The 62,217-nt window shown below is 40.7% G+C and overlaps 1 protein-coding gene across 1 annotated transcript; it reads left to right on the top strand.

The window, feature by feature from the left end:
* Positions 1-29,216: 29,216 nt before the first annotated feature.
* Positions 29,217-59,121, top strand: wars2 (tryptophanyl tRNA synthetase 2, mitochondrial). The gene is made up of 6 exons (XM_084362925.1): positions 29,217-29,322; positions 45,578-45,838; positions 49,922-50,002; positions 51,606-51,688; positions 54,641-54,759; positions 58,206-59,121. Exons 1-6 carry the CDS (start codon positions 29,218-29,220, stop codon positions 58,652-58,654), a joined length of 1,098 nt encoding a protein of 365 aa, XP_084219051.1. The 5' UTR covers position 29,217; the 3' UTR covers positions 58,655-59,121.
* Positions 59,122-62,217: the final 3,096 nt, after the last annotated feature.

The raw sequence follows: 62,217 nt of genomic DNA on the forward strand, positions 1-62,217 counted from the left end.
GGGAAGCTCTTGTGTCTCCTCTCATGGCAGCGAAGCATTACTCAGGTCTTTTCATGTCCGCGGATGTTGTTTCCAGATGGAACCACATGGAAAATGCCACACTGTTGGACACAAAAATAACTTATAACTAACTATATTTTTACGTCTTTGATAGCTACTTGGCTCTTCTGCTCCACACACTGAAAGACTTTCTTTGTACACATCTTTGTGCTTCTTTTGTAGATGGATTAGACAGCTATTCCAGTTCATTACAGATACGGTTTCCTCCCGATACTGTGTTTCAAAAGAAAAGACAATAATTTACAAATTATCCTGTTAAATTTTAATCATTAATTATTATTTACACTGACTGTACTTTGGAAAGGCAACAAACCCACCTATTAGATTACGGTTCATGTTGATGCCTGAATAAAGAACAGAAGTCAGCCATCTGTTGATCAAGCTGCTTGAAATCACGTACAGCATGTCTCAAGTCAGTGCTTTGTTAGGTCTTGCAACATCACAATAAGAAAAGCACAAACTGTAAGTTGTATATCACAGTTTCTTTGAATACACCTTAATGTTTTAATACCTTTTCTGCTTCCTCTACCGTAGACAAACCATTCATGTCACGTTGTCAGTGTTACAGGCCTCCATATCCTTGTGTAAACAGCGGCCGCTGTGCCCTGCCTTCATCTGGCTCGGCTGAACCTGATCCTCACTGTGGCTCTTCGTGCTCGTTAGTGCGTTTGCTGCTCCAGCAGGACTGGACCCAAGATCCATCTGGGCCAGATCCTCTCGGCCTGGGCTGCAGCTGGGAGCACACACATAATGTAGACGCACACATCTACTATTCATAAGCTTGCACACAGACACGCACGCACACACACACACACACACACACACACACACACACACACACACACACACACAAGATGGCAAACACACACTTTTGATCTTTCAAAAACCTAGTTAAATGCATACATTAATACACCACACACATGCACACATGTAAAAGTGAAAAGAAAAGGTTCCACTGTTTGTTATTATGAAGTGTTTATGTCTCCAAATTTTTCCCCATAATTATAGGTTACTAAGTCATATATTCGACAGTTTTTCCTGTAAACATGACACACTTTCTTGGAATCTTGGCATCAGAAGTCATATGCAATTCTCCTTTTCATTATATACAACAGTTTTTGATAATTATGTAAAAAAAAAAAAAAGACAGACATTACCTCTTCTCATTTTTATAAGTCATATTTCTGAGACTTTTTTATGCAAATAATTTTAACATATCGTAGTATGTGGAGCCACCTCCAGAAAAGTTAATAATAAGAAAAAGTAAGTAAGTGGTAAGTCTTAGTGGCAGAAATGGGCTTCCACATCCCACATCACTCTAATGTTGCTTTAAATCCTTATGTCAATGTTAATTTAAAACTTGTAGAGCTGCCATAGAGACATACAAGACACATTTAATATTCTTCTTTAAAAAAAAAAAAAAAAAATTGAAGCAGTCTGTAGCACACTCACTAGATTCATGTGGAGGGACAGCCACATTAAGTGTGTTTTCAAACACGTTCCCCTGAAGGCGGTCACAAAGCCCTCCAACACAGTCTGCATCGATGCAGGCTCACAAACCACACTCCTCTCAAGTGCAGCTCCTCATTTGGTCTGGGAGAGAGGAAACACCACATACTTCCGTGTGGTTATTTCATAAGGATAATTGATAAGTTGTCTTTCCTCAAATAGATATAGACTTGCATTCAAACATGACACAATTAGAAGTTACATTGTTCATTGGGATGAACATGTGCTTGAGAAAACAGTTCATTTGTTGATTTGATTTGACTTGTTTAGCTGTGTTGTGAAATTATTAGGGATGTTGGAAAGGACAAAGGAGTTTTGTCCAAAAATAGAAATGTACAAGAAATTATAGAGAAATTAGAAAAATGTAAAGACAGAATATAGAATAAGATAAATTAAAAATAGAAATAGAATTGAAAGAATGGAATAGGATAAAAATGTGTGCTTAATGATATGTAATGATACGGCTTCTCTGACAGAAACAGGAACATTTACATGTGAATTTTCATATTTATACATACTTCTATTTCTTACTGTCTACACACACACATATATATATTAAGACAATGAAAAAATATAATTAATGTGAGTGTAACTCCACATGGAGTTGGGAGGGGTGTAGATATTAGGTTGCAATCAGGCTATCCTGACTTCTGGTCCCCTGGTGTACTGTAGGTCAAGTTCAAAACCATGGAACACAACACAGATGAAATCGTACAACTTAAGTATTTTCACTGGCTGGATGAGTAAACTGACTTTTACATGCAAAATCTGTGGAGTGCCCCTTTAATGTGACAATTTTGAGGATTTGATCCGAGGCTACTGATGTGGGTACACTTTGTGAAGGGATGTGTTTGGAACTGATTTCCTCATTTTGAACTGAGCAGATAGAGACACGTACTGACCCTGTTTCATCGGCTCTGTGGCATTAAAAGAAGATATTTGCATCAGCAGGTCTGATTTTACTGACCACTTCTCTTTAAGAGGTATTTTCCAGTCTCACAGGAGTCCTACATGACCACTGGGACCAACAAGACACAGTCTGATACTCCACATACACTCTTATGTGCATTCACATTCATAGATGCACACAAACACAGTGGAGAAGACCATCAAACATGTACTCCCTCTCATCCACAAACATTCTCACGGATCAACACACAGACTTCTGTTTCGCTGCAGTTTTTCCACAGTGAATGCGAGGGCGGTTAGGCTGCAATGTAAATTAAAATGAGCAGCTTTGGTGGAGAGACGGCGGGCGGCTCCAGCTGTATGACTCCGGTAAAACAATCCTCTGTCACACACGCTGAAGATCGGACGTGCTGACAGCAGTGATGAGGCCTTGAAACAGATATTACACATCTATTACACATGTGAGCAGGCCCATGCACATGCACTAAAACACACACATGTGCTATCACTGTCTCTTCCTCACATGTTCACACACACACATGGGAAAGCGAAGTAGAGGCGAAGTACACAGAGACGGCCGAGGTCTGAGGTTAAATGGGAAATGGTTTACTGTGTGAACAGCCAGTGTAAAGGTATCTGATGAGAAAACTTTGCAGTAACCCAACAATCACATTTTCATATCAAAAGACAGATTCCTGAATGTTTCATAATTTTTTGACTGTGTAAATCTTACCATAAATGATCTCATAAAGGCTTTTATTTGCCTAATCTCTATTCGAAACTATAATATTTAAGGCAGGCCTTTTCTCTCTCTTTGTCAGTATATTTTAGTGAGCTGGCTCTCTGTTTTTTTATCTGCTTCAGTTTTATCTGCTATCTGCTGCTGACGGTGTTAATCTAAGAAACATCGAGACTAAACTCACCACTCTGCTGCTCTTTCCTCTTTCTGTTTTTGACAGAAATACTGTTCACTCACTCACTAATTAACTGCAGTCAATTTTACTTAGTAGTTTTTATGTCCAGTGTTAAGCGACTGTCAAAGAAAAACACACTTCCTGCACAGATGTTTCACATTAAGAGCCTCCCAGTGGCTCAACAGGTAGTATTTTACTGTAAACATCTGCAGGAAGTGTGTTTTGCAGACAGTAGCTTAACACCAAATGAAACAAACAAGCAAGCAAATAAACAAACACAAACAGATGAATAGACAAACCCCCTCCCCTGACAAAATAGAACCAACAGGGACTAAGAAATGCATTAACAATGAAGAGCAGCCATTTTAGTCTGGCCTGCATTAAACACATAAGTCATTGTACTGCTTATATGTACATGTGTTAAATTCAAATTTAAGGTTAGCACAGAGAAACTTTCCTGAAAAGTGTCCTCTAGTGTCAAACTGCACAAACCTCCAACTGAAGTAACTAAAGCACAACTTCTGTATGGTATGGTAGGCAACTGGACTTATTTCAGTTTCTTGAAGATGTTTCACCTCTCATCCAAGAGGCTTCTTCAGTTCTAACTAACTGGAGGGGAGTTGCAGGCTTTTAAACTCCGTGTGGCAGTGTCCTTACAGAGTCGTTAAGGACACGTGTGAGCTCTGAGTTTCAGAGTCGTTAGGGCCACTTGAACCAACCGGCCTTCATGTGAGTTTGTTAGGGCTAGGTGGGCCCAGGTGTGAATGGTTGTTAAGCTTTCTGGGGAGGGAACTCAGTACTGCATTGTAGGTGGGTGATAAGTAATGTCGGAGGCCACGTCCTCTGTTCAAAGACAGTCATTCCAGTTTGACATGGATGGATTCCTTTACTCAAATCATCTGTCTTCTCTGGCCAAGATGTTTACATTGTTGTCCTCAAAGGAATGATTTTTTTTCCTTCAGATGTAAGTGGACAGCAGAGTCTTGACCTGAGGAGTTGGCCCTCCTGTGTTGTGCCATTCGTTTATGGAGAGGTTCTTTTGTCTCCCTAATGTACAAATCTGTGCAGTCCTGGCTGCATTGAACAGCAAAAATACATTACTCTGCTTATGCCTGGGTGTTTGCCTTTAGGATGGACAAGTTTCTGCCTGAGTATGTTGGCAGGTTTTAAGTGAACCGGGATATAATGCTAATTAAAGATCCTCCTGAGTTTCTCAGATATTCCCAGAGGAGGTGACGTAAAAATGTAACAACATCGTCATTTCTTTTGTCGCATAAGGAATGACGATGTTATTACATTTTTCCATTTCCTCCTCTCTGTCTGCTCTGGATCTTTTAGAGGTTTTGACAAAGGTCCAGTTTGGATAGCCACAGGTTTAAAGTGCTCCCCTGATCTGCTTCTGTTCCTTCCACCAACAAGATGGTGATGTTCTGGTCTCCTTTGAGTGACACTATTTGCCTTTGCTCAGTAGTGAGGTTGGAGGGGGGAGCTTTTGCATTAGCAAAGAGCGGCTGATAACTTCAAACGTAGAGGTTCTGCCTCTGAGTCTGCCAACTTGTTGTTTCTGATGGCTAACTCTGTTGCTGTGATGAGATCAACTACCAGTATCTGTCCTGGAGTTATTGCAATGTTCAGTCCTTTGGCAAGGACATCTTCTCCAGTTGGGTGAGCTCTCTGTTGGACAAGTTTTTCACTTTTTCACTTCTCTTATATGTCCAGATGTGCTGTGTTGTTGATGTCCTTATTTCTCCAGAGGGAGCTTCTGTTCTATGAGAGTTGCTTTGAAGCGTCTGTAATGTTTGGAATTTTCCTGTCTGCCGTTTCTTACCTTCATGTGTTGTGATGTGGGCCCAGGACTCATTAGGTACTTGGTGAGCAGGGAGTACAGCTCAGAGAGTCTAGCAAGTCTGAAGAGTCTGACACAAGTGAACCTGTTTAGTTGCTTGGCAACAAGACTGTGAAGTTGTACGCTCAAGTTGATCAGTCTGTACGTTTGCCAGAACTGGAGCTGTAAGTTAAGATCAAACAGCTAGAGATGGAGGCAAGGGATAGAAAAAAGATGAGGAAGCTTGAAATGGAGAGATTGCGGTTGGTACATGAGGAGAAAACAAAAGAATTAGAGGTTAGGTCACGATGTGAGCCTGACCCCACTAACTCAAATTACTTGTTCCGTTGCATCTTCTGTCTCTCTTCCTCAATTTGGTTAAAGTTTGGTTAATCAGTTCTCTGAAAAGGATGTGGACTAATATTTTTTCCCATTTTGAGCGTGTAGCCACCACATTGGAATGGCCTAAAGATGTCTGGATGTCATTGTTGCAATGTCATTGAAATTTCGGACTGTCATGTCATCTAAATGCACAGTATTTAACAAATTCAATGAAACTTAAACATCTACCATTGATAGTTCTATCAGGTTATTAGCAAATTCGGACTGATTTTTAACATATAACAAGCAACACTTCCAAAAGTTAGTAACAACCAGAGTGATAATTAGTTGTTTAGCTAACAGCTAACTCACCGGGATATTCAAAACACATGCCGTTCAGACAAGGTCAGCAGCTCTGTCGCTGTTGAGTAACTTCTCTCTGATTCTCCAAGAACCTCTCCTTGTTTACAGTTGTAGTTTTCTACCCTTATCATACCACTTTTCCAAATCCAACTTACTTCACACAGTTTACTGCTAGCACTGCTTATCTGCTGGTGTCTGTCTCAAGAAGAAAAAAAACTTGTCAAGGGCAATCTCACTTCCCTCTCCCAACTATGCCACTAGGGGGTACTAACACACCATAGCAACTGAGCGGAGTAGCCGTTGCAAATTAGTCTTGCCTGTCTGATGACTTTTTGACTGTCATCAGGTGACTTTTCATAATAACTGACCTGAACTACCCAGGATACACAGAGATATCCACTCCTAAGCAGCCAAGGACAGGCCGTCTCTGTTGTAATAAGTCTGTCTGTGTTATGTTCAGGTTTTCTGTGGACCCAAATGCAGAGATCAGAGACAGTACTTTTCAGGTAGCAAAAGATTTATTTTTGCAGAGTTAGGTCAAGCGGTGGCGAGAGTGAGGTGACCAGGCTGGCAGGTAGACAGGCATGCAGGAAGAAGGGCAGGCGGGTAGGCAGGTAGGCAGGTAGGCAGGCAGGCAGGTGGTGTAGACCGGAGCCAGCGAAGAGGAACTCGGAGGAGCTGGCGAGCGGGAACAGAGTTGAATGGCGCTGATTCTGCAGTGCGAGCCAACAAACAGGAACATAACCACAAATAGAAAACATGAGAGCAAGAAATACTACGTATACAGGACTAAATTCTGAGGCCCAATGTAATACCGCACAGGACGGAATAATCCCGCTCAGGACACCATACCCACAGTGCCACAAATCTGAGACACAACATTCAGATGCAGTTGAGGCCACTGATTTTAAAAGGGGCCCAGTCCAAAACAGAACACTTTGGACACCATACCCACAGTGCCATAACCCTGAAACACAACAGTCAGGTGCTGTAGATTTTCAGCAGCTCACAAACAGAAAGGCAGAATGCATCGCCAAGCTTCAGAGCGAGGTTGAGGTTGAGATGGAGAGGAAGAACACCCTCAAGGACCTGGAGTTTCAGCTGTCAGAGAAGAAGGCGACTGAAGCTGAAGTGCTCTCTAAAGTACAGCAGCTTGAGGAGGCTCTTCAGCAGCAAAAAGGGAACCAGAATGACCTCGACAAGTGCGTGGCCCAGATTAAAGAGGAGAACAATGTATTGAAGGCTGCACTCGTCCAGACACAGAGTGAGTTGGAGAGTTGTCAGCTGCAGTGGCAGGAGAGGGAGGCAGAGTGCATCGGCAAGTTTCAGAGCGAGAATGAGGCTTTAGGAACTCAGATGCAGGTGTTAAAGGAAACACTCACGAGAAACAAGGCTGTCCATGATGAGGTTGAGATGGAGAGGAAGAACACCATCAAGGACCTGGAGTTTCAGCTGTCAGAGAAGAAGGCGACTGAAGCTGAAGCGCTCTCCAAAGTACAGCAGCTTGAGGAGGCTCTTCAGCAGCAAAAAGGGAACCAGAATGACCTGTGCATTGCCCAGATGAAAGAGGAGAACAACGTGCAGAAGGCTGCACTCGCCCAGACACAGAGTGAGTTGGAGAGTCGACAGCTGGAGTGGCAGGAGGAGAGGGCCAATCTCATCCAGTCCCTCAGTGACATCCAACACACCCTGGAGAATAAGGCGAAAACTCAAAAACGAGATTGAATAATCTGTTAGAGAGGGTCAGCATCCTAGCGGAGCAAATGAAGAAGCCGAAAAAACCTTCTGCGTGGAAAAGATTCAAAGGGTTATTTAAGAGTTCCTGAGGACAATTTGCCAGCCTACATCATACACAACCAAGTCATCCTGCAACTATCTCGTTACTCCCAACTCCCTCCATCCTACCGAGATAGCAAAACAGTCAAAAAACTGTAACTGGACCAAGTTTCTGCTCCATTTTTGCTATCTGGGGTTTTCCCTGAAATTCTATGGGTTTTCTCCAGGTGCTCCGGTTAACCTACTTTCAGTGAAGAAGAAATTCTTCAATGAATAAAAAAAAAATTAAATTAGTTCAGGCTGCATGAAAATGAGAACATCAGCACAACTCAGACAGCAAAATTGTTGCAGCCCAGATCTGGCCTACACCATACAGTATATATTCATCCAGCCCACATAACGCCTGGAATGATGGCACTAGGACAGTCCACTCCTGTTTGCCAAATCTGAGTCACAAGCAGGCCATATGAAGGACTGCTTTTCAAATGTAAAACTGACCCTGGTCCGTGCAAATATACCAGCACAAATGCGCATACACACCCAGCCATCCGAGGAGAGAATATCTCTCTTTGAATTGCCTTTCCTGAGGTTTCTTCCCCTGTCCTTTCAAGGTTGTTCTAAGGTTCATGGGGAGTTGTTCCTCATCTTCTTAGAGAGCTTGGGCTAGGTACCTGTTCTTGATCCTGGTCTGGAAGGCCTACTGGAACAACAAACAAAAATAATACAATCATTAAAGCTGGAGTTTGTAGAATATGTGAAAAATGCGTGCGACTGGGATGGAAACAACTGCGCTCCCCCCTCCCCTCCCTGTTTCGACTCCGTAGCTCTACACCATTCTCGGGGACTCGCGCGACTGTAACGCTTGGAATATTCACGTCGGAACTTTTCACATAGCTGCCAACTTTCCCGCCTTCATGTCCTCTGTATGTCATGTATATATAACGGTATTGACAATACATTTGACGTTGACTTTGGCTCTGACTTGCTTGTAGCTGTCGTGAGCCTTTGGCTACGGTTAGCATAAAGCTAATCAACTCACAACATTACTCGTCAATTGTGACCACAAACCGCCTGCTTTATTAGATTCACAGTCATTTCAACTACACAGCCAATTACTACCACACATTTATATTATCAGCTACGTAAAACTTGCATTGGAGGCTCACCTGTCCAGGAGAAGAACAGCAAGATCAGTCAGCTCAGTTCAGCCCGATGCTATCGCTAAGGTCTCTCCACCTCGGATATGCTTGTGCAATGTTTACATACAATTTATTCCGTCTATTGTCACTCTCCCTCTTAGACTCTCACTTCTCTACATCAGCCTTCCTTTTTTTGGCTTGCTTAGCCGTGTACGCTTTTGTTGGTAATGCCGGCATAGCGGCTTTTAGCAGACGTCCGCCATTGCACATGAAAGTGCGTCGACTTTGGTTGAGCAACCAATAGGAACGCCCAAAACAGCTTGCTCTGTAAAATTAACTGTGATTGGCTGAACACTGCCGTCACGGCACTGATTTTTTAAAGCCTGACTACAGAGCCAAGAGGAGACACAGAAGTCCAGTGTTCTGTCATAACACTATGAATTACAATATACTGAAAGGTTATTATTGATTTTTGACCAAATGACGCCAGAAATAACTTACACACTCCAGCTTTAAGTCGGCATAACAAAAATAGCATGCAATAAAAGCAAATAAAAAAAGTCAGTTGTTGAGAATTTAAAGACTGTTTTAAGGCATTAACCACACACACGGGTCATTTGACAGCAGAACCTATGCTTTACTTTTGAAACTTGAAGTACCTTCAGCTGATTATACATTTATTTCATTAAGGTATTGAATGCAGGACTTTTACTTGTGTTAAGTTGTTGTATGTATTTGTACATAAATGAAGGATCTGACTACTTCCTCCACCACTCATCTACAACAGACTACTCCTGAAAAATGACATACCAATTATATAAATCAATACTTGTTTTAGGATTTCAAGAGTAATTGTCCTTTGCCAATAAAATGTTGAGCTTTGAAGGCTTTATTGTGTTTGCTGGTCATGTAACCACCATGATCCGGCAATATTCTCATTCTTCATGTTTAATTCACAAATCTGACAATGTTTGACATCTTCAAACAAATAAATATTGTGTAAATGATGATTTAAGTGTGTTCTGATGTTCCTTTAACTCAAAGATTTTACTTTTATAACTTTGAGCTGTGAGATTTTTAATCATTTGCTAAATTTACGTATCATATATAATATACATAGTAGTAGTATTAGTAGTAGTAGTAGTTCATTGCTGTAAATATTCTCTATTTATATACTTTTCTGCCTGCACTCAGATTGTTGACTGTTTTGGTGTTTTTAGGTTTATTTCAGTCCTCTGTTGTAGAAAAACAGAAACACTGTGTCATATTAGAACATACAAACATTTTGTAGGAGCTCCACAGGTATCACTGAAAACTGTTAATATAACTTTCTTGAACTAAGATAATAGTTTTTTTTATCTATAGTGACCCAAAAAGCATATATTTCTCCAGCCCACATAAGTATAACTCAAGTATCTTAGCTCTCTCATAAAATGTAATCAGTTATTATAATTACATCAATTAATTAATAATGAACAATTAAACTTATCATCAAGCTTTTTTCTTGTATGTTACAATATGCTAAGCAAATATAATGTTAGATATAAAAAATGGTAGGCTCTTTATCATGACAAGGATGGCATGAAACTGTGATGGTTGATGTAACGTAGTCCTGACACGTCTTCTTTGGAGGCTGTGTGCTCTGCACTGTAGGTAGACATGACTGTAGTCCTTATCTTTGAACACTGCAGTCAGCACTTAAAGGAATAGTTCACTCTAGAACGAAATTCAGTCATTATCGACTCACCCTGATGCTGATGAGAAGTCCGGTGTAGTTTCTTATTCCTCAAAGTGCAGCTGGAGACCCACGAGGGTACCCTCCGGCAGCAATAATCCACATTACGGCCGTCCGAGATGAAATGGTCCATAAAACTAAAACTCACAGCTGGATGTAAATACCGGTCACTGAGAGAATCACACTTAAACTTTTAGCTTATATGTACAAAGCATTAAGTCCCTCTATCCACTGAGTAAAAAGTGTCATCTTGAATACCCCTACAGTAGATAAAAAATTATAAGGTGCTGTAGGGAAACATGCCTACGATCTCATGTGGACCTGGGACCTGCTGAGGCCCTGTTTTTTCATTATTAACACTTTCCATCTGTGTGAGGACGTTATCAAGATGGAGACGCCGGGATGTCTCCCCGTGTTATCTCTTAGGAGGGAGAACAACACTCTCTCGTCATAAAACCACCAGAGGGAATCAGTTTGAATTAATTTACGATGGTAACCCCCTGTACGAACTGTTTTTGACCTAACCAACAGGAACATTCCTTTCACACAGGTCAAACGAAGGAAACATATGAAGCTACTTCTCCTTTAAAACCTCAACCAAAGGAACCGGGATTGTTTGTGATAAAATTGTTTGTGATATAATGTCTTTATAATTGTAATTAGGTAACACGTCTGATGGACCGATCTTGCTATCTGTCCCTCTTTCTCATTCTTCTTCTCCCTACTTTCCAATACACACACTAGAGAAAAGGACGGTGGAAAACCCCCCCTTTCTCTACCTCCTCTCTTTGAAGAGATTAACGACACATCTGTTTCAGTGTTATCTCTGGTACATTCCAAACAAATGGTCAGAGTTTCCTCTAGACTTCAGAAGCATTTCTAATTAACCATTAAATCAGAGTCTCACCTGTTTAATTCTTACAATTTGAAATCCAGTAAAATAAGCTCATCAAACTGAACCAATTCCTAAGTTTCTGTGATGAACATGGACTGAGATCCTGCTTAATGCTCACTGGTGTCTGGTGTTTGGTGGAGTCACAGTGCCATCTAGTGGTAAGTTATGGTTAACTGGATTAGACTGTCGGAGATCTTTTTAGTTTTCTAACGTGTTTATAAACTACAATTTAAAAGTCTGTAAAATGTTTTTCTTCACAAGCCTTAAGCTAACACTAGAAGGAACATGTATAAGCGACCAGTTTCGTCAGTCCTACGTTGTCTTCAAGTGTATTCTTATGTTCTGATCCAGTGTTGATTTCATTTAAGTGTTCAATGATTTTAATCAGATCATACTGTCTTATTGTTTCACAAAAGTCCATCTACTTTTGCCATGGTAAAGTTCTGAGAAAGGCTAAGCGCGATTTCGAAGCGTTAACTTGATAGTTGGAATTAATCAAGTTTAAAGGTGTGGAATTAAAACATCCACACTAGGAGTGTGGTCGGTACGCCCCTTTTGCTCCGCCTGTTGTCGGGACTACTAAAACCAAGGGACAGAGCTCTCCTCTCTCCTCTCCTTCTCTCTTTCTCTTCTTTGCTAAATTTTTCAACACTTTACTTTGCTTCTTTTTGTAACAAGCTCCTAGGTATAAAAATCTCCGTACAATCGACCACGTGCGATAATCTTTAAGAGCTTTTATTTTTGTTAGACGTTAATAGAAGTAAGTTCCGTCCTTACTATTTTTGTTAAGTATCACTATTTTATTCAGTGGAACAGAATTCAGTTTAATTATTCTTGTATTGAGAAACAACTGAGGAAGCGCCAGGCCAGCGTCATCCTTTCGTTATCCTCGTCAGGAAAGTTAAATATCAGTTGAATTAGAGTTAAAAGTCACCACTCAGAGTGTGAAGATAAACAACAGTCTTTTTTAAGACTAAAACGCCAAGCAAAACGCGCAGTGTCACTGCCTGTTTCAAGGACTTTGTGCCAAGCTGAAGTTACGCTGCCCTCTACGCTCACAAGCGGTACCATCCCGCTGGGCAGCGAACCGGACCATCCTCTGCTGAGCGCTGGACCAGCTGATCTCTCTCCGACACCTGGACGAGAGAGAGTCGCCTGCTGTGAGGTCGAACCGGACCATCCTCTGCTGAGCGCTGGACCAGCTGATCTCTCTCCGACACCTGGACGAGAGAGAGCCGCCTGCTGTGAAGTCGGATCGACCGCATCTTCCCTCTTTCTTCGGGACCCGCAGCTACCGCGAGCCAGCAATCCCTCAGACGAAATCCGGCAGAAAGATCGAAGCGAAAGGCTTCTCCACTCTTCAGACGAAGTAGGCTAAGCATCTTGCACACGTTTCACTAAACGTTCATGAGTTGGTGTTCTTTTAATTCCTAATTCATAATAATCTTTTCACAAGACAAGTCCGGTTAGGGTCTCGTTAGTATCAAAATTACTCTCGTAACATTTGAATGCTGCCCAGACTCACGACTTTACCATCGCTCATCCACCTTAAATAATCCTGTCACTTTAACCATATAGTCTTCACATTTCTGTTTGTTTTTATTGTTGTCTGAATCATCATTTCATTTATTCACCTTGATTTATTTAGTAAATAAACATATTTAACCGTACGTCGTTGTCTGTGCTTACTTGCTTTGATGTGGAGAACCGAGGAAACTGTATAAAGAAGTCACTAATTCAGCTATGAGACTAACTAAATTGATTTAAATTGATACAAGTTAACCTTGTTTAGTCGGATTTGATTAATTACCTCCGGATTATTCAAATAGACAAAACATCGGAGGTGGTGCCCCATTAACGAGTGTTTTATTAATCTTCAGTGATTAATACCTTGCCTTTAATACAGTGTATCTCCTACAGTGCCCTCTAGGCTGCCCTACATGCTGTGCCTCTAAATGGTTAAATAGTTACTAGTCCCCTGAGAGATGCAGTAGATACTAATTATAATTTAACGTAATTTCTATAGTACCAGTAGATAAGCAATCTGCTAGCTCTAATTGAGTCCACTGAGCTCACCTTGTCCAGCCCTGTCACCTTGTCTGAGTCTGATACTCAGGGTACATTTGTGAACGAGCAGCTCAAAGCAGCTCAGAAGGGTGATCCTTCTTTAGCTAAGTGTACTGCAGCAGTGTTGCCAAAAGACAGGACTGATACCGCACAGGTTGCTTACTACTGGGATGATGGTATCCTCATGTGTAAGTGGACTCCTTCAGCCAGTGAAGACAGTGGGTGAAATATTACCTACCAGAGTGTTGTCCCTTTTGGTAACCATACCCATACTGAGTTATACTGAGTTTAGCTTATGACAAAAGGATTGAAAAGTGATGTAGCAAAGTATTGCTGCTCATGTCATGCATGTCAGTTGGGTGGAGCTTGTGGGATCCCACAAGCTCCACTCTGTCCTATCCCTATGATGGGGGAGCCATTTGAAAGACTTATTATTGACTGTGTTGGTCCATTGCCTAAGTCAAAGTCTGGTCACCAGTATCTCTTGAACTTTAATGTGTGCTGCAACTAGATACCCTCAGACAATTCCAATACCTTCTGGTGAAATTCTGTGCCCATTTTTTTATCAAACCAACGCCAAAAACCTTTTGATAGCCGCAATACAAAAAGCGTTTACATGCATCATTGCAGGAGCAGTGTAAGACTGACGCTCACTTGGTGTGGGCTAAGATGTGTACCTACTGCCTTGAAACTGGTAAGGAATGGGATGAGGGCATACCGTTCCTGCTTTTTCCTGTCAGAAAAACTGTTCAGGAGTCATTTGGTTTCAGTCCTGCAGAGTTGGTGTTTAGCCACACCATTCAAGGCCCATTGACATTGTTGTGTGAGCAGTTTGGTGATTGTCCCCCTAACCAGAATGTGCTGGACTATATCAGTTGCTTTCGAGAATGTCTTCATTGCGCCTGTGACGTGAAAGAGAGACATTGACAATCTCTCAATCTAAAATGTAGGCCCATTTTGATAAGAATGCTGTTGGCTGGCTTTTCTTCCCATTTCTGGTTTAGTACTGCAAGCTTGCATAGACGGGGATGGAGCTGCTTGCTGTGTCACCAAGTTAGTCTTACTCAAAGATCTCTGCATTTATTACCCAACATAGTTTGCTGCAGTATACAGTCATGACATTTGGTATGCAAAACCCCGGCTACCTTTCAACACTTCATGCAGAGGGTGTTGTCTGGAGTTGCAAACTGTGAGGCATATCTTGATGATGTGGTGTTTTTTCTTCTGACTAGCAATCTCATGTTGAGACCCTGTCCACCATGTTTTGTTGTTTGTGAGAGGCTTCTCTCACCTTGAACCTTGCAAAATGTGAGTTTGCTAAGGCTACCATCACCTATCTGGGAAAGCAAGTTGGCCAGGGTCAGGTATGGCCAGTAGATGCTAAAGTGACTCTTAGGTCCTTATTCCTGGTACTAAGAGAGAGCTGTGTCGTTTTCTTGGCTCAGCTGGTAACTGTAGAGGTCTTTGTTGTAACTTTGCTAGCATCGATGCCCCTTGGACATGAGTCCCTAGCCTAGCTAGAGTTTGCTGTTGGAGACAGGTGCGAGTAGGCTTCTCAGTCTGTCAAATCTCTTCTCTGTAGCTCCACAGTGCTGTCGGCTCCAGACAGTACCATTCAAGTCGACACGAGTGGCATTGGGGCTGGTGTACTGCTACAGGAAGATTCCTCCGGCACTGATCACCCGGTATCCTACTTCTCCAAGAAGTTCTCTGCAGCCCTATTGGTCCCACAAGCATAAATCAACCAACAAAAAATGTGTAAAGATCAGTAGCAATAATGAAAGCATGTATGGGTGTGTGACAATGTATGTGCAGATCAAAAGAAACAAGGAAAACGTGCTGCCATCAGGCCTGCCGATGAGCAGGGATCAGTCCCCCAGAGAGGGTGTCTGCAGAATGAGGAAGGTCATTATAGGCAAAGCACACTGGCCCAGGTGTTACTCATGCAGCTGACGACCCTCCATTCAGCACCTGCAAAACACAACCCAAAAGAAACAGGGACACCTAGTGCCTGGGTGGAGGGATCGTCACACGATACATAGGATTCCCTGGTCTTATGAAATATCTATTTGAAGGTAAGCAACGCCACTTTCATAGGATTGGCTTATTCTAATTTTTAATAGAAAATGAATGTCTACATGAAACAAAGAATTGTATAGGATTATTATTGAATCGTACTGAAACTGGATCGAATCAAATCGTACTGAATCGGAATCAAATCGCATTGAATCTTTCCATAATAAAAAGAATCGTACTTGAATTGCATTGTAGCCCATGTATCTATATACGTTGTAACGTGGGCTATGTAGGTCATGGTCGGCTTTAGTGTGGGTAGCTCCGGTTAACTCTACACTTTTATTACCATGCCAGGTCTCTACGGCACTATTTACTATATGCATACATGCACGGACGAACACAGGCCGAGGATCCTACACCAACACTTAAATAAAATAAAATAAAATTAAATAAAAAGGGGAGTCTTCACTCTGCTGGCGGTATCTTTACTCATGGTGGAGCGGAAGTGCACCTGCTCTTTTTCTTGGTACAGGTTACATTACCCACTAAACAAAAGGAGGCGCTTCATTCAATAACTCCGACTGTTACAAAGTATCAGATCATCTTATAAGGGAGAGATGCACATCCCTACTATAAATGTATCACAATTTTCTGCATGCTGGTGACCTTTTAATTTTTTCCACCCCTGCCTCTCAAACATCCTGAGTCCACCACTGTTTGATACATTTGATGAGTAAGTATTTATAACTTGTAAGATATAACAAATAAGATTTGATGTATTTGTGCCCATTTTTTAATGCCAAAAACCTTTTGATTGCCGCAATACAAAAAGCGTTTACATGCATCTTTGCAGAAGCAGTGCAAGCCTGACGCTCACTCGGTGTGGGCTGAGATAAAATCAAACTGTCTTGTAGTGATAACTAATAGCCTGCTGGTGAATGTCCCCTCGGATACAGGGAGGTTTTGGATTTGACTCTGAGTGAAGTCATCATGAAACAAATCATGAAACGATGCCTATTTTCTCCACTTGAAAAGGGATACCCTCTCAGCTCTCCACGCTGAGGATGTGGGTGCTGGCATGGTGGTAAAACCAGATGAAACCTTTGTGACTGCTGTGGGGAAAGAGAGCAGAAAGCCTGTCTCATAACCATCACCATCCATCCCTCCTGTCAGAGTGTTCCTGTGTCTGTTACCTCCCTGCAAGCTGCTCTGGATTAAAACATCAAATTTCAAAAATATAAAATGTCTCCTGCAAAAATGTCACAATACTGGAGCCAGTTTTGGAAAGTTGCAGCTGCCCAGGTGTAATTTTCTCAGATGTGTTCATCTGAAGCAGCTTCCTGAAACAGAATACACAGTGTTTCACATCTGTATGTGGAGCAAATACCATCGACCTCTCCTTCACTCCTTCCTGCTTTTAAATGAGAGTAAATTAGGTGTTATAATGTTGCGGCCGTTTTTAGTGGCTGCTGGGAACACACACACACACACACACACACACACACACACACACACATTTGCTGATATTTGGGCAGACAGTTTATTCAGTGTTCTAGCTCTTAATCAGTCATCAAGTTCAAGGGGAAGCAGGCTATATAAGCAAACACACACACACACACACACACACACACACACACACACACACACACAAGCTGACTGGATAACAAGGTCACATTTGCAGATCAGGGTTTACCTTGGCCCGTGCCACCGGTATTTAATGATTAAATCATTTATTGGTTCAGGTTTTCGTTACTCTGTGTTAGCACATATGTGAAGGTGAGGGGGTGACACCAGCTCTGCCAAGGTGCATACGCAGAGGCCAGTGTATATTGAGTACAGGTATATAACATAACCATGTTTTTTAGATTAATCCTGCCTACCTCAGCTACTGTTTGTACACTTGCCAAGTTTTGTATTAAAACACTACAGTAGTGAAAGCGGTGGCAGATATAAGAATTTTAAAAAAAAATCTGAAATGTTGGTAGTTTGATTTTAGACAGACTATTTTTCTTTTCATGGGGTTTTGGTGGCAAAAACACTTGCAAGCCATTTGCAATAAGTTGGTTTTCACATCCACGTTTTCATGTTTCTAGCTGACATATTTGTTGTGTGGGATTTGCCAGGCAGAGAATGGGGTACAGCCAGAGGAGAATCGGTTGCAGAGCCAGACGTTCTGGAGGAATAAATGTGGAGTCACATCAGGTTCTGCTCTGATCTGGAGCTCTTTACCAATGGGAGGACAGCTCAGAGAATATTTTTTAACTTTTGGGATTAAAAAGTGGATTTATTTTCACTCCTGACTGCAGCAGTGATCTTCTACAGAAAATTCTGTAATGTTGACTGCTGCCTGGAGCTGGAGGGAAGATGTATCTGATGTGATTCAGGCACAAATGTTCACAGATTAGATAATGTTTTAGTTTTATTCATGTTACATTTAGTCTCATTCGCTGACTTCTTTCCTCACTCTAGTGACAGTTGAATGAAACACATTGTTACCTTGAGTAAACTTTCTCTGCATTTGAACATGGTTGGGAACATTTGGGATAACGGAAGTACACAACTCAAGAAAATGCAAAAGTTGCAAAAAAACCCTACATCTGTTACATCTAAGGTAAAAGTCACCATCCTTGATTTGCAAATATATCCTTAAATCCAATAAAGATTAGGTTGATCTTCCAGTTCTGACCAGGGCTTTTACCAACATGGCCTGTATGGGGTTACAGATGGTTATGTAAATACCAAACTGTGTTCTGTACCCTGGCATTAGGGTTGGTATTGTTAGTGAGATAGTTTGCCTGCCATGTTAGCTTTAATGACTTATATTAGAGCCAATAAACACACTGTTGACTAGTTTGTGTGTGCGTTTGTGTGTATGAACATATTCGAATGAGGTCTCCTCTTTGGCCTACTGTTGATGTGTGTGTACATCTGTGTGCATGTGTGTGTGTATTTGTGTGTGCACCATAGAGCTCTTTTACTGTAAAATACCATTCACGTAAACATTTATGCAATTCTAACTGAAAACAGAGAAACATACAGGGATTGCATCAAAAGAGTGAAACAGATGCATCCAAAAACCCCAGAAAACACACATAAAACAAACTGTTTAATCATGACAGAGTTTCTTTGTGTGATTGTATAAAGGGGGGTTGTCACTGTGAAAAGTGAAACACATTAATTTTACTTCATGTTAATGAAAAAAGGAAAATATGACCAGATCGAGAGGCAAATCTCTTTGTGAATAGCTCAGTCTCTCGGAATTACACCACAGGGAAAACAGGAACGCTGTCATCCAAATTGAGTTTGTCTGCGTGACTTCTAGTTTCTTTGGTGGGCTGTCAGGGGGGGAACTGCAGGAATGGTGGAGAGAAGGGGGTTCATATCCAAAGAGACAGTCATTATTTTTCATGTCACAGGGAATAAATGAGGGCTGTCAGGCAGACTAATGACTGGCTCTCTGCTGTGGTGGAATCAGGAGAAAGTCTCCGTCTAGCGATGTCAGTCATTTTGTGATGGGCTGCGGCGCTGATGGATGGTAGGATCTGGCTCTGATTACACGCTGCACTGGCATCCACTCATCCCCCGATCCCTTTGTTATTTTGGAAACAGGGAGTAAACACACATGCAGTAGACACACACACACACACACACACACACACACACACACACACACACACACACACACACACACACACACACACACACACACACACATACACACACACACTCTCTCTCTCTCTCTCTCTCTCTCTCTGCAGTCTTCATCAGTTCTGACACTTTCCTCAGACCTCAGCTCAGTCAGCAGCTGTGTGGCGGAAACCCCCGGAACACACAGCACGTCTGCTTCCCAGAAAACTACACACAACCCTCTCAATTACTCTTTTGTCATCATGCTAAATGGCTAATAATGACTTTGAAGAACACTGTAATGACAAAGTATGTATGATTGCTACCTCCTAAAATACAACATTCAGACTGAGCAGATGCTTTTGCTGTGGCTTTTATTTTGTGTTTAACTATGGGGACATCTTTCTCATGACAGAAAGCAACAACATGTATGTCAACTGTGTGGACCCATTTGGTTGTATCAGTTACAGTAATGTGAAGTGTGCATAGAGTTTTTCACTCACAGGTTTTGAGATATCTGCTGCCATGAGATGTGTGGCTCCACAATGATACAATAAGATGAATATAAGTTTTGTTGATGCTGGTCACAACATTGAGCTTAGTCTAGTTGGACACTTAATGGAACGTAGTAATCGTGAATTTGAATAGCAGTACTCACACCTGTCTGCTGTCGACTCGTGTTATGAGGTCATAAAGTGAATTATCAAACTAAATGTGAAATAAATGCTGTTAAACATTTATTCAAAACTCAATTCGATAAAATCACAGCAATATGACATTAATTAAAATTGAATTGGCAATATTCCCGTTGAATTGAAGGAAGTGTTCTTTTGCTCTGTTGTATGTCTGTGTCTCACCCTGTCTGCCCCCGACACTCCTGTCCTGTCAGCACTACAACAGGCAATGAGACAAGGTGCTGAAACAGACCGGCTCCCAGAGGGACCCCGCAGCCCCCACTGCAACACACACACAAGCACACACACACACACACACACACACACACACACACACACACACACACACACACACACACACACACACAGTTGAATCTGATTGACAGTATACAGAGAAGTCTCCTATAAAAAGCATAGAGACATCAAGACACAGAATAAAACATAATGGTCTATCACTTATGTTTTAATGATGAATTATTTTGTAATTATGATGGCTGTAATGGTGTCTGTAATACTCTAAAGTTATATTAGTGTTTAAAGCATTTTTAACATTTTATATCTGCAGACATTCCTCAAAAACAAGATTACAGTGACATTTTTCTATTCATTTCTTATTGCAACTTCCTCATCCCTCCACTTCATGCTTCATTTGTATTGAGTAGACTTCTTTAGTTTTTTTATGTTACTCATCTTTCATCTGTTGCTGGTGCTGTTACACTTATTACACACATATGATCAAAACATTTCATCTTACATTTTATTTAATCCTAATTATTATGAATACAAACAATAATTGTAATTTATTAATGAGATAATTTTAGGTATACCTTTTGGGTTCATCAATCAAATTCTGGAAATGTTTGCCTACAGAATACTAATGTATAATTATACAGTATATAATCATTTTCCTCATCTTTTATGAAAATCACCAGTGGACACATTACCTATCCTTCTTTAAAATCAGGTCATAAGCATTTGAAATATTGCTTGATATAAAAAAGAGAAATTGACCTGCAGTCCTTCACCATGCTTTTATAACACAGACGATCACAAAGGAGAGGAGCAGGAGGGGAAAACAGTGATGCTCTCTGTGCCTCTGTGCTCGTTGACGCTGCATCTTCGCTGCATGCGGCTGTCAGGTGACCTCGGACATGTCAGTGACATCATGTCAGCAGCTCTGACACATCTCACTCAGCCTGAAGATCTGTCCACATGTACACGTATATTTCTTAAAACAAAGCCTTTTTGGCCTCGTACACATTTAAACGGCAGCTTTTAGAAAACTCCATCTGGGGTGAAGATATTCAGAGACTCTGTTATTGGTGTTTTACATCTGGACAGTCAGACACAGAGATTTTTGGAGATGAAGATGCAGATACACACGATTATCAGTATTTGTAGCGTCATTAGCAAATGTGAACTTGAAGTATATGTTATGATATTGGAGTATTTGAGTTTGAACGGCGACGGAATAGATGTTATATTGTTTGACTTTATATTTGGACACAAACAGACATTGAAAATGCAATGACGGAAAAAAGAGACAAAAAACGTCTGTTTACAATTTTGCTGACAATTTCTGAAACGGTGCTAAAATAGAAGTTTTTTTTTTTTTTTTTTTTAAAACCTTGTTTCCAAAAATACCCATGTATGTGTGGACTAGGCCTGAGTCCCTGTCGGCAAACTGTTGCCAGCAATACAAATCAGATGCCTCTTCTGGGAGTGGAAGTGTCCATGCATGTGGTTGGAGGCACATATTTCCAGAGTTCATGCTTGTTGGTGAGAAAAAGCATCAAGAGGAACTAGAGATTTCTGGTAATCATGTGTGATTACAGTGTATAAAGTCTCCTGCTGCCTGATGAAGCTAAACAGACTGTCAGGGGCCACCTGGTGGAAAAACTAAATCAGTGTTGACACTTGTGCTCTGAGGCTAGACATCCTTGTGCATAATTTATGAATACAGAAAAAAGAACTCTCAGATACTGTAAGTGAACTGTGAATTTGTAATCCAATCTCTCAAATTCACAAGCGCTGAACCATGTCAGTCTTTTGATGCAGAGAGCAAAAATACACTTGATCTGTGTGAGGCATCACACACAGTTTACACACAATATATTAGCGCTAGTACCAACAGAGATGTGATATATACAAAATATTATGTCTGTTGATATTTATTCAGAACTGACTTATGAGTGTTGAATCTAGATTCAGTATATAATTGTGCTGATTTCTGATGTCCATGAATTGCTTGTTTTGTCCAGTCAATAGCCCCAAAATATTCCATTGTCAATGACATAAGAGAAGAGCGTCCAGAACCAGAATGTCCACTATTTCTGCTTCATAAATTACTTAAACAATCATCAAACATGTCAATTTTCCAACTTGTTGATTTATTTTCTGTTGATGGATTGAATATTTAGCTCATCAGTTTGGCCCACATTGAATACATTTTTAATTCTGATATACCGGTATGTCATTTAAAATCTCACTAGTGATATTATATTGGGATAAATTGTCTAGAAAGTCAATTTAAAGAGATGTTTATTAAATGAAATAATCTGATGATTTAAACCGGGGCTGCCCAAAGTGGGGCCTGCGGGACAAAGTTGGCCCATCATGTCAATCGTAATTTGAATCATAATATTGTCCTGGCAAAAAAAATCTTCAGCTTTTGTTAAGTCATAAAGACAGGAGAGAACACAATTTACAGCAGATTTAGAAAATGGATAACCAGATTTTTTTTTTTACCTGTCTTTAGGGCTTCCGTCGTAAATACACACGGCACATAGGTGCTTTTGACTTGCAGTAGTCCACCATTCAGTTACAATTTTGGCTCTCCAAGGAAAAAAAGTTTGGGCACCCTGATTTAAACCAATAAATATATGAATAAAAATGTGAAAATATATTAACTGAACAGCTGACTAATAAAGGTACTTAATCACCCTAATGAAAAAAAACTGCAGCATTGCCCTTTATGTCTGAAACAACCACTAATAATAAAATAACATCTACTTTAGTGGAAACATTAAAGCAGAATCTATACAACTGTCTACTAACCTATGGTATATACTGTTGAATTGCACAACCTGAAGAACTGTAGGTGGGCACGAACATTTCATATAGAAATCCCATACATATATACTGTATGTAGACAAAAAAATCATTGACATGACACGTACACTCTGTTTCTCACATGCACAGACACACAGATTAGTAATGAAATCCAGACTGTCCTCGGGGAAGCAAACATTGCTCTACACAAAATACCCTGTCCTGAATGTTTATTATGCTTGCCGAGGCTTCCCACTCTGAGAACAGCGGGCCGGTGAGGGAGTGACGCTGCAGGCTGTGTGCGGTCGGCCCGACAATTCAATCACTGACACATTCTCTGCAGCGCACTGTATCACACTTTATTATTTTTCATCCCTGTGGCCAAATTTTATACTTCGACTCATCTGTCTGTACATCTGGTTGTTTGTTCATCCGTCCTTGCATTTGCTCTTTTCTTTGTCTGCCTGTTCTCCACTCCATCTGATTTATCCATCATTCATTTGTCTGTCCATTCAGCCAACACGTCGCCTGTTTGTCAAGGTAGCTGTCATTCTACTAGCTGTCCATCCATCCATCCATCCATCCATCCATCCATCCATCCATCCATCCACTTGGGTGGTGGACGTCCTGTGGACTCCAAATGTCTGCAGTGTCAGAGGGGAGATCCTGTCTTTCAGCGTCAGGATCCTGAGTCCAGAAAACACACACACACACACACACACACACACACACACAAACACACACACATATCTCTGGCCCCTCACTCAGCAGCACCCCCTCCACCCTCCCATCATGCATTGCCTGGCTGTATTATGACAGGTGGAGTGTCGATCGCCACCAGCATCAGCTCCGGAGGGCTGCTGCAGAAAGTTGCTGCTTGTTTGCCCGTGTGAAAAAATATTAAAATGTATGTTTTGAAGTTATACTAATGTTGCATGTATATATTTACATATTCTCTAGAAATGTAAGTGTAGTTTGTGTCATGGCTGGTCTGATTGAAGAAGATGGAGAGGTCAGAAGGAGAGAAAAAGAATGAGAAGAAAGAAAGGAAGTAGATGAAGAGACCGAGGGAAGGATGAATAGATGATAGTGGAACAAGGCAGAGGAAGAGGTAGAAGACAGTCGGGACAATTATCAAGAAGAAGGTGAAAAAAAGGATTAAAGATATGGAGTCGGGGTGGAGGAGGTGCAGCAGCAGCAGGAGGTGCAGATGAGGATGAAAAATGAATCACCCCGATGGTGAAAGGAGAGCAGATTTGCGATGAAAGCACAGGGTCTTCACTCATCACCTGGACCGCCTCTCACGCCTCTCCGGAGATCAGACTGCTGAGTTTCTGTTTCTTCTTCTCAGCTTCAAACTGAGTGATGGACAGTTTTTAACACTTTAATTCCCACTGAAACAAAGACTGAAGACCACATTTACTCTCTGAAGTCCATCAGTATACAACAGTTACATCATGCTGCAGAAGGACTCAGAAGTCAGAATCAGCAGCAGAATGTCCCATCCTCATTAACCCAGAGGGCTTCAGTTTAAGCCATGTTGATGATTGATTTTACTGTACATTGAATTATTTACATATTCATATTAATCAAATATGTTGACCCGTGTGTGAATTTCTACATTTCTGACTTTGGTGCCCCTGATGAAGTATTAAAAAAAAAATATCACACAATGGATCATAGATGAATGCATATGTCTTAATATGTGGATTCATATTAATTCATTAATGCATATGAACTGCAGTAGTTTTCACTTCTCTCAGTGCTAAACAAACAAGAACCAACCACAATATTTGTTTACAATAACTTCAGGGTAGAAAACCACCAACCAATTTTTGTTTTCATGATGTTATTTCAAAGTGTTTCTCGTTCATCTAAAATTATTTTTGATGCTTTCGTATTTCATTAGTAACAACACTTCAATCACTGATATCAGGTTGGAGGCCTAATTTTCCTTTTGAGCCACGGACTGAAGTGAATGGCAGCTTGAATTTACCCCAAACCAGCAGTTAGTCTGACCAGTGGTGAGATGTCACTGTTGGGTATTTGTCAAACCGCCAGTTGTTCACCAAGAAGTGTTGCTGTTGTTAGCACAGTGTCACAGTGAGCTGGTCAATAGCAATTATATTGTAATGAGTTTTGCATCTTTAAAACTATTCTGACAGTACAGACTCTATACTATCAGAGTAGTTTGAAAAATGCAACAATCATTAAAACAAATTACAGAACATTTATGTAAAGATGCCCTGTGGGGGTAAGTTGTGTTATGAAGCTGATACTGTGTAACAATGGATGGAAACACAGGTGTCATTTACACTGGGGAAGCTGGGGACATGGCTGATTGTGTCCTCGGAACCTTTGACACGCATATTTGCTAAAAATGTTTTAAAAAAAATAGCTTTCACCACAAAATGATAACTAATAAATGAGAATGCTTTGCCTTACAGCAGCACCTGCAGTTGAAACTGGTTGCTGCTGATTCTGGTGCAAAATTAAAAAATATGTACCCTACACTATAAAACAAAGCTAACAGCTAAACCTGTTTAGGGTAAGTGTTAATGTTCATTTGATGACAGATGTGAGCAGCATGTACTGTAAAATCAGAATGTGATACAGAGGACCGACTGATAGAACATATTAAGATCAAGAGCATCACTGTGTATATATAAAAGTGGTTAGGACATAAAGTGAAAGAAAAGGTCTTTAACACATGTGATTTTAGGCAAATATAATGAGGGAGGGGATTGGTGATTGGTCCCCACCGCCTTTTCAAAACAAAGTGTTCGATGTAAACATGACTTTTTTTTAATTACAAGAAAACATGGCAACTTTAATGGTGCATTTTGCCCTGCTTTATATTTATATTAACATGAGCACTTCTGCAGAAAAATGATTTTTCTTTTTGTCTATTAAAAGAAGTTTTAAGGTCACTTTTGTCTCCTAATTGTGTCAATGTTAGCACAGCACATATGTTTTCTACTGATGGGACATCAATTTCTATTGCTTTATATACTGTGAAAATACATTTACTCAACCTAGACTGACAAAGGTTATTTGAATGTACTAATGCAATTAATTAACTTATTTACAAATATTACATTTTAATGGACAATGACTTTAAACTGCAAACAGCTGTTGTTTTTGCTTTTCAAACTGCCTTCTGCCACCACTGTACACTTAAATGTTTCATTATTGGTGACTCTCCGACTAGAACCTTTAGTTACACACTCACACGCATGCACACACACACTTGATATAAGGAAAGGGATTTCTCTCAGACAAAGAAGAGAAGAGGAGGAGGCAGAAGAGAAGAGATGACGAGCAGGAGGACCAAACTCTATTGGGTGGCCAGGAAACAGGAGCTGAAGACTCTCTCTCACACACACACACACACACACACACACACACACACACACACACACACACACACACACACACACAAACACACACACAAACCCATCTCCCAGCAGTCAGGCTCTACTCCACCGACCAGATCTCCCATCACCCAGGCGTGAGAGCACATACCGGCTCAGGTCTCTAAATCTGACGCACCAAAGAGCTCAGCCTCAGCGCCTCGGGAAATAATAATGAATATGGAATGATAGTCTGTATTTTGTGCTGCAAATGCAACCAGATGCAAAAGGTGGAGGGAAAAAAATCAGGAGCAGATGTTGGTAACTTACAGAAACAAGAGGTCTCAGGGACTGAGAGCAGCCAGTGTGCCCTGCAAACATATTGTAACCCTACCCTGCGTGTAGTATAATCACTTATAGTATGTATATCGCCACTTTGTAATGAGGGAAGGTATGGAATAGAGGAGATCTGCAGCTGCTCCCTGGGAAAGCTCAGTTGTTAAGGAAACTGCCAGGCTAGACACAACACCCCCCAATTAACATGGAGACCTCAGACAATGAGGAAACCGCACATGTCTGACACATTTCTATAGCCTACTGTACATGTGGTGGTGGGAGGGTGTGTATTTGCATATCTTCTTCTATATTCTGCACAGGCCTCAGATATTCATACAGAACAGAGCAGGCAGCTGGAGTACAGCTCAGTAAGAGAAGAGAAGGTCCTGTGTAGTTTTCAGATGAAAGACCCAGAGGCCTCTCATGCAGCTGTCACTGGCCTGTCTGCTGTGTGACTCGATGGTGTATCTTCACTGTACCTCTTTTGCTTTATTTGTTATATTGTTTTATAAGTATTGTGATTTTTAAATGTTGTTTATTGTATATGAATTCTAATCAGGGCGTCATTGCAAATAGAGGTTGCTCTCGATGGCCTTCCCTGTTTTAAATAAAATAAAGGTGATCATTTATGCAACTGTCTACAAGATCCCTGTTTTTGCTTTTAGTGTACTTTTCATCTACCTCTGTGTGAATAGTGGAGAAGAGCTGAGTTATAAAAAAGAGAGCCACCAGACAAGTGAAAAGGCAAATCAGTTGGAATTCAAGATACACAAATACTCAAAGTTTAAATCTATAACATGGAATAGATGAGAGTTTCTGAAATGAATACACATGTGTTATTTGTTGGCTGTACACCCAGTCAGACTAACTCATTTTGAAATAAAAAAGCTGGAATTAAATGAAAATATGAATGAGGTTAAATGGAAAAAACAAAAAAGAAAGAAAAATATGCACAAACACATTGCACAAACAAGCATAATAAAATAACTTTTGGTCATTACAAGCTAAGATTAAAAAAAAGTGTATTGAAATATTTCACAATTTTATGTTGATATTAGTGTTTATCTCTCCTTATATATTACATACATATTTAATTATTTTGAATTTTATAATTTAAAATGTTAGAATTAGGATATAATTGTCGGTGAGGGAATTTAACGGTCATTTACCCAGGTACTGTACAATTTTAAAGTACTTGTACTTGTTGAGTATTTCCATGTTCCATACTTTAGTTACTAGTTGATTTACTGATTAAATGCTTCATCAGAGCTACATTACAGTTTTTCTCAATTGCTAAAACACAATTTCTGAAACCTTGCACCATTTTCTGAAAACATTAAACACAAAACCTCAGCTTCAAGCACTATTTACAAAACCTCTGACTCCTCGTGCAAAATGAAACTTTCACCTCAAAACAGATTTACCTGTGCTCAAAACCAAACACTGCTCTCAAATCATAAACAAAGCGTTCAAAATGATATACACTATCAAGCAGTCGGTAAACAATACACCAAAAAATAGAAAACACGTTGTTCAAAACATATAGTTCTCAGGGGAAGTACATTTTTAATCTCAAAACAAATTTCATATTTTTCCGTCATTGTCTTTTGATGAATGAAACCATGTTCTATCATAGTAGCTCAAAATTCATCAGAAATTATACTCTGCTTTGCTCTTTGCAATTTTTTTGTTCTTCCTCTTCCTTGTACCCCTTTTTTTACAGTATTGTACCCTGCATCTCACAAACGTGTCCTTTGTTTCTGTGATACTGTAATTCTTGTTTTTTGTTGATATGAACCTGCAACCAGTCAAAATCTATTGAGCAGTCAGTACTGTAAACAAATGTAAAGCACAATGTTCAGGGCCAGGCAATTTGTTTCTTCCATCCATTCTTAGACTTTCTCCGTCCCACCTTCAACAACCTGTTTGCTCTCTGAACTGGCTTATATTGGTTGTTTCACATGATTTGAAACAAATCAATTTTGAGTGGTTGTGTTTAATCAATGACATGTGTTCTCTATTTGTATTTGATTGTTGCCACTTGTGTTTACCAGTATGGGTGACATGTGCATTAGAGTGCAGAATGTGTTTTGAGAATGAGAATGTGTTTAGAGTTCTGTCTAAGTGAGATCTGCAAATTGTGTTTTACCATGTGAAATGGTTTAAGGTATTAACAACAGACTGCACAATTAGCTAAATGGCTAAAAGGCAACTGCGAACTTTGTTCAGCCAATGGGTTTTAGTGTTTTAGCAACTGAGAAAAACTGTAATACATTTTTTTATTAATTTTTTAAAATTAACAATCGGATTTGAAAAAACAAAACAAAAACAAAACACAAACAACAACCACTGATTCTTATAAACCAGTTTTACCAAACTAATATTTCAACTCGATATAACTATGTATAAGTATGACATTTGGGAAAGGAAACGTTTTTAAGACTTGCTTGTCGTATTAATTCACATGATTTTGTCTTTCACAGTCTTATGTATTTATATAATAATGATAATTTGGAGTGTGTTAATCACATGTACAATAAATGAGTAAAAAACGACGAAACATTCTGCCCTCATTACTGTAAACGTCTCTGTACGTTTATCCCTTTTGTCCTTTCTAAACCACCGTAGTATGACGTCATAATCCAAGATGGCGCTCCCCGTGCGGACTAACTTGAAGCATCTCCTCGGATTCATTCAGAAGTTTAATTCCCCGAAAAGATTCCTCTGTGCGGGGCTTCGTGCGGGAAACAAGGTACGTGCTGCGGTGGAATACTCTCTGAACTGTGGCGTTTGGTGTGTCAGCTCGAAGGAGAGACACACACACTGACACTCACTGACACACACACTGACACACACTGAGACATATTGCACTCCCTGTCTCCCACTGGAACACAGCTAAATTCAGTTAGCTTCACTTTTTCACAGCTTCATTCCTTTAAGTTGTGACTTAAATCATTTAAACTCTTGCTCTTGGTTTTATGTCTCTTCGTGCTGGAGGTCATCTACTTCATTGGTCTTGTAACTATATGAAGTGCCAGTAGCCTTTGGCAGATGTGAGAACACACTGGCTGTTTGTAAAGGAGCATGCCAACACGTCAGCTGGTAATTTTCCCAATATATACAGATGAGATGTCGTCTGTGATGCCCCTGATTAGCAACGCTGTTTACCAGACATGCTAATGGAGGCAGACTGTGAAGCAGGCCCAGACATGAGATGAATGGACTTAAAGTATAGTTAGCCTATTCTTGGTGCACTATCACCTTGACGTGGTGTTATGGCAGGTTGATGTCTTCTTTGATGCTTCAGTTGACAGTATCTTATTCTCAGTGGTGGTTGTTGAAATGTTTGGAGTTACCATTACACACCAGTCTTTGTCAGTAAGGTCATATCCTCAACCCAGGTGTGAATTATTAATCCCTTCATCACAGACTGTATAATAGGTTCTACAGATAAACTGGGTGGGCCAGTAGATCAGCTGATATTAGTTTGTAGCAGATAAACTGGTTTCTAAGTATATGCCTGCCAACTGATGAGTGACAAAACATGGCAGTATCTAAAGTCAAAGATGAGACCATGTCACCATGACATTGTTTATCCACCAGACCACACTGACTCACTTGTTTTTCAACAGTAAACATCTTGGTTACATTGCAATAAAATATATTCGTTTAGACTTTAGAGAATGCGCACACAACACGATACAGGCCAGTGTGAGCTTCAGTGCAAGTGCAGAAGTTAAGATTAAAAATTAAAACGCATCACACAGATCTTGTCAGGTACAACGTGCTTTACTCATCAAACGTGTTTGGTACAAAGTCTATCCTTTTCATGCTTCCACTATTAAAGACTCAAGATTAATTTGTCATTATGTAATAAATTATTGTATAATTATTTTTTGTTGTAATTCTCTAAGCTACATACACACTAAAACAAAAATCTGTACACGCTATTGAATAAATATTAAGTAGGTGTTGGTGACTGTTGATGATGAGTTCAGGAGTCTCTCAGCCTGGAGAGTGAAGCTGCTCTGTAGTCTGGTGGTACAGCAGCAGATACTTCTGTATCTGTTGTCAGATGGCAGCAGGGTGAACAGACTGTGGCTGGGTGAGTGTTGTCTTTTAGTATTTTTGGGCTCTGTGCAGACATCTCACTTCACTGATGTCACTAATGCTCTGTAAATGGTACCAGTGATGTTCTGGTGGTTTGTTTATTTATCCCTCAATAATTTTTTCCCCCAGATATTTCAGGATACTTTGCCAATTTCTAACTGTATTACGTGTGTCTGTGTCTTGTTGTCTTTATTGGTAGCCCAGTGGGGGTTTAACATTCACAACTGGCTGACAAAATCAGTTCATCAGTGATTGGCTAACTGCTGACAAAGCATGAGAAAAAAATTCTGGTCAGTCACGCAGAAAACCTGTGGTTATGGCTGTTCTCTGGAGTTGGAGAGTATTGTTCTGAGCTCTTTATCAGGCAAATGTTATGTTTCCCTGGTGAAGAGCTTGCAGATTGAAACTTTGCACAAATTATGACTTTGGTTCTTGGAAATTTCCGTGTACGTCTGCTTCTTCTCCTTTGTTTTTTCATCTTGCAAGTGTACCTAACCTTAGTTGTGATGTCCACAGTATTCTCCTTTTTGCTTTTTATTTTGTGTCGACAGACCACCACCAACACCAGCTGAGTGCGAGAAATCATAACATGCAAAGTTTCTTCTTGGCAGGGACTAAAAGTGCTTCAGCAAATATGCAGTGGAAAAAATAGCGCTTTTAGGGTTAGTCCATTGCTTTCAAGCGTAACAGTCTCTTCAAACTGTAACATACGTAGGGAATACTTGTGGATTTGTAGCAGGAAGTTTTGGTATTTAAAACAGCTGCATTTAGTTTGACATCAGAAAGTGTTTTCAAAGACTGAAAAACCTCAACTGCAACTGTCAGCTTTGGTGTCAGTTGCTCTTAATCAAACAGTTTTTTTTCCCTAGAGTTAAGATGAAAGCAAACATAGTTCTGCCCAATCCCTAGGGGAAAGGCATTCTGGGAAATGGAGGAAGTTGAACTAACTATGGTAAGTTGAAGCACAATGTGTTTCTCCATAAAAACAATTACATAACATCACAATAACATCATCACAAGAATTGGATGTCTTTGATTATATATTGATTATATTTGACTTGAGCTGGCTTAGGCTTTACAAAGCCACACGATGACGTTATCATTCATCATGAGGATCCTGCATGAGTTTGAATCACACCTTTTGGATAATTTTGAGGATCTCCTTCCCAGCTGAGTGACACATCACATTATTAGTTGTAATTTTTTAAGTATATTGAATGTATTTTGTGCATTTTCTTTTCCTAGTCTGGCATGTGACATCATACCATCAGTAACACTCCTTGAGTGTACATTTTTATTTCAGTGGATTCAAGAAAATGACTAAGCAATAACTCAGCCGAGCATTTCCTATCATTGCACGGCTGCCTTGGAGAAGCAAATGGGGTGTTAAGGCAAACAATGAGTCCCCTGGTACATGTAAGAATAACCAGTCCATTTTAGTACAACTACGATGCTAATTATTGAGCTGTTCTTGCATTACGGTGCAGTTAAAAACCTCAACCGTCTGCTCAAAGACCTGTTGCTGGTTGATGTACGAGCTGTAATACAGTACGCGCGTTCACTGCCGTCCCGTCTGTATTTTGTTAAGGCAAAGTCTCTGGAGAGGCTGGAGAGGTGTGCGACGAGAGGGGAGGAAGGGGTGGAAGCGAGGGACTCAAAAAGCATCACAGCAGTGCTTCATTACCAGCAATAACACCAGAAATGAAGTGTTGGTTTTCATTTGTTTTAATTTTCTCCAAATGTGGAAGGCTGAGTGCAAACACCAGCACACTCACAATGCCCTGAGGTGTGATGTGCGTCAAACAAGACGCTTTTTGGAGGTTTTTCTGCACTGGAAAATGTGTTTCAAAAGTGACTGAACCTCAACGGACTGACACAAAGATGAAGTGTGACCTCTGTCAGATGCTTTGAATTTCGAGAGAAATGTTTGTGAGACAACTGTGGATTGCTTTTCAAAATCTTGTCACTTGCAGTTAGGATTTGCTGGTAATGTCTACATATAACTGCAGATATCAGTGAGATTACATGTAGTAATTTGACAGCAATGAAACATTGCAGTGCTGGCTGAGTGACGTGACTTTTTTTTGCAGCAGATTAAAAGATATCACAGCTATTTTCACTTCATAGGTGAATAGTTTGTTCTTGGACTGCCTCGTTGTTGTCATTACTGATAAGTCAGTTAATTAAATAAGATGTCATTATAATGGCTTTGGCTTTGAAAGACATGGGAAATGCTGGGAAGGTCTAATAAAAGACTATTGAGTTGTATTACGGGAAATATAGGTTCCATTAGTTATTTTTACTTTTATTGCTTGTCTCATGATTTCCCCAGCTTTATGAAAGAGCAGTACTAAATTGCCTTTACAGCTGGGGTTGGTAAGAAACCAGCAAGAGCAAGCTAAATTTTAAAGGTATTCAATCAAAAAATTCACCCACACCTGCAGGCCTCCCTCCAGAGCCACTCCTCCAAAATACCTGAACGCTCACTGCCCGACTGCCCCTTAGCGCTTGCTGGCTTTTTTGTCTAATAAATTCATAAATAAACAACTATGTTAAATCCCACAATCATATAAACACAAGCAAAAATAGTGAAAATGAACATACCTCCGTTTGAAAAAGCTACCCTGCTTGACTGTTACTCCTTACTTTGTGTGCTTTGTGCTAAATTGGTTAGCTGTTGCTGTTTAGGACATGCACCTGAATGTACCATGAAGTCCCTCCTAGCATTGTGGAAGACTGATCATGTAAAGTGCGTGCAGGCAGGCAGGTATGTAGGTTGACCAAGATGTAGCATGTTCAATCTTTTCATACAAGGTGAATGACACAATTAGATGGGCTTATAGAGGCCTGTGGCGACAACACAACCATTTTTTTTTTTTCAGTCAGAGAATTACATTTATTGATTGCCACTTGGTATGTTCAGAGATTTTCTAAACAAAAACAACTTCTAGGATAACTTACCAACCATAGCTTTAACTTTATGCAGTGCCCAAAATAACATACAATTCAAGTCATATTAATTCACATGTTTTACAATATTCGGTATCTTTGCCAAATATTAATTAACTAATAACTTCTTAATCTTTGAGGCACTGCAGTAATTAATTTAGCGTAACAAGCAAAATTAGCCGTGGAAGTGTTTGCTTAGAATCGAGAGGTGTGTACTCTCTACAACCCTGCTGCCTTACACTAACCTTCAGCCTCATGTCAACTGTGAATACAGGGCTCCTGATCCGTCCAGCCATGCCTTGCCTGTGGTCCTGTTATTGACTGATATCAGTCATGTCAGCCCTGGGCTCCAGGAAAGAGGAAGTGACTTCTAATGTGCCTCTCTGTTCTCCTCTGCTCCAAATTCACTTACTCGGGTGTCAGCTAAAACCATTAGAGCCGCTCCCGCACCACATGGGAGAGGCAGGCGAGAGCAAGGAAACATGGCCTCCCCTTTGAGGATGTTCATTAACTGCCCTATTTATTTTCAACTGTCAGAAAAAGCCCGCTAATTCTCAACAGTCCCCTCCGTGTAATTAGGTCTGTCGTAGTCATTCTCCAGCCAGGGCCCTCACTCAGACGCTTTGCACATTACTTATTTCTTAAAACTATCCCATATGTCAACATATCCCTTTTTTCAAATTCAAATCTAGCTAAGTCGAATTACAGAATCAGCCTGTAGCTGTGCGCCCACAGTGGTGCCAGGGGAATCATGCTAGTTTTCCTGTGTTTTAGTCCGTGCCTGATCTAGCGCCTTTTACTGAACATCTGACATTTTTAATTAAAACGTACCAAGTATCTGGTATCGTGCCATTGAGCTGAGCTCAAGTCAACAGGCGCTGCCGCTGCAGGGGGAAATTACAGAGAGGCTGCTGGTGGAGGTTTGCCGTGAGTGCTACCATAATTACATATTGATAAATTTATGAAGTGTGCGCCAGTTATTTTTTGCTGTCTTGTGACTTTTATGTGTTTTTCGGGTATTATTAGCTCTCCTGTCAGTCATTTGTTTCCGGCAAGTGAAATAAAATTTAACATGTCCATTGTCAACACAGAAGAGGGAAGTGGTAGAATGAAACTATTTGAAACAAGTTGGAAGGACCCACTGAATGGAAACAAGTAGCTCTGGCATGAATGTGTTTATCTAACAGTGAAAAAAATTACCTATGAATTAAGCTAGTCTTGGCGTTTCCAGCTACACACAGCTGTTTTCCATGTAATCCTTGATATATTGTAGGCAAGACCTGAACGTACAGTAAAGTTTTAGTCTGTTATACTGGTTTTAATCTGATTTGTCCTCAGAAAGTTGATTAAACTGCTGTTTATCAGGCCTGATATGTAACTTGTTGATTTTAGATGACAGTCAGTGGCCCATGAGTGCTCATGTATTGTTGTGTATGGTGTGTGTCGTCCCACATGCCCGTGCCAAAACTGAATTTCCATTGCATTTACATTAAATTAAATTAAATGGACAATAAAGTATCTGAATCTGAATGAGTCATACAGAAGGCAAATACATACAAGCTTAAATTTCTTGTAGTGTAGGTGTAGTGTTACCATTCCTGAAAATGTATGTAAAACACCTATCCCAGCCCAACCCGAAGTACCTTCAAAGCTTTTGTTGAGCTATTCTGAGTACAGACATGGTTTTATTTTGTTTTTGAAAGCTTATAAACTGAATATTCCCCAAGGTGACAGAAGGTCTGTAAATGCTTCAAAAAAACAAAAAATAACCTCAAAATACTCCTGCCTAGGAGGGGCAATGGCTCACCATAGTTCATTTTCTTTATTTACAGTGACTTTATCCAAATAAAATAGTAAGAAAACAAGTGCTTACGTGGAAAAACAGCGTGTGTCAGTGTGAGTTCAAAATGCATAGAAGTACATAAACTTGCATAATTTCAAAGTTTAGGGCTTTAAAAACTGATGTTAGATCTCAAAGGCTACATGATGCATCAATCATCTATAGGGTAGCATGTAAATGGCTCAGTAGAGAGGAGAAAGAAGAGATAGTTGGTCATTTGTTTACATGATCACTCATTGGTTATTCTAGGCTCTAGGGCATAGAAGCTCCTATCTACTCAAATGAGCTGTCAATCGAACAGCTGTCATCTCATGATCTCTAGTGTTAACGGATAAATGCATCACCATTAATCAGTTTGCATGAATAGGATAATGAGAATCTATGCTTTCTCACGATGTATGGCAGGACTATACACTTAAATTAACCTGTTCACTTAGCTGTGATTGTTTTGTTTGGCAAACTAGCTGGACACGGACCTTGATGTTATTCTGGTGTTTATCTTGGGATTGTCAAAATGGACGATAGAATTCTCTCTGCCATGATAACTTACAGTGAATATGCACAGTATTATTGGTCTCAAGGAAAGTTTAACACGACTAAAATCAGGAAGAGCCATAATTGATCTTCTTACAGTTCGAGGTGTCCTGTCAACAATTTTACAGATGTCTCTTTTGTAATAATGGTACATGGGGAAAATTCTTTTTGGTCTACACGGGCAATTTTTTATTGCAATATCATGAGAGGCCATTGGGCAAAACTAGAAACCACTTGGACTTTCTGGATTGTATTACTGGTAATTGAAGTGCCCGTTTAATGGTTTTGATACAACAGCCTGCACTGTTTCCAACAGTTTGAAAATGATTGAGATTTAAATTTCCAAGAAAAACTTTTGAAACAGTAGATGACTATACAATCTTACAACTAGGTCCATTCAGTAGCTGTCCTGGAGCTTTCGATCATGAAACGATCTTCCACAGCAGATGGAGATTTTGCCCGTTCATGGAACTGTAGCTGTTCAGATATCTGCATCTTACCTTGAATAAATCTAGGAATTTCTCCGAGTTTAAACATTTTTGGAGACAATTTATATAATCGAGGTACACAGCTCAGGTCTAGTGTTATTTAGACATTTTAATGCAGAAATGTTACATTGTTTTTAGTAAGATGTTTTACAATGTGCTGTGGTATTTCTTTGGGTGTAACGTGTTGCACATGCTTACTCGTTGTGTATAATTACATCAGCAGGTAATGTGATACCTTATTTGATACAATATCAGTTGTCAGTGTTTGTCACTTCTCATAAACTAGAAAAGTCATTAAACGTTTAGTTTCTAACGAGCCAGATTACAGCTTCCTGTATTGAGTAGGCACAGCTCCTCTTGGTTATCTCCCCCCAGGCAGTATTGAAGTCTGGTTCCTTCAGAAGCTGCAGCCTGTTAGGGCTGGAGGCTGGAGCTGCCTCCCCTCCTGGTTATTTTTGGAGCACCGTCGGGCCCTGTCTGCGGGGAGTGCTGTTTTTGAAGGGCCTCCAGTACCATTAATCAGCCGAGGGACCCCACGGCGCGAGTGGGCCCCGAGCCCTGGCCCGCCACACTGCAACGTTCTGTTCCTGTACCCCCGCTCTCCGCACAGTGTGAAACTCAGAGGAACCTCATCAATCTCACCTGTCCCACACGTCAACCGCAGATTTAATCAAACGCTCCTTTTGGGCCTTCCCCTCTGCTCCCCCTCCAACACACTCACTGGGAGGAAAAAAGGAAAAAAAACTGCCAAAGTCTTGACTGGGCTATAGTCACACTTTTATTCTTATTTATTTTTTTTACCACATTGCCTCCTCCACCACTTTCTTTTTCTTTTTTTCCCCTTCTCCTTTCTTATCCACCACTGCATTTCTTAATTTTGTTGCCTGTGTGAGTGTGTTTATATGCATTCATGTGTGTGCATGTTTTCTCTGTGGTCATACGCACTTTGTTTCAAGCTGTGGTGTGTTCCCACATTGGCTAAACACACACATATGCACACATGCTTTTAGGGATAAAGGGGGGTAATACAGTAAACCCCATTTCCTACTTGATTCCTCACTGAAGTGCAGCTCTGCTGGTCGCCAGCGTTAACAGGTCCCAAAGCGAGAAAGAGACAGAGATGAAGAAAGATACAGAGGAGTGGGGGAAGGTGTGTCAAGGTGCATTTCAGCATGATGCCCGTGTTAATGGGGTGCGGGTGCCTAGAACAGAAGAGGAACACTGGATCTTGTGTGTCTGATGCCCAGCAGGAGAGCCATGGAAATCCTCCATCCATAGGCCCGTCTCGGTGCAGCCACGGTCAGTTCTGGAGCTTTTCCCCGGCCCACAAAGAGCTGATGGTAATTCACAGCGGGGCAAGCAGTGATGATCCCCGAGGTGGTTTTGAGATGTGTTGAAATTGGCGCGGTTAAATGGCGGTGACCGTCGGCCCCGCTCATCAGCCCCTTGGTGAGAGAGATGTCGGTGGGCCACTCCGGCACTCCCAGGCTCTGATATGATGTATGAGCCCCGAAAAGAAGCCCAGAACAGGCCCGAGAAGAGAAATCTACTGTTTTGGGGGTCCTAACTCAACTGAACCACGGCTGTGATTAATAATATTGAGAGGAATGGGAATGTAGTTCTGGACATGCCAATAATCATTGTGAGACAGTTCTGAGCTTAACATGTCCTTTCTACTGAGCATGCTTTAGCAACACCTTGAATGCAACCATTTTTTTTAGAAAGACAGCAACTGGAAGGTGAGTTACATTAAGCAAAAACAATCAACTACTGAATGAAAGAAACATATTAACCTATGAGCATGGTATTCAGGCAGGCCATGGGATTCATTTTAGGGGCCAGATTTATAAAAACTTGTCTAAAAGACGAACATGCAGTCTGCAGTTCAATTATGTGAATCTTGTGGGTACTTTACACCAGGGGTCAGATGCCTGAAACTCTTTCATGACTAAAACTGTGTATCCACAAAGACAGAAATACGTCATTCTTTTTGTCAGATTTATCAAGCTGTGTGCATTCCTGATTCTGTTTTAGAAATATCAACCATTGTGGAAACTGGTGGACGTGCATCAACTCCCATAATTACCCATAAATGGACTTAGAATCCCTTCAGGATGTGCATATCGATACTTGTTCCTGCTCAGGGGGTGTGACAGCCGAGAACAGGTACTCAGCTTCGGGTCCCTCCGTCCCTGACCACGGTCACGAAAGTCTCTGTCAGTGTAAATAGCATGTTATTATTTCCTGACTATATGTTCAGTGGTTGCCTGGTTTTAATGGAATGACGTGTTTTTCTCGCAGTTGGTTTAGAAAAACAAACAGCCAGTAGTGGGGCTGATAAAGTGGACTGTGAGCCGTGGTTTCCCCACCGGTAAACACACCACCTGGCTGTCTCTTGCAGCAAAGAGCGGCTCCGGAGAATGACTGAAGACATCAGTGTGTCGGTGGGAAGAGGTCATAGTGTTATTACAGCTCAAGCACTGTAGAAAACAGACATTAACAGAGTGTCTTTGTGAGCTAACAGTTTAAGTCAAGAATTGGGAACAAAACCAACGAAGCCAACCAATGAGAGGCGGAGTAGTCTTCTTGAGCAGTATGATTGCGCACTCTGCTGTTCAAACAGAACAATATGAGCAAAATAACCACAAGATAAGTTGGTAGATATCGTCACAGTCCCACGATGGTATCGCAGATTTTTTTTTAGTGCGAAATTCGGTATATCGTTACATCCCTACTATTTACAGTGCACGCACATGTACCATCACTGTGGTAACTCAGTCATTTTGATTATAAATTAGAATGAGGATCAATGGTTAATCCCTAGATCTCATTTTGAGACAGATTTTTTACAAGATGCTGAACAATACAGGATCAAATTAACAGGGAAGTAATGGTTCCAATGTAAATAAAAAGAATGATAAAATTCATCACTCAATATCGATGTATTGGCCGATATGACAATGATAGAGGATCCATATGTTATTTAATTGTTCTCTAGCAAACCTGAAGAAAAGAATCTGCAGGCATTCACTTCCCTCATTGAAGTGGTTGCAGGGCTCTGGAGGAGGATGGAAAGACGAGGGAAATGTTGTTTCCATGGAATCCTGGAACAAGATTATTTCTGGAATTGTGGGAAACCCAGTGATGATTCCACAGGAAGAAGACAGTCTATTTGTCTTAAATGAAGTGAATCAGATTCAGTTCACTATTGTTTTCCATTTAATAACGCAGCTTGTGCGTAGATCTGGTCATGTTAATACTTTTTTGATGGGCTGTCTGATATTCTTTCCACCAGTGTTGTTTCTTGATGTGAGCTGTCAAATTCATATGGACAGACACCTTCACAGCTTAACCGATGTTGATGTAGGCAAAGACTCCGACACGTGCGGACATACGTCTATGTTTGCACACGACCTCTGTCCCAATGGAGATTACCACACACATACGCACACAGACAAATGAACACATATTCCCGGAAAGGTACTGAAAGTGTGAAAACATGGCCTTTTAGTGTATGTAACCTTCTAGCTGTTGCTGTTAATGTCACACACACGTGGTGTGTAATGCATCCAGCATATGGCAGACATGGATGAAGAAAGCTTTCGTCACCTTAGCAACGATGTAGTACGACAGCCGCTCGGTGTAAAATATGAGGAAAGAACAACCAGCGTTTCTCGCCTCTGCTAGGTGTTATCAACAGGCATCCAATAACTGTGAAAGGGTTTGATAGACTGGGAGAGACAATAGTGGAAGGAAGATGACGACTTTACCACGACTTTACCCTTTTACTAAACTGTACTGGACAAGGAAATATTGCATTTGTTTTTGTTTTCTTTATCTTGGTGTTCTTGTTAGTTGATGATTAAGTCCTGCCTGCTGTTGCTCAAATTTTTGTCTCAAACAAATCTCTTCGTGTCCAGAAAATTGACACTATTGCTTACGGCCTGGCTCTAGCTATGGCAATGTCGTACTACCAGCTAGTTAGTTGGCCAGAGGTTGAACTCTTTGGTCCAGACTGAAATGTGTTGATGACTGTTGGATGTTGTGGTGTGTCTGGCCAAAAAATTCAAGTGTGTTACACCACTGGCCACAATCTCACCAGTGATTTTGCACCAGGTGTTGATTATCAGCTATAGCGAGCTGAAGTCACGCTCCATTCGGTTTCCCTCATGGGACCTTATTTCAGAAAAAATATGTATGGCAGTGAATGGAGAGAGAAAAATCATTTTTTGATCCTGTTTGAATTGTGCCATGAACTGCACATATAATGTTCGTCAGTTTAACAGATTATTTTTTAACTTGAGAATGTCTTGTGTTTGTCATCAAATGAAATATCAGACTGTGATGATACATAATTATAAAGACTACACAGCCAACAGTCGTGTTAGTGATGTCGTCCTGTCGAATAGTCGACAAAACCTATAACTTAAACATTGTAGAGCTGCTCTGTGTATTAGCAGCTCACAGAACTGACCAACTCTCCTTTCACATAACTGCAGTTGTCAATATGGAAAGATTTATTGTGATTGTGTCATTTTTTTTAGTACCTTACCTTTGCTGAATTAGTGGCCATGTTGGTGACGTGTTGAGCGAGACAATGTAGTTCACTGAGCGGTTTAACAAAAATCTAGATGATATTTTACTTTATTTATGACAAACAGCAACTTTATTGACTTAGCAAATTATCTTTTGAATTGACAAACTTCAAGCGGGATCAGAAAATTATTTGTCTCTCTCCATTGACTACTATACAAAGTTTTTCCAAATAAGGTCCCATGGGGTCCTCCGGGAGGGGGCGTGACTTCAGCTCTCCATCAAAGGCAAAACACCTGCTGTGACATCACTGAGAGAGGTGTGGCCAAAAGTGCAACATGCTTTGAATATTTCAGTCCTCAGAGAACAGTCTGTCAACAGTTCTCTGCCTTCAAATAAACAACTCTACTTCATACAACAGTTTGAGCACAATGCCGTCGGCCCAGAATGAGAGAAGCAAGAAAAGAACAAAATAAAGAATGAAAATGTAATCAAAATAAAATTAAAATAAAAGAAGTCTTGATTTCCAGTGTTCTCTTTTGTAAAAACACATTTTATTTGATCATAAATTCTTGAAGTGTATTTGATTTATTTTACTGGTATTTTTTTTACAAGCCACGAGGTGTCATTTTACCTCCAACACATGAAGTCAGGCCCTCTACAACTATTTGAATATTGATATAAATCCACTTGCCATTTCAATGTAGTCCATGGCCAGACTATGCTAGATGACAATATTTTATTACTCTTGGCCTTGCAGTGCAGTATTCATTACAAACATTAATTGCTTTACAACATTTGCTGTCTCCTCTGTCATCACACAGTAGTTGATTTACTTCCTTGTGTAACATACTTTTTCTTCCAACAGCTATAGAGTCACATGTTTAAAGACACTTTCCTCTGACCAAAAGTAACACGGAGGTGTGTAGCATAATGCGTGATAGCGCGATTGCCCAGTGGCTAGTTAGCCGTGGCGTTGACTCTCATTTGACACTCGATTGGCTCAAATGACACCATTACCATGTCTGCATGGCTAATGGCTTCCCCTGGGGGACGGAGCAGAGGGGGAACATGCGTTTGGCGTGTCGGCTCGAGGTGAGAACACACATGAGCCAGACTCGGGGCCCCGTCCGCACCCAAATCAATCCTGACACCTCTTAAGAGGCTCTCAGCATCAATGGCACTCCAGTGCAATTACCCTGTCGGTAATGACATAAGCACCCAGTTCCTTCCTGCCTCTCTTGCCATGCAGCAACCAGCTCCCTCAGGCCAGTAGATGGAGACTTTGTGGACCGGGCTGGCCTCAGAACAGTTGTTATTTGATCCCTCAGGGCTGAGAGAAGGAGAAGCTCTGGGCCACACTGGTGAGAGCGCAGCTGTTATCTGATCTCAGAGGCTGTGCCGAGCCTGTCCCTCAGTCAGATTGAATGTGATGGTGCTCAGCTCGCTGTCAAGATAACCGATTTCTCAGCAGTCACTGAAGAGGATATCCTCTGAAAGCTTCAGGTTTTTAATGATTAGTTATGATAACCTTGAAGAGTGCAGCCGGGAAACATATGATCGCCAGTCAGATCTGAGGTGATAACACAGAGATCCCATGGGTTTTATGGGGGAACATTTTAAAACGCTCTGCTCTGTCCAGCTGTTGCTGTTTACAACCCATCAACACATCTCACGGCAAGCTAACACAAACTTAACCTTAACAGATTTGTGGGTCATTTTCATTGAAAGTGATTAAACAAAAATTATAAACATCAAGATGAACTGTTTATTTTTGAACAATTTGTTAGATGAGAGAATTGTGAGAGAGTTTAGATTTTACTGACAGCTGATGAATTCAACTTTCTGCACTTTTTCATCCAGGAGTACACTGATACAGTTTAATGAGGTCATATTATAGAAATTGTCAGGTTCAAAACACATTATTTTTCTCATCCCTCCATTTTCACACTGTAACTTGAACGCTCCGTTTTAGTCATAGAGTGAGACATCTCGCCTCTGTTCAATCTTTTGTTAGAGTTCCACTAGCACATTACTTAACAGGCAGGATGTAGCCAATCAGAGGCAGAGTAGAGCAGGTCATGCCGAGCAGGGTAGTGTGATCTAAAATGACGCCGCCACAGCAGAAGCAACTGTATGTCTGCTGACTGACTGGAGTGTATATATTTTATAATAAATGTATATAAATATATATTTATATAACACCTGTTACATAGTGATGCACGTACGTTACAGAGGTAGAGGCTCGACTCCAAACCAGGAGTTTCAGGCAGTGCAGGAGCAGTGTTTTCTGTGGGAGAGAGTAACTCCCTTTGGTGTGGACTTTGGACTTACTACATGCACAAAAATGCTACATAACACAATAAAGGAAAGGCAAAAACCTAAAAAGCATAATATGACCTCTTTAAGTGACCAAAATACTATTTACGATATCAATGCGAAGTCTTTGCCCTTCACTGTATATATTTGACCTATTTTATTGGGTTTCTTCAAAATTTTAATTTGATTAGTATTTAAATAATATTGATTACATATAAACAATATGAATGGTCCTCAAAGCTCAGAAAAAATGACAACTGGGCCAAATTAGTGACAATTGTGTGATGCAATCAAAACCTCAAAAGCAGTTCCAGACCTTGTGGTAAGATTGTTTTGTCAATTGTTAAACCCCATTTTTTTTTCTCCCTTGCAAATGTACTCAATTTACTGCCTAACCCTCCTCATTCATTTCAAAGAGGCCACTGTGTTGGCACGCAGAGAGCTAGGGCAAAAAAATGTTGGTACATTGAACTCAACTTTTGCTGCAGTCAGGAGCCCCAGTAGCTCAGAGCAGGCGTCCCATGTCTTTGTTCTCGCTGCTGTGGCCCAGGACTCAAGTCCAACCTGTGGTGCATGCTGCTTGCCACATGCCATCCCACCTCTCTCTCATCCTGTTTCCTGTCACCTCTCTGAGCTGTCCTGTCAGTAAAGCCACAAAGGCCAAAAAAGCTGTCGTTCCACCACTTTGGTCTAGACTGAAAAATCTCAGTCTAGACCAAAGTGGAAGAAGCTGATGGGGATCCTACTAAACTAATAAACACCTACCTTGTAAATGCAATGCTATTTTAAGTCTGAACATATTTTTAGTATGTTCAAAAGTCCCGGCATTGCTGGCCCCTCAGATATCCTGGATTTGGCTGACCTTGTGTAATACTAATCCTTCTCCACGAGGAGGTTCATGTTATATCTACATCATATTCCACCTCACCATCCCAACAAGGATACGATCCCTCACCTGAACGTTAGAGCACACAGCCAAGCCACAGCACTACGCCTCTGCCGGGAACTGAGTCCTTGGCCTCCATGGTGGTCAGGCAAATGTGTGTCATCCAGGCGCCAAACACTTTGTCTTCCTAACTGCTCAACAAAAACACCAAGTTCTAGTCTGCGTCTTTGTGTTTTTCTGCTCTGTCAAAGCTCTAATCTACTGTGTAATGGCTTTGGTGAAGAAGCCCTAGGTTCTGGATGCCATTGCGGTTTCATGTCTCATGACAGGTGCCGCTCTGCTTGCCCTCTAATTGTATCGTGTGGTGCTTGGTGCCACAAGCAGTGGTTAAGACTCTCTCAGCAGGGCCAATTGAAAGCCAAGGTTCAGTGGAGTGGGCTGATGCCAGAAGAAATGAGGCGGTCTGGCCTGGCCAGGCTCTGCAGAAAGAGAAACACAATGTTTGCCCAATGATCCAAACACAACGAGTGATCTCCCCCTTTTTCCCAGAGGGGTTGAGGAGCCCACTGCTGTCCTTGCTCCAGCCCTGTTAAATAAGGTCCTTGTTGTAATGTTGGTGGTATGGTGGGCTGCATGTTGTATGGAATATTTGATATTTCTGTGGTTCTGCCTCTACCTCCTCTCTGTGTTGCTTGCTGATGTGGTAACAGAGGCCTTGAACTTGGCTGGACGAATGCTAATTATTATTGTTGGCCAGTGAGGTGATGCATTCTTTGTGCCGGATGTGTTTGGGAGAGAACAGAGGTGCTAGCCATGGAGTTAGCATCTCAGTAATACAAGCATGACCACTGCTGGCCTCCAACCTGTCAATAGTTTAACACTGACACTTCAGTCTCTGCAGGCTTCTTTCTACTTGTGACTTTCTCACCTTTTCACCTTCACCCTCTCTCTCCAAACCCTACTGTCTCCTCACCATTTGGATGAGTTTTTCTTCCTGTCCATTATCTAGTCTTTTATGTTATTGTTGGTCTAGGATTTTAAATCAACAAATCATCACTGCATTTTTTTGAGAGATTGATATTATGGATACTATTATGCTGAGCACATAAGACATGCTTTATGTGTGTATGGCCCTGGCACAAATAAAGGTGTGGGTCGGACTATGAAACATCTTTTAAGGTGCTTTATGTCTTTAATGTGTCATGTTTCAGATACTAGAGATGTCCTCCTCAGAATCAGGCACCGCTTGGTCAGCAGGACACCATCAAACCCAATTTTTTACAAATTGAATCTTAAACTGACAATGTGCCAATAAAGCTTCCCTGAGCATACTCCCTTTCTTTCCCAGGAGCCTCCAGGGGGTGGCCGCGTATTCTCAGGGATCCAGCCAACTGGGGTGCCCCACCTTGGCAACTACCTGGGTGCCCTGGAGAACTGGGTGGCCTTACAGAACCATTATCCTTCAGTGCTCTACAGCATTGTGGACCTGCACTCCATCACCCAGCCTCAGGACCCAGCCGACCTCCGGAAAAACATACTGGACATGGCAGCCAGCCTGCTGGCTTGCGGCATTGACCCAGAGAGGGCGATACTCTTCCAGCAGTCTCAGGTGCGCAGGAGAGGGATGATGGATGTCTGCTGTGTTCCAGTCAGATTAGAATTTAGATTTTCCCAGCTGGTTTTAGTTGGTCAGTTTAAAAAAATAAATAAATAAATGAACAAATAAAAGAACAACAAACATGACCCTAACAGGATTTCATTTGCCTGGCATGAAATTGCAACATAGTATCATGGCAGTTCATCAAATTGTCACAAAACATAATCTACAGTATTCGTTTACATGGACACTAATTTGTCTTTTCACTCTCACCATGACTATCTTTCGTGCCAGCACCACATTTCTTTGACCAAATGAAACACTACATTTATGAAGCATGCTGTTATTGCACGGAGGAGGGTGGCTGGCAGACATAGAAAGTCCAGGACTGTCACACCAGAATCCAGGGTTCACGTTGGTGGTTTGGTTTAGGCAACAGAAGCCCTTTGGTAAGAGTTAGGAAAAGATGCTTTCTGTTCGTGAAACAGTCATGAAATTTTAATCAATAGTACTCCTTCACACCGGACAAAGAACCCTAATATCAAACACTAACATCTGGCTTTTGTCTTTGGTGGGAAAGGGTACAATCGGCATTCACTCCCGGGACAAGTAGCTCTGCAGTAGTCACAGAGGTTTATCGCCCCCAGTTTCGGCTATTTTTTCCCCTTGTCAGGCGTGATGCTATGATGCTATGATGCTATGATGCGTGTTGAAGTTAGGGCTGCTGGCTTGTTAATACCTTTCCATCCGTCTCCGTTCAAGCAGCGCTCGAAACTTGTTCAGTTGGTGCTGAGTTTGAGTAACCTCTCTCAGATTGTCAGTAGTTTCCGTGTCACTACCCGATCCATGTCAGCTGCTTGATCAGTACTGAGCATGTGCAACTCTCAACAGTGATGAAAAAGAAGCGTGATGTCTCACTCCTTAGCTACTTCCATCATCAGTCCTGGGGAAGACGACGTGTCTAATTCCGATTGTTATTAAGTAATACCTATTAAAACTTCCTGAATGTCATTAAAAAAGTGGACAATTACAACTTACTTTTACTACAATGGCAATGTTAAGTAGATTATAACATAGCCTCAAACATTTACATGTTGTTTTAATATTTTATTGTACAATTCAAAATAAAATCTTTGACCATTTACTGTACAGGTCTATGACAGATATAAGGTCGTGTGTTGCTGAAAATCAAGGGTAGTTCAGGTTGGCACTAGCTTTATGATTGTCTGGACACTTTAATTAATTTTTTCTAGTAGGAAGGTTTTTTTACTTTAAATTAAAATGTTCTCACTTTGCCATACCCTTGTAGTGCATCATTAGTGTGTTATGAATGTATGCTGCTGTGTCCTCATTTACAGTAAATGGAAGGAGAAATGAATAACACTCTGAGGAGGATTGAGGAGCAGAAACGTACTATTCATACAAGATCACATATGAAGCACCCTTGCTTGTGCGCACATGTTTAGCTCATGTCTGCACATTTATTTCACACAATTACTGTGGTTATTAAACAAAAATTCAGATATCGACCAAATCAATGCTTCAGTGTCTGCTTATGTAGTTAGTGTATATATATATTTAGACAGTCAGCCGTCTCTGACTGTTTATTTTACTGCTGTCGGCTCTGTAATGTTTACCTGCTGACATGCCTGCTGGCCACAAAACCCTTATTTGATCGCTCATGATTCTTATCTCCACCGTACGCTCTGCACAAATACAGTGTGTGTGTGAGAAAGAGTGTGAGACATTTAAGTTCAGTCCATCTGTGTTTGTCTGCCACCACCCCCACACACACTCACAGTGCTATTTTTATTCCCGTTTAGCTTTATGCCACATATCTTGGCAGCGAGGCAGCCCTCCTGTTGAACACGCCTGCTCCACATGTAAAAATACAGCGACTGCCCAAAGAAAATACTTGACTTCATTGAAAAAAAAAAAAAGAACAGATCTGTTGCAAGCTGAAGTCAGTGGTATCAAAAGGGAAGTGAATGAATCAGCAGACTCACAAATCCTCTGGGTTTTATAGAAGTATCGAGGAAAAAAGTGGATTTACTGAGCAGGGCCAACTGTAAGCTGTTCTCCTCTAAATTCCCATCTTTACAGTTTTAAGGAGTTGTTGCCATGGCTGTATGATAACTCACTATCAGTGTAATGTTAACATATCTCTCACATTACATTCTTGCCATGCAGCATGAATAGAGGCCTTGTTCTTCCCGAGCTTTTAAATATCTGCGTTTTATTGCACTTCAAACCATATCCATCCCTTTCTGCGCTGTCATCGACATCTGCCCCATCTCTTGTCTGTCTGCAGTGTGTAATGAATACCGGCCCCCTACATGTTAGCCTGAAATCCTGCTTTATGTCCCTGCTGTCTGGTGTTGACGTCACACTCCCCAGAATGCTTTTCAAGCAACAAGAGAAAGAGAGGGATGGCAATATAGCCAGCGTCCATAAACTTTAATTCGCTGCAGCAGAAGGATATTTCCTGCATCCCCACACACTCTCCCTCTCACACATACATCAAGCAGAGCCTCCATGAAAGCGGATATGTTGGAGTTAATTTACTACTGCCAGATGCACAAGACACTGTGCATCACCTGTGAACATTAACCTATTCATTTCTTCAAAACAACAATATGTTATATATGTAAAACTGTTTTTTTTAATCAATTTAATTAAGAAAAGGAGTATATTACCATCACCCAAACAGAAAATACAAAAGAAACCCAAAACTCAGGTGCTTGGATTTTTTGTGTACCAATGTTTAATAGCTTCTATGTGACTTTCCTTAAATAGCAGGTGTCAGTGATGTGACTACAGCTGATCAAAAGCCAAGATTGTTTCATGTTGATGTCCTACAGGCCTCAAAAAGGAAGTTATGTTTTTGATGAATGATTCTTATTTTTCTGTTGTGAAGGTCACAGCACAAGTTTTCATCCGTATTGGTAATTCTTTCTTTAATGTGTTCAAAAGTAAAATTGAAGCCAAATTGCAAAGACAGAAACACAGGTGTGACCAGGTGCACCTGTCTGTATAAAAAGTAGAGGACAGATGGGAAGAAGCACTGTCAGTACTCTTCTCTGCCACTTGGAGGCGCTAGGAAGTCACCCTCCTCCTCGACCACAGCTGTCCCTCACCACACTCTCAGCCATTCATCTGTGTTTGCTTAATCTGTCTGTTTAATTGATTTCTTCTATTTATCTCTTGGGTGCTTCTTTGTGGTGAGAGCCTTTTTTTCTCTAATTAATGAATGGGCTAAATAAATACAACACAGACACATATAGAAGACATGTGTATGTATGAGGAAATGCATTTGTCATGTATTATTTGTCTATTGATCCTATATTATTAGTCTTTTTACTGATTTTTGAACACATACATTCTCTAATTCAGCCCCACCCAGCGCTCCAGACGAGCAGTAACAGGAATTCACAGCTCAGCAGAAACCAAGAATATAACTTTAACTGCAGCATCAACAGAGGGTCACAGTGTAAGCTCTTCCACATGAGCAACAAACAGTGTTGTGCAGCGTCCATCTGTTGTTCTTGAGTCGTAGGAGAGACATCACTTCCTGTATCCAAATTTCGGAGGATCAGCATTTGTCCAACTTTGGATTTATAATTTGGGAGCCAAAAGATTTGCAGATATTCCAAATGTGACCAGTTATATATCAGGGAAGGTTGAATAGTTACACTGTCAGAAAATACGACATATAATTGTACCTTCAGGGGTAAAACGGCTTGTCACTGGAGTACTACCCTCTGTATACAGCTGTTGTTTCCTGACTATGACGATATAAGAGACATACTTTTTACTAAAATGTCCTCAATGTATGCTGATTTATTTTGCTTGGTTGATTATGAAAAACGTGCACATTTTCTTTGTCAAGCATGGGAGAGTAGGCAGAATGTATATAGATTCATTGTAAGTTGTTGTTGGAGACTCTAATGTTGGTTTGTTGTTAGTAATGTAAATAATTTAAGTGCTGAACGATCTGTGATTATATGCGTCTGTGTGAGTTTTTAAGGTGATTATAACAGGTAATATTTACCTAACAGTGACACTGGATGTTTCCACTTCACTTCAACCCTGCAGGTGTCCGAGCACGCCGAGCTCTCCTGGATCCTCGGCTGTCTGACGACCATGCCCCGCCTCCGACACCTGCCGCAGTGGAAGGTGAGGCGACAGTCACACCTGCACTTTGTAAACAGCGAAGTTAAGGGTATTATGAGATGTTGATTGTTTGAGTATTGAGTAATATTAATGATTTATAATCATCGCCTCCTTGTTTCTTTTTTGCTGTGGTGCAGCATTACTAGTTCACACTGGCTTAATTTGAGAATATATAACATGTTATTATAAATATTACACACAAAACTGTCATAGGTCCTTTATCAAACTATTTCAAACTCTTTATTAGCTATTTAAATACAAGCCAGTAACAGTGTATTGATGCTTGACGAGTCAGACTACAACATCTGTTTAAAGTTAATATTATTGATTCCTCCGAGCCTTCCTGGTGCTCTTTATTATTTTATCAAGACGTTTCTTAAAGACTACAGTTGTATATGTATAATATTCTTATTATTTGTTGATCAACAACACATCTTGTTAAAGGAATGTTTCTATAAAGTGTCTTTCTGTTAGGAAGTATGAGGCAGCGACCTGCTTTGTAGCCTTTCAGTGACATAGACTGAAATCGTTCATTCTCGAGCTTCAAACAACAAATATGGAAGTTCAGTTATGTAACTGCAGTATGTGCTGTGGCTCTCTGCTCTTTACTGGATTTATGCTTTCCACTGGTCAGATAATAGTTTTGATCACGTATTGAAGTTTAAGAGATTTCATAAAATGTAATAAAAAAATAAAAACATTTTGTGACAAAATATATTCTTCTATCCAAATTGCATAGCTTCCAATGCCAAATAATTTTTAGATGTGAAATCAGATGGAGTCCAACGCTGATATCCTCTTACTCGTTGTGGTCTGAGCTGTTTCCGACTAAATATATAATCAACTGGAGATGAAAGGTATTTCATAGCTGGACACAAACAGAGACTGTGTGACTGAAGGTTTTTGTGCAGCCAAATCTTTTAGCAAACGAACTGCAATCTGAAGATGAATACGGCCCGTTTAATAGTCAATTACGTGTTCTGTGATTATTATTGATGTTAAATGTTGTCATATATTGGACCTCCTCTTCTCCCTCCCTGATTCAGAATCATGCGGATTTAATTACTGCCACGTCCACGCTTAACTTCAGTTTAATAGTTGCAAATTAACATTGTTCCTTTTTCTACTCCCTCTGAGTTTCCCTCATTTATCCAACATCCCTATTGTCCTTTTTATGCCTTTGTTTTTCAAGTCCACCTGCCAGATTTTTCAAAAGTCTTATAATTACAGTCATTTTCCCCGGGCCACATGCAGTTTTAATACATGTTGAGAGAGAGTGAGAGAGCCAGCGGTTTCCAGTTGTCCGTCTCTGTTGCTACATAGAAAACACCTTTTGTTTACCCTACAGATGAGTTGATCTCAAACATGGTGGAAAATGTCACGTGAACTCATCCGTACCACGTTTGGCTGAGAATTGATGGCTCGTAAAAGTGAAAATGGTTCTTACTGGGGGAAGAAAAAGTCGAGTCTAAGCACTCCTGAGCCCGTCTGCTTTTATTTTTGCTTGTGTTCAGTTTTTTTGTCTGTTTGTCTATTGTTCTTGCTCCTTAATTTTTTTTCTTCTACCTCAACCTGCTTATTTTTCCTTTCTCAATCTTTCACTCAGATGAAGAGCAAAGTAAAAAATGAAGGCAGCGTTGGTCTCTTCACATATCCTGTCCTCCAGGCCGCCGATATTCTCCTCTACAAGTGAGATCCCTAAACAAGTAGGATTGTGTGTGTATGTGTGCGCGAGTGTGTGTTGTCAGATAGATTTTACCATTGTACCTCTGAATGCAACACTGAGCACCCTCGTTTTAACTATTCACTGTGTTTCTTGAACTTCGACTAATCTGTTCTCTCCTTTCTCTGTACAAAGAACATGTGTTGGCTGTTGGTACCCCGTACCATTTTATTTTTATATTTCATTTCAAATCTGAACAATAAAGCCTGTGAAAGGTCAGCTACATTGTTTTTCAACACAAACATATTAAAATGCTTTTTCAACGCAGAGTCCAAGAAAGGTGAGGTGCTGTGTAAAACAGCAGAAGAAATAAAAGAAGAATTTCCTTTCCTGTTTCCTGTTTTTCTTTAAATGTATGTTGTGCGCAGCGTCCCAACTTTTTTGCAATGAGGGTTGAATGTCTCTCCTCTCGGTGTGATCACACTGTGCTTACTCTGCAGGTTTATTTGCCTCATTTCGCTTCGGGTACGAATGAAGCTGAGAAAAACAGAGTCAATACGTCTTCATAGAAAGCATGGTTTGCAGCCATTTTTTTTTTGTTCAAACATCTGCGACCATCCTGTTAAAAAACAGATTTATCTTTGTATTTGAATGACAAAAAAAATGGCTGTTAGCCAACATGAGCAGCTCTGGCAGGGTTGCCAATTTCTGTAAGCTGTAACTGTTGGTCCTGCCTTGCAGGATTATAACTGATGATATAAACTATACTCCAATGTGATCTGGGTTGGAAAAAGAGAACCTATCCTTTAGTACTGTAGTTTCTTGTGGTTTAAGATCTGCCCTGCTTAATGTACATTTTTATTACTGCTGGTATTGATAGCGTGTGCTAAACAAGTATCGGCAGGGTTTTCCATGGACTTTATAACGGAGGTGGGTCACCTTACCAGGAGACACGGACCACCTCTGCTAACATCATAAAGCATAAAATAAACCATTAACCATAAGGGAAAAAGAGCCAGGGTGCTATTTCATAGAGCTAATGCCACATATCCTGTAACTGTTTCTAAGGTTGTCATCTGCGGTCTAATCATGAGAAGAGTGCTTTTCTACCGCAGCTAAAATATATTTTATGGGGAACGACCTGAAGGCCCGACAATATCAGACTTGCCTGTTCGTTTCCCAGTCCAGAAGCAATTCTATTTCCTAAAAAAAATCATTCTAAAACCTCCCAGGGAACATCAGTATTTAACAGTATTCATGCAGTTTTTGGGTGGTGGGAATTATTAAATTGTGACACATCAAAAACCCTGATTGACAGCCAGTGTGAGGGAGGAGGGGAAATGGATCACTCTCTTGTGCGGAGCAGTTCACACAGTATTTAATTTTGTGACCTGTCTGATTAAAATGTGTGTGTTGTTGCTTTTATGTAATTTTCCAAAGTTTCAGATGAATCATTTTTGTTAAAAAATATTTCACAAGCAATAAAGTTGTTTGTCAAATGTTATTTGGGATTAGATAAAAAATAAACGTGTACAGAGTGATTAGATAACACGAGTTATAGAGGCATGGAAGTGACTACAGGCGTGCCATGAGACTTTAACTTGTTTATTGTTGTGCCTTGGGCACAAACAAAAAGTTTGAATAGCACTAATCTAATATTGCAAAAAAAAAAAAAATTCAATTACTTCTTGTGATATATGACAGTGCAGATGGTTTTGATTTTATTTGTCCAAGTTTTGAGATTTCTGCCTCCATCCACAAACATGTCAACTGTGCTCTATTTCTTCCATTGATAACTTAACAATGTGTCCTCTAGTCCAGAGTGATGGGGACATAGTTTCTGGAAAGAGATGTTGCTGAATTTCAGCATTCATAGTGTTGTGAGCAATACAATAAAGTTATTCTCTCCTCCATTGTATGGGGTTGGGGCAGAAATCTAACAAACAATGTCTCAAAACCTGGACCTGGAAAATCAAAACTATCTGCATCAGTAGGTAAACCAAGCAAGAAATATGTTTTTCCTATATTTTGTGTGAGGCAGCCCTTTAAAGGGGCACTATGTAGTATTTTAGAAGAAATTCAAACTCAGAACTTTAATATTGACAACATTAATGAGGTGATTATGCAAAAAATATTTATTGTCTCCATAAGTGAATAAACAAGCTGTTCTCAGAGGAAAATAAGGTCCCAGAACACTCTTTGAAGCTGGAAAGGTGGCAGGGTCCGCCACATATAAACAAAGTAAAACAGTATGAACTGTGTTGTCCTTTAAGTTCAGTTTGTTTATTCAGTCATGAAAACAAAGAGAGTTTGATCATTTAGTTTGTTTAGGCAGAAAAAAAAATCTGTCAAAGATCTTTGTCTTCCAATTAAAAGTTCTTCCCCAAAACTACAGAGTGCTGCTTTAGCATGTCTGAATGTATTTAACATGCAGTAAACCCAGCAGTTTTACTTGGGTTGCGATCTTCCATTTGAGTCTTAGTGTCAGACTTTGGTGCTGTGAAATGTCTGATGCAACATGGTGTTAAGTGTGCTGATGAAGCGTCAGTAGACTTCGATGCGAGCCGAGTTCATGATCACTTCAGATGGTGGATTATTGTAACTGAGTGTATCTGCTGTGAAAATGAATACTTTAGCTACATATTTCTCAACAGATTCAGATGGTATATCATCAAGTGCTTTCTATTTTAACTTGATCTAACCATCAAACAGCCAAAACCTAATTTCCTGAGAAGGTCAGTGTAGCAGAGGAAAGCTCATCTCTACTGCTCTCTGGGTTTTATTAAAGACATTATTAATGGATTACTTCCTCCCGAGTGACAGATGCAAAGATGCTGCACCGACACTGAAAAGATGTCTAGCAGCGACTTGAATGTCTCCAATTTACACCCACTTCTCGCTGCGTGTTTTATCTCCAGTGCTGTCAGGCTGTGCGGATGTTGACGAAGCTCATGTTGTGTTCTGGGTTCATCTCTCAGGTCCACTCACGTCCCCGTCGGAGAGGATCAGATCCAGCATTTAGAGCTGGCTCAGGATCTCGCTCGCATCTTCAACGGCCGCTACGGAGACCTGTTCCCTGAACCCGCCGCCCTGCTCAGTAAGAACACACATATTTACACACACACACACACACACACACTAGGTTTTGTCAAATAATGAAACTGATCTCTGGTAGCCAATGATAACCATCATAATTCAGTAGTCAGTTCAGTTTTTATTTATAAGCCCAATATCATAAACGTGCCTCAAGTAGCTCTCATTTTATTTTATGTAGGCTACAAATTGTATTTAGCAGTGTCATCAGTTTCCTTTTGAAAAAGTGTACGAACCTCTTAAACAGGATTGCACATAAAGAAAGGAATTCTGTTCTTACTGGTGGCTTTTGAAGTGAAATATGTTAAACTGCAGATAGAACTTATAATTTGTAATCAGTGAGTAATGTCATGTTTGATTGGGACTAAAGCTTGGTGTATTTTAGCTGTGAGTTGTACTAATGGAGAGTGTGCCATGGTGATGAATGAATTACATCTTTAGTTTTTTTTTTATCCATTATCGAGTGCTTAGAACTTCATTTCCTGAAAGCCAAAATACAAAAAATGTCCCAGTGCCGTCAGAGTATTTCAACCATTTTGAATAGAAATCAGCTTGTTTTGATGATTTGGAAACTTTGCTTTGATACAATTTAGAGCAAAGAACCTTGAAATTTAAAAGATACTTAAAACAAGTTGATTTGCATTGGAAACAAGGTTACATACGCTTGATGCACTGGCAGTTTTTTTACTTCACACGCACTATAAAAGACAATTTCAGAATTCAGTTACAGACAAATATAACGGGAGAGTTTTTGCAGTGCAGATTACAACACATCTTGTAGCCATGTTTTATTTGGTCTCTATGGATTTCTTTTTCCTGAATGATTGTCAAACAAAGAAAGAAAGCCTGTGTTTCAATTTGGAGGGACTGACACCCGTTCCAGATATTTGCTTGAAATATCTGGAATGATGAAACTTCATGAGCAGCTGCCAGACAATCAACTGAGGGAGAAAAATACAGCCAAGAGCAAAGCGACAAATGTCAATGGTTGTGTTTTATTTCAGTTATTTTTTTTAAAGCAACTCTGGTACTACTTTCTACTTTGTGTATTTCGTGCCTGTATCGGATGGCGATGGCAGTATAGAGATGACAAAGGATGCTGGCTGGATTTGAGCCAGAGGCAGTTCATGGTTGGAATAATTTCACTCAAGCGCTGCTTTGTAAACTTACTTCAGAGGTCATTACCTCAGATGACAAGATGTGTATTTCTGTCTGTCGCCAATTTATGGATAGTGATGAATCAGACTGGCACCAGCCTACAGGAGGAAATTAAAAATGAGGGAACTCATATTTAAAGTATCTTTTTGTGATGTTGTTTTATGTTAGATTCTTTTTTATTGCCATTATACAGAGACACCAGTCACAAGTTACACTGAAGTGAAATTCTGGGAAATATTAGGCCATTCAAAAAAGATGTAGCACACAATAATACATTATATCTGTTTTATTTTTATATGAGTACTTTGTGTTTTCCAGTGTGTACTCACAGATTTACACGCACACACACACACACACACACACACATGGCTAACATGAGATCCCAGTTTCATCCTCCTTGATTATCAGCATTGTAAGAAGACGCAGTCAGTCATGTGTGCAGGGCAGCTTTGATTAAAGAAATAGTTTCATCCTCTTGTATCTGAATAATAGAGTGATAATAGATTTGCGGGGACGTCCTTGAGATGACTTGAGGGGCTGTGGCTGTGCGTGCGTGCATGTGTGGGAGCAGCCAGGAGCTGGGACTGGTCGATCCCATCTCCTCTTTTTGTCTTTGGCAAAGCAAGTTGCCAGTCACCACCATCCCTTTGGAACCAAACCAAAGACTCAAAGGCTTTTTAATTTGGCTGAAATAAGGACGTCTCAGGATTGATAAACAGGATGTGACATGTGGGACGGATGTGGACTAGTAGTATGGGATAGGAAAAGAGTCGGAGGTTGGGAGATTGCCGAAGTGTGGGTTTGATAAATAAGAAAGGGAAGGAAATCCAGTGACAGTCTGCTCATCACTTCACACTGAGGTGCGTCTGCTTCATACTGGGACACTCACACACACACACACACACACACACACACACACACACACACACACACACTTGTACTTCTATACTTGTGAGAACCCTCATTGACATAATGCATTCCCCAGCCCCAGCTTACCCTAACCTAACCCTTAAATCCAAGTCGTAGAAGACCGAGACAAAATGTCCTCACTCTGTAGCTTAAAACTCGGTCCTACATAGCAAGTAGAAGCTCACACACACACACACACACACACACACACACACACACACACACACACACACACACACACACACACACACAGAGAAACCAGGCAGTAATAATGCGATTTTTCTTTCGGTCCTGGACAGACTTTTGTTTCTTCCTTAAACTCCTATGTGCTGTATGTGCATTGTGTCTGTGTTCAACTAGCAGGTCATTCACATCTGAATTTAAAGTTTTTCAAAATGTTGTAAAAATCGCTTTTTTGATAAAAAAACAAAATTACCAGCTGAAATCCATCATTAAATATTACAAATCTGAACTGTATTTACAGCGTCAAACTAGTACTGAATCAGTTTTCCATTTAACAGTAAGATGTAAAGAAAAATGGGCTGAACTTCAAATGATTTTAAGTCCGGTTCTAAACCCCCACAAGTGTTCTGTTGATGTTCAGTTGACAAACTCAAGTTGAGTTGATCTAAATGCTCGTACACTTATTTAGTTTTTAATACCTGTGAGACTAAACACAGGCTGTCCTACCCTGTGAGTGGTTGAGACTGTTGGATTCACACACAGCCTGAGAGGAGGATTTGTCGACATTACTCAGGGCTCCACATCTACAATTTATTTTGATTTATAATTAGCATTCCTAAGCAAGGATGAGCTAAAATAGAGATGCATTGAAGGACGGTGCTCCTTCAATGGGTGTTAAAATGCATCATTATAATAAAGTGTCAGTTCTGTGTATGTATATATATATATATATATATATATATATATATATATATATATAAAAAATATATATATATTTTTTTTTTTGAATGACCATCTCTTGTGTCTCTCTGTGACCAGTGATGCTCAAATGCTCTAGATGGGTTGGGTGAGACCGGATGCTGTCCCGGCTGCTCCGCTTAGATGATGTTTTATTTCATCTTTATGTTTTAATGCGATTTTCTTTGTTTCTGTTTTGTTTGTCTTATCAGCTATAAGCTAATCTTTGGAGGGCTGGAGTGCATTTCACTGCACATTGTACTCTATGCTCTGTGTTTGTGACGAATAAAGATCCTTGAACCTTTTAACCTGAGTTTTATAAATGTAACAGGAAAAAGTTTTTTTCGACTGATGAAGCTCTTATCTTTGATGTGTCAAATTCTTCAGCTGCAGGATGTCATATTTTGAAATGTATATATTGTTTTGAATCACTTTTTTAATCATGGATTCTTCCTCCCACAGGCTCCACACGAAAGGTCAAGTCCCTACGTGACCCTTCTTCCAAAATGTCCAAATCTGACTCCCAAGCGATGGCGACGATCTCCATCACAGATTCTCCTGATGACATCGCCCTCAAGCTTCGCCGTGCTGTCACTGACTTTACCTCTGAGGTCACCTTTGACCCTGAGAAGCGCCCAGGTGTGTCTAACCTGGTGACGATCCACGCTGCTGTGGGGAGGATGAGTGTGGAGGAGGCGGTGTCCCAGGCCAGAGGGTTAGACACCGGTGCCTATAAGAAGGTTGTAACTGAGGCTGTGATCCAGAGGCTGACGCCCATCAGAGAGGAGATCGAGAGACTGAGGTCGGACCCTGCTCACCTGGAAGGACTGCTGGCCCGAGGGACCCTCAGAGCTCGGGAACTGGCTGCACCGGTCCTCAGGGAGGTCCGACAGCGAGTGGGATTCTGCTGAGAGGCAGCAGGGCGGGAGAATAAAGCCGCGCTGAGTGATGGACGAACTCTGTGATTGTGTTGATTGTTGTCCTCACTGTTAGCAGTGCTCAGCCAAACTGCTATGTCAACAAAATAATGACATTGACATTACATTTATCAATTATCAAGTGTTCAATTGCTTGAATTTTGAATTTGAATGCTGTATTGTTCAGACTCAGATTGTGTTGTTGATGTTGATGTTGTCCACCTCCAGTAGCTTCATTTAACTGTTGCGGGGGACAATTAACAAAAAAATTCCCAAGAGCAATTCGAAGGGAAACACAAAGGTGCCGTCAGAAGTACTGATGACTAAACTATTAAACTATACTGGGTAATGTACAAGATTCAACCGTGAGGTAAAGGACAGAACAACATGCAGTCTGGTTATAACTGTAACTGTTCAACTCATTGAGTGGGAGAAGTCAATAAAAATGTCCAACAACTTTTTTCTAAATTTTGCAAAGTAGCTACTTACTGAAGGTCGCTCACACTGACACTCCGAGAGGCGTATGAAGGTGGGACACATGGAAAACAAATTGTTTTGCGTCTTTAATTAGCACAAGTGTTTTCAATGAGTTTGTCGTTACATTATTTAAAATGATGCCTCCGTCCCTGCTGGGTTTCTGTGTATGGTTGTGGTTCAGGTCCACAGTTCTGTTCACACCGGCAGCTCATCAGATGTTCTTCTATCTAGATTAGAATTTGATAGGATTTATGAAATCTATCTAACAAACATGAAACACAGCAACGTGAAAATAAAACATGTCAGATTGAAACCAGCTTTATGGTTCTGTGACTCCTGATTCAAACTTGAATGTGTTCGTCTGAGTGTGACTGCTGAACAAAACAGCACAGTTCATAAAAAGTGCTTCACACAGCAGAAAGACAGGCGGAGAAAAGAGAGAGCTGAAAAACAAGTTCACACAAGAAAATACTTTTGAACATGAGCAAACAAAGTTCAGGTCACAGCTAAAGCCAGAGAGTACAAATGTATTTGTATCAGCCTGCAGGACACGTTCTGATGTTCTGATGGCGGCAGTAAACTATGAAGCAGAGGGAGGACTAATGAGGTTCTGTGGTGCAACAATTGGCAGCAGTTACTTCCTTTCTGACTTTTGTGCTGAAGATCACTGTGGACCTTCATCTACTCCAAACTATTATGACCAGTTTAGTTTCTATTGCCTGCTCATGTTGTACAGCGTGCAGCTGACACTGTTCACCGTCACACTGTCCCTGATCTTCAGCCCTGCTGCAGGGACACAGCTACAGCTCGGCCGCTTCAGGACAACACATCACACCTCAGGAGGGTGTGTGTGTGTGTGTGTGTGTGTGTGTGTGTGTGTGTGTGTGTGTGTGTGTGTGTGTGTGTGTGTGTGAGAGAGAGAGAGAGAGAGAGAGAGAGAGGAGGAGATAGTCGTTTTCTTATTTCACTGTTTTGTCTTATTGAACAAAATAAATGAGAAGATGATTTTTTGCAGCATTTTTCATGAACAACACACATTCTGATTACACACACCTCACACTCAGTAGATCAGCACGCTACATTTTCAGACGTTTTTAGTTTTGTCTCATCTTCTTTCTCCACTCATTCCTACACCTCTTTTTCTTTCCTTCTTTGTTTCTTTCTCATCTTCCATTTTTTCTTATTTTTTTATCACTTCTCTCGTCTTTCCTTCATTCTTCCTTCCCTTATTGTCATTGCACCCACTCATACTCTCCCCACAGTTCATCCTCCTGCTGTCTCTACTCCTACACTTAAAACGTTTCTGCAATCACACTTTCTTTAATTGAAAATGCACTTCTCTAGTCCTTTAATATCCCTGCAGGGACTGCACACTGCACACACACACACACACACACACATCATGGAGCTGGACTGCGCCGTGGTTTTTCCATCCCGGTGTTTACCTGGGAACAGAGCGTATCCTCGGTTTATTTCCCTTTGGTCCCTTTTTCCTGTTGGCACGAGCAGCTGACAGAATATAAATACAAATATATAGACTACATGTACACGCGCAGCGGCGGGCTGTAAATCAGTGGGCGCTGTGAGGAGCGCAGTGGTGTGACAGAGACGTGTCTCTGGAGGGAGGCTGCAGTGATGCCGCTCTGCGACAACACGACACCGCAACTGACCCGTTTTACGCGCGCGAGTAAAAACTTTAGTAGAGTCGTAATAAATGTTTCTTTTTAGAGAAATGGTGGCAAATGGAACCAGCTACAGTCTGAGTAGAAACAAAATAAATATAAAAGGAGACTTTTTGTGGTGTGTGTGTGTGTGTGTGTGTGTGTTTCCTGATGTTGAGTCCATGCAGTCAGCAGCGGAGCCGCTTCGCCCTCACATCATGGCCTGTTGGCTCATGCACGCATCGCTTTCTAACAGTAATTTAAACAGATAACATTTCAGTGTTTTAATCACAATAACGCGCTGGACTTAATCTATGATTTAATCACGCATTTCCTGAACATGGAGGTCTATTTATGGAGCTGTAGCGCTCTTAATGGCGTGAAGGCCAGCACGCACCCAACAGTTTCTATCAGTTGTGATCTTCTTTGGACATTTTATGAGCGGATAAGTGCGACTCGAGCCGGAACAAGATGTTAGGTGTAGATCACGTGCGGTTCGGTCATTAAACTGGAGGAGCACAGGAGACAAAACGCGCGCATCCAAGGTCCGAGTGACGTAATAATATACATTTATTAATTTATTTAGTTTGGAAGTTTCGTGTCGAATAATTAGAGTGTAATGTTCAGACTCAGAAAAAAAAAATCATTAAGACCAGAACAGATTGTTTGGATAATAAGAGGCTGGCGCGAGGTCCAGCGCACTGAGGCTGAATAAATGACAAACACATGTTGATTAAAAACGTGTTAAAAACTTAATCCAGGGGCAGAGACACTTTGTTTCCTGATTGACTTCACGATGCATTTCAGTTGGATGGGAACGAGGCAGGTTTCGCCGCTGGGCTGCAGCTGCACGGCCTCGTTTAATAATCACATCTGCATAACAAACGCTTCGTTTATTGTAGAATCCCATTTCACAAAACAGAAGAAATGCGCAGGGTGGATCCAGATAGGAAACGCTCTGGATCACTGTGTTATTATGGGCTATTTGTTTATTCATTGTAATGCGCAGTTGTTCTGGAGAGCCTTAACTTTTTAAAATGTGACTTTCAGCAGACCTACACTTTCTTACTGAACTCCAGCTCTTTATAAAACTCCTCTCCGCGGCGGTTAAAAAACTAAACAGACAGATGACTTCTTGTTTGCGCACATTTATTTTCTTCTCTGGTGTTTTTTTTTTGCAGCTGTTTCGTTCATCCAATCGTTTCAACAGTCACCTGTGAGTGTTACGAGATGCTGAACTCTGACTTCTTGGTTGTGATCATCTCACAGTTTATAATTAAAAGCACAATTTAACACGCGCTGTCATTTTAAACCAACCGGATGCTGCTGATTTAGTATTTTCCGCCTGAAAGAACGAGCGTCAGGTGAGAGCAGGATCTTTTCTCACAGGCCTGAGCTCGATCCTCACATCCTCGACCG

This window comes from Pagrus pagrus, assembly GCF_965226575.1.
Source record: "Pagrus pagrus genome assembly, chromosome: 9".
Classification (NCBI taxonomy): domain Eukaryota; kingdom Metazoa; phylum Chordata; class Actinopteri; order Spariformes; family Sparidae; genus Pagrus; species Pagrus pagrus.

Coding starts and splice junctions, on each gene's coding strand:
- wars2 (XM_084362925.1), top strand. CDS start 29,218: ATGGCGCTCCCCGTGCGGACTAACTTGAAGCATCTCCTCGGATTCATT. Junction 29,323..45,577: donor GGCTTCGTGCGGGAAACAAG/GTACGTGCTGCG, acceptor TTTCTTTCCCAG/GAGCCTCCAGGGGGTGGCCG. Junction 51,689..54,640: donor GCCGATATTCTCCTCTACAA/GTGAGATCCCTA, acceptor TTCATCTCTCAG/GTCCACTCACGTCCCCGTCG.